We start from the raw sequence: 72,089 nt of genomic DNA on the forward strand, positions 1-72,089 counted from the left end.
AAATTTAGTCCTGGTATCTATGATGAGTTTATTTGTTCATTTTCGAAGGCCGTACGGTGACTTACATGTATAGTTAATAATTTCTGTTTCATTTGGTCTGTTATGGAGAGTTGTCTCATAAGCAATCATACCTTATCTCCTTTTTTATATGAAATGAGCACATTGGTAATATCTAATATAGGTACAGTGTGTCTTACTACATGTACTACTTAGCCTTTTGAAGTAATTGATATCATACCACTAGTTTAAAGGGATTAGGCCTATAATTGTAGTACATGTATATACAACGGAATACGACAAAAAGAACGAAAGGAAGTACTACAAATAAAAACAAGAAAATCATGAAACAAGTATTAGATAAAATACAAAGGTAACAAAGAAACAGGCCGGTAACAACCTTTGCCGGATAGTTTTTCTGCACGAGTAGTGCTGAAACGACTACAAGTACAGAAAAAACTATTCGGCTGGTTGTTACAGGCCTGTTTCTTTTGTTTAATGACGCCATAATACATGTGATGTCACAATGTTTCCTTTAATACCTCATGTGGATTTCTCACTGATAAAAGTTTTCACTGAAATACATGTAAAAAGCCTTTTTTTCTCAAATAGAATTATGTGAAAGGACAAGTTTTGAAAATTTGCACTTCATTGTACTCTAATTACATAATAAATAATTTCTCAGTAGTTTCGAGTGGTTTCCACAGTATTAGATACCAGATGTCCACTAGTAAGAATAATTATTTTGGTGTTTTTTTTTTTTTATATAAAATCTACATTTTTGCATAATTTCTCTGTCAAAATGCACTTTTAGACACAAGAAAATGTTATGGAATGCTTTAACAGGGTCTGTGTATTGTAATTTAAGGTTATCATCAGCAGTTTTGTCCTTGTTTTGAATAGTGAAGGTATACTGGAAGAAATTAATTATACATACACATTGTATTAAAAATAAATGAATATAGCGATAAAAGTGTCATTGCCATATAGTGCTGAAACGACTTTATTTTTTTTCAGAAATGGACAAAAATACACAGATTTATTCAAAATGTCATACCGATGAAGATCACCTAAAAATATTTGGAAAAATCAGAACTATGGATTTCAATATGGGACAATATCCCTAATGCGCCTTGAAATGAGGAACTCAAAAGTCACGTGTAAACAAAAAATCTCTGTGTAGTGATATTTGACACATTTCTATGATAAACAAATGACTGAGCTGAACCAGTTGTGTTAATTTAGAAAGTAAGGGAACACAGAATAAATGTGTAAAAACTATGGAGCCATTAAATGTGTTCAAAGTATTAAATTTTTAAAGAACTTATTGTGTCAAACATGGGATTTTTTACCATGAGGAGCCACATCGCAAAAGGATACTCGGGGTTTGCTAATTTACGGGAAAATGAATCACACTTCGTACCCCGAAATTTTAACCACATATGTAAAAATGTCTCAGCTTCGAAACAAGCCATCATACATATACAAGTTTATGATATGGGCTGAGCAACAGAAGAAAACGTTACCATTACCGCCTATGTAGAAACAATTGCGCATATTGACCCAGATGCATACATATCGTCCTGTAGACTTGTGTTGGTAGTGAATGACTCACCTAAACTAGAAAGTCCAGTTGGTTTACTAATTGGTGACACCTTGGAAAAGTCTGGATATGTTGCTGAACTAGTTGGGGTACTAAATGTTTTGGGTTTTGTTCCAAATTTTTCCTCAGCCTGCTGGTTTTTCTGGGCTATCAAAGTATCAAGTGTCGCGCCAAAAGCACCAAATTTCTTCTCTGATTGTTCAGCCTGTTCATGATGATTACCCTGCAATAATGGCAGTGGGTTTTTAAACTGAATGGTTGACCCCATTAATTGAGTTTGCTCCATTTTAGTCATGCGAGCACATAAATCATCAAACTTCTCCGTCATGTTGTCAATTTGGGAGGCTTTCTTGTCTACCGCATGGAGTCCTGATGTGACATAAGCAATATTCTGCTTGAGTTCCTGTCTACTTTCTGCTATCTCATTGTGCAGTTTCTGGTATAAGAATAACATGCCAGGTTCAATGAAATATTTCTTTAAAGTTGATTTTGGCTCACCAGTAATGCCGGACACTGCATTAAAGTCTATGAAATGTGAGGCATCTCTAACCTCAAGTATCTGTATGGCCATTTCATTGTATATACCCTCAACTGATTGAAGTTGATCCAAGGTGGCATCCATAAGTATAATAAGTTTTGACATTCTAAAAATTTGGTTAAATTGTATGGTTTGTTATGGTTGTTATTTCAAACTACTAGTGAACTGTTTCGTGAGTATGTTGTCTATGCCTGTACTTTATTTGTGCACGAAACGGTGCTTGTCATCAACCACGATGCATGTACTGTATTTGTGCACGAAACGGTGTTTGTTATCAACCAAGATGCGTGTACTGTAGTTGTGCACGAAACGGTGTTTGCCATCAACCACGTTGCCTGTACTGTAATTGTGCACGAAACGGTGTTTGTAGTAAACCACGATGCCTGTACAAACTTTCCAAAATTGATGGAGGTTTTAGTTTAAATATAGCCTTGCTATAATTTGCAATAATTGAAAGCAAATGGTGTGAAACGTACCGTGCAGAGCGGTAGTTTCAAAATCAACAGATTCGACATGTCGACGACGCCAATGTTGTGATCCGAGCATATAATTAATAATGTAAGAACAATATATATGAAACTCACCAGGGTTTATTCAGGTGATACAGCAATTAGATATAAAATACAGTAATAATAGAAATAATCAATATGTCAATACATGTGGTTAAGGTGAAGAGTTCGGAATCATGTGTTCTGTGTACGTCACGGATACATGATAAGGCACATATAAAACATGGACTGGTTCCGTACTGTATATTAGTGTTCAGCACCACAGGTTCACCCGGAAACGAGCGTTCAGACAGACGACACTGATATTGACATCATGATTCGTGAAGCAAAATGCAAATTTTATGGAAGAAATGAGATGCAGCCAGGACAATGTAGGATATCTTCAATCTACTATTTAAAGACAAGATGGGTAAGAATTCACCTTTAAGGTGGTATGGGAGTCTAAAATAAAAATGATAGAATTTGTTCATACTTTGCCAAAACGCTGTATCTATTGATACATGTTGAAAAATATAATAAAAATGAGAGGTCACCGCGCATTTTCTCAAGCTACAGGACGGGACAAAATGACACATTTTGTATGGATTATACAGGAAAAAATACCATTTTGTGATTAGAAACTAAACAAAATGATAGAATTGTTAAATACTTCAGGAATAGATAGCTTTCAGACACTGCTTTGAGAATATCAAAAGAAAAGATAGGGTCACCGTACGTTTTTTCCGGCTAAAATACAAAATAGGAAAATTCCATACAGAATCCTTCAGAAAATGCACTTTTTTAGAGTTACCTCCACTTAAAATGCCAATTTAAAAAAAAAAAAAAAAACAACCAAAAATAATTAACATTTGCAAAAATATCAATATTTAGAAGTTATATTCTTATAAATTGGTACTTTTAAATGAAAATGTACATTAAACATCTTACATTCCTGCATCAAATTTTGCTAACTTAATAGAAAATCTTGACCTTTGATTCTCTGTTTTTTACAATCCAAGATGGAGGAAGACACCCATACCACCTTAATATTTTATTTGATTAACATTTCACGAAGGAGTTTTAAATGCCATTTCCAAAACTGATTTATTTATCCACAGGAGTTTGTGAAATCCTATCAATAACGGGGTAAAAATATACCAAACTTGAATATCACAGTAGAGCTTCACTCGAATCAATCTTCTGTGATTTATCCAGTTTGAGTAAGGCCACACTTAAAAATATTTTGGTTTGCCCAAACCCTACCCAAAGGTTGAGACAGAGGGTAGGTAGGTAGGCATTTTTATTTTTTTTTTCAAAAAAAGAAATTAAAGTATCAGATGTTTATTAGTCTTCATGCCTATTTGATTAAAAAAAACTTCTTCAAATCAGGACAATAAAAGAATTTGAGTAGGCAGCTTTTTTCTGGGTAGGTAGCGTTTGGGCAAACAAATCTATTATTTATTATGGCCTAAATTATAAAGACATGCACAAACTTAAGTTAAGACTGTAAAGTAGAACCAGATGACCATTTATGCTTACACTTCCGGAGCACCCTAGATCACCCCTTGTTTTTGGTGGGGTTCGTGTTGTTTATTCTTTAGTTTCCTATGTTGTGTCGTGTGAACTACTGTTTGTTCTTTTCATTTTTAGCTATGGCGTTGTCAGTTTATTTTCGATTTATGAGTTTGACTGTCCCTCTGGTATCTTTCGTCCCTCTTTTATCTGTTTATAACCATTGAAATGTATATGTCTCTAATAACTATACATTTTTTGGTAGCGAGTGAAACGGGAGTGAAGTTAACACTGGCTTCATAATATTCCTGTTGTCTTCCCAAGTTCGGAGATAAACTATCAAAGCACGTAAACAACAATGAACAATAAGATGCTTATTTAAAAGACATATATATATGGTTGAATATAAGTTATATTGATACAATACCATAAATATATAGTGGGGCTGCCGCTAGTCTACTTGTTAATGTTATTGTAACAGTCCCTAAAGTGGGAGCCAAAAGATGAGCGTCCTCTCAATTCAAATCCTATTAGTAAACTGTCCTGAACCCAATGAGTGACATCATACTTATAGTTCCTAGCTAGGGACAAAGAGTCCAATAGGGTCGGAAGTCTGGCAAAATCAAATTCCTGACAAGAATAATAACATGGCAGGTGGCGGTCTCGGGAGAAAGAGTTACGGAACTATAAGTAATACTAAAACATACTGCTGCCAACTCTTCAAAATGCCCATGGGGGTTTTACGTGCAAGATGGCTATTGTAATCCGACAAAACCTTCAATGGGGCCTTCAAATACATTTTAAAGTTGTTTTTTTTTTTGGCTTCTGCTTACTTTTATTACAAGCCTATGGCCATTTTAAAATTAATTGTTTTGTTAAAACTTATAGACAAAATTGATCTTTCAAAATTATTTTTTTTTAGCCTTCATGGGGGAAATCCCCCACAAATAGTGACAGTTGGCAGGTATGCTAACAATACATTACACCAGACTAGAGGACTGTGAAAACAAGTGACCTGGCATAAAATGAATATCCTGGCCTGGTTTCTCAATCTGGGGTGACGGGTACATGTGGTAAGAACACATTCATAAATCATGGGCTTAGGAATCTTATTTAAGAATGTCATATCAAATTAAAATTTTCACAGAATTGGATTATAAGATTACAGAACCAGGTGCTCTGCAGGGCGCAGCTTTATACGACCCGCTGAGGGTGAACCATGAATAGTTGGGGCTAGTATTGACACAACATTCAAGCTTGATACAGCTTTGAATTTGGATTGTGAACAAAATTTTGACATACATGTAATATGAGTGTCTGACACTAAGCAAATGTCAAGATCTTACAAATCTATTGCGCAATATTGTGCAGTTAAATTTCTTCTTCAAACTTTTCAAAAATTTGGAATTCAAGAAATTTTTGAAAAAAAAATGAAAATTACTACCACCTCGGAGGCTCCCTTTTTTGCAATTAGTCCAAAACCTGACATTTCTTTGTACATAATTTACAAGAAGTGTAAGGGAGGTAAATCCAAACATTCCCTACATTGTATGTTAAATGTTTTTGAATTACCTCCCTTATGCTCTTCAACTTCGTACTTTATTTGGCCTTTTTAACTTTTTTGGATTCGAGCGTCACTGATGAGTCTTTTGTAGACGAAACGCGCGTCTGGCGTATATACTAAATTTAGTCCTGGTATCTATGATGAGTTTATTTCCACTGCTTTAAAGTTGTCTTAATTGTCCATTGACCAAAAAAACCTAGTTTTTCCCCTTTTTTTACCCCAAATTCCAAAACATTTTGAGCCATAACCCCCAAAGTCAATACTAACCATCATTTTGGCTTTCACATTATATGACATAAACACAGAATGTGTCTGTAATTGTAAAGTAATCTGAAAAAAGTTTCTGTAAAATTTTTATGAAATGTATTTCTTTTTATCCTATAGGCTAGTTATCCAATTTGACCTCCCCTATGTCAGGAAGGTACATGTACATGGATGTTTAAAAAATTCCACAAATGGTGAAGAAAATGGCAAGGGAAGACGCCTGGTAAATGTTTCAAGTACAATTCAGCAGTGGTAAGTATATTTTTTGTATGGTGCAAGATTTTTTTGCTGTGTTTAAAACAATTTGTGGCCTTCCGTTGTTTTTTGCTCTTTGCCAGACTTACTGTATTGAATATATATGTATTTTGTAAGACAACTTGCTTTCAATACATTATTTATGCTGAAACTTTATTACTATATATTTAGGTAATTTTGCTGCTACAGTATTTGCCAAACTGAAATTTGAACTTTTCTACTATACATTCAACTAAAACATCTTGAAAGTTCTTTCTGTCTGAATTGCTTTTTGTCGGAGATTTGTTAGTGAGACAGAGTTTTGGATTCACTGCTGTTACAAATAGCAAAGGAGAATTTATTAAAAAAGATATAATGCAATAGAGAAACAACTGATAACTTATAAAGGGTATACATGGTATATATCAGTTAATCAACATTAGTAAATACACAGCGAAAAAAAAGAAACACATACAATTGCAAGATGGCCCCTATATGGTATTTTGAACCTCATGGAAAATTTACCATCAGGTCAAAATACAGCTATGGCAATTAACCCCCTTGTATGGAAAATTAAACATTGGGGTAAAATATAGATTTTGGCTTACAAAATATGTATATCTCTGAAAACAAAGCATTTAGAGCAAATCTGACATGGGGTGAAATTGTTTAACCAAATATTATGAAACTTACACACCATGATAATAACCACTAAGTGCAGATCAAGTACAAATTTGGGTAGGTCACACTTACTGTTCTGGAGTTATGGCCCTTAATTATAACATTATACATATGCAAGAGGGGGCATCATCTGTGTCCCATGGAGATAAAAAAACAAAATTATGAAAATGGACAAATCTGACATTTTGATAAACCAAATATTTAAAGAGAATCTAGTGTTTTATTTAGAGATGTCTAAAAGGATGGAACATGATGATCCGGCATGTATTACAGCTGATTTCCTTATGCTTGCAAAGTAAAACTTTGGTTGGCTTGCTTGCTTTGTTTGTATAATTGCTTATACAAGCTTTGTGAATAAGATTGACATCTTTAAACAATATATATTCAGTCATAGTTAAACCTGTGTATATTATATTTGAATTCAATTCGGTGGTATCCTAATCATGAATGTACAATATACAAACAAAGCAAGCAAGCTAACCAAAGTTTTGCTCTACATGCATTAGGAAATTAGCTGTAACCCTGTATGGAAAAACACTGTCATTGAAAGTGAATTGAAACTATTTGTACTTTTACCATGTTCATAATTAGTACAAAATGACATCTAATAAAGAATTTATTCAAAACTTAATTTTATTTCATTTATGTTACAGGAGTTTCTGGAAAGCCAAGCAAAACCAAAGGATATTTTCATAGAAATGACTTCCGTAGGCAAAAAAGTAGGTATTTGTATAAATATATATTTATATTTATGTAATATTTGGAGAGAGATTTAAAAAAAATAAATGTTTTAATCTTTGCTTTTCCAAACACAAATGCAGTTGTTAAAGTTTCATGGGTTACCTATAAATAAATGAATGAAAAGTTTCAACTAACTCCTTATGGTTATAACACTTTAAAAACTGCTCGATTTTGTAAGTAAAAAGATCAGCGGTGGTTACATTTTGTATTGCAAGATTGTTTTTATTACAAATATTAATTGCTTCCAATTTTTATTTGACCGCAAAAATTGAAAATTTTTTGGTTGTATATTGGTATCATGTTGGCGTCAGTGTCGTCGTCCGAATACTTTTGGTTTTCGCACTATAACTTTAGTTTAAGTAAATAGAAATCTATGAAATTTAAACACAAGGTTTATGACCACAAAAGGAAGGTTGGGATTGATTTTGGAAGTTTTGGTCCCAACAATTTAGGGAAAAGGGCCCAAATAAGCATTTTCTTGGTTTTCGCACTATAAGTTTAGTTTAAGTAAATAGAAATCTATGAAATTTTGACACAAGGTTTATGACCACAAAAGGAAGGTTGGGATTGATTTTGGAAGTTTTGGTTCCAACTGTGTAGGAATAAGGGACCAAAAAAGGTCCCAAATAAGCATTATTCTTGGTTTTCGCACATTAACTTTTTAATAAGTAAATAGAAATCAATGAAATTTAAACACAAGGTTTATGAACACACAAGGAAGGTTGGGATTGATTTTGGGAGTTGAGATCCTAACAGTTTAGGAATTAGGGGCCAAAAAGGGGCCCAAATAAGAATTTTTCTTGGTTTTCGCACCATAACTTTAATATAAGTAAATAGAAATCTATGAAATTTAAACACAAGGTTTATGACCATAAAAGGAAGGTTGGGATTGATTTTGGGAGTTTGTCCCAACAGTTTAGGAATAAGGGGCCCAAAGGGTTCAAAATTAAACTTAGTTTGATTTTAACAAAAATTGAATTCTTTGGCTTCTTTGATATGCTGAATCTAAAAATGTACTTAGATTTTTTTATTATTGGCCCAGTGTTGATGTTGGTCCAAATCTGGGTCCAAAATTAAACTTTGTTTGATTTCATCAAAAATTGAATAATTGGGGTTCTTTGATATGCCAAATCTAACTGTGTATGTAGATTCTTAATTTTTGGTCCCGTTTCAAATTGGTCTACATTAAAGTTCTCAGAGTCCAAAATTTAACTAAGTTTGATTTTAACAAAAATTGAATTCTTGGGCTTCTTTGATATGCTGAATCTAAACATGTACTTAGATTTTTGATTATGGGCCCAGTTTTCAAGTTGGTCCGAATCAGGATCCAAAATTATTATATTAAGTATTGTGCAATAGCAACAAATTTTCAATTGCACAGTATTCAGCAATAGCAAGAAATCTTCAATTGCACAGTATTGTGCAATAGTAAGAAATTTTCAATTGCACAGTATTGCGCAATAGCAAGAAATCTTCAATTGCACAGTATTGTGCAATAGCAAGTATTTTCAATTGCACAGTATTGCGCAATAGCAAGAAATATCTAATTGCACAGTATTGCACAATAGCAAGAAATTTTCAATTGGAGTTATCTTTCTTTGTTCAGAATAGTAGTTGAATCAATTTAAATCATTGTTTTATACAATATACAACGTATATTCGCTTTTACTACCAACTGATAAATTAAAGCAATCTTTACCATTGAATGATAACAAGTACTTTTTTACATTTTAATATTTTATGATGTATTTAAATGAGTAGTTATTGTTGCAAACTCAATTAGTCATTTGAATTGAGATCAGTTTTGGAATAAGGGAAAGGGGGATGTGAAAAAAAATTTGGGGGTTCATTTTTTCTCATTTCAGATTTCATAAATAAAAAAAAAATTTTCTTCAAACATTTTTTTGAGAGGATTAATATTCAACAGCATAGTGAATTGCTCAAAGGCAAAAAACAAATTTTAAGTTTATTAAACCACATTCATTCTGTGTCAGAAACCTATGCTGTGTCAACTAGTTAATCACAATCCAAGTTTAGAGCTGAATCCAGTTTGAATGTTGTGTCCATAGTTGCCCCAACCGTTCAGGGTTCAACCTCTGTGGTCGTATAAAGCTGCGCCCTGCGGTGCATCTGGTTAGCTACATATATTAAAGTTTAATATAAAAATAAGAAGATGTGGTATGATTGCGAATGAGTCATTCCTCTCCACCAGAGACAATTGAAGAAGAATTTAAAAATTAGCAAAAGAACATGATCTTGTACAATGTCAAAATTTAGGTATCAACAGTTTGTAAAACTGGTCAACATACATATTTGTATAGCAATAATGTTTAGTTTGGTTTTAATTTACTGATAGCAAAATCAATATTTATATTAATAAAATACTTTCCAGTTTTATTCAAATATGTTGTTATATCAAAAGGAGACAAATATAAAAAAGTAGATGTGGTATATTATTGCCAATGAGACAACTCTCCACAAGAGACCAAAATGAGACAGAAAAGAATGTTTAAAAGTCACTGAGGATATGTCATTATGTTTAAAACTAACAACTTACAGTATATGGGAATAAATCAAATTAAGTTTAAATGTATGATTATGAATGTGATTTTTTTTTCAGATGAAGACAACTTCAAGAAGAGTGATATTTAGGAAATAGAACATTCTATTGATATTGTTATTATGTCAACAACAAAAAAACATAAAAAATTTGTGTAACATTTTGAGATTGCTGTATAAAATAAAAGTTTAGTGAAATAAAATTTTTGAAAGTTTTTTTAAAATTTATATTCTGCAACAAATAGACAACAGAGTAAAAAAAATATGAATGAGATTCTTTAAAGTGGATTATTGAATTTTTCATTTTACATGTTTAAAAAAATAATACAATCTCAGATTTCTCAAGACATTGGTTATTATCAAACCGGCAAGGGATACAACTTCAAAATTGTATTTAAATTGATGCTAAAGGAAACATCTAATATAACTCTTTTGGGGTTTTCCTTTTCATATTACATGCATAAGTCAACAAATGTGTTTGTCAAAGTTTAACCATAAGTAACATTTTAACAAAAATTGTCAAATACATGTACAACATTCCACAAAATCCATTTAAGACAATTTTGACCTCTTTATAAAGGAGTTGTGGTATTACTGCCAATGAAACTACAGAGACAAAAGATTGTTGGTTTTTATTCCATCAAATATTTCATATCATGGTCTTTTCAAACATCTTAGTGTCAAATGTACCTGATAAAGGTTTTAGAAACATGAAAATCATGTTACAGATATTTCTTTTGTATATTGGTGTATTCAAACAGGAAAATTTTAAAGACTGATGAAAATTGAAGTCTGGTCTGCAATATGATAGATACTGTGATGTTGCTTGTCAAACATGTCAAAAGGAGATTTGTGGTCAAAATAACATAAAGAGATGTTGTATGATTGCCAATTGGACAACTATCCAACAGAGTCCAAATTAAACTGATCAAAGCAATTATATGTCCAGGGAACAGCCTTCAAAAGTAAACAGAACTCGTCTTGGTTTTGTGGAACATATGGAATGTGAACTAGTTAACTTGACAAAGGTTTTATGGATGATTTGGAATAATATCTTTTAATTTGTTTGAAATATGCATTATACGCATCAGTTAAAACGCATATTATACACATGTTTCTTACAACACATGTTTAACGCATAGTTTTCAAACATGCGTTTAACATTACATATATTTTTCATGTGTAAAACGCATAAATAACGCATGTTTTTAACATGCGTTTTACAGCACATGTATTTTTCATGCGTAAAACGCATGAATAACACATGTTTAAAACATGCGTTATACATGCGTGGCAGGAAAAAGACGTTTCCCATGCGTTTCCAAACGCATGTTATGTAAAACATGCGTGGCACTTTTTCCTGTGTAGATCTAATAATAAATGTTCCTGTATCTTTATAAAGGCATACTTAGGTTAAAGAGAATCAAAAGACATTCCAACCATACGAGGATTTTCTACCAGAAGATGAGGCCGTTCCAGACCGCATGTGTTATACATCATTTTAGAGCAAAAGATGCTATATTATATCTATGTTCTTAGTCAATTTGAGATATGACGCTCATAGTATATTTTATATACTGAAATATACTGGAAAATCAAAATGACCATACATCAAACTATCAAAATCAATCAAAACTTACATTTCTGTTTATGAAAAGTAATCTGAATTTTATATATACCCTAACATATAAATATGTATATATTCTAATTCAATACTATATATATTTAAAAACAAAGCAAGAATAACTTAATAATCATAGTGGGTTCAATTTCATTTTATTAATTTTGTCATTAATATAGATGATACATTTGTAATTATGGATTACTAATTACAATTCTTGCAATTGCTGGAAGTGTGTATGACTTTGTCTTCTGAATAAATATCTTTTTTATATACTTGGTCTGAATTTTATTCAAGTGTCATATGGTTTTATAGTACCTTATCCTTTTTTGACAAAGTTGGAACTTGGATTTTGTCAGTTAATTGATTTGTGCTTTTTTTTTTCTTCTGGAATAGATTGAAAATAAGAAGGTATTTTTCCTGCACCTTAAAAAAACACGAGAACATATTATCAGTTTACAGTATGTTACATAGACACATCGTATACTTGTTCCCCTGAACACCTTCCAACTTAAAAGATGCTCAACATAATCAAATATGGTTTCAGAACTCGCGTAAAGCGAGGTACTATACAACCAGTCTCATCAGACTTGGATTCAATTAAAATCACAGAAATATTGCACACATTTCAAATTGTTCCACAAAATGTGCATTACAGGATTTCAGATCATCAACATATTTCTTCTGATCAGTGTTCATTCTTGATGTAGAAGAAAATCTGGTCAGAACTATACGTATTGTAATAGCATGTTGAAATCAAAATGGAACCTTTTTTAAATTTTATTTCACTAGAGTCAGTATCAACAGAATTGCTTCACTCATAGGGTCTTTGCATCGAAAATAAACACATTTATTCGAAAACCAGTTTTTGGCATGATACGGGTTATGTTCTTCTCTTATACCTTATGATGGTAAGATACTAAACCCCTGACGGGATTGATTATGCTTTATTTTCATAAAATGAAGACATTAATCTTTCAATCAGTTCAATTGAGATCTGGAGCTGGCATGTCAATAACTGCGAGTAGGTCTTTGTCATTTTGTGTATCATTGTCTCTACCTAGTTTCTTTTGTTAGCTATTCTGAAATCGGACTCGGACTTCTGTTAAACTGAGTTTTACTGTGCGCATTGATATGTGTTTGGTTATTCTACATTGTCTAGAGGTATAGGTGGAGGGTTTAGATCTCACCAAAACCCGCTGCATTTTTGCGTTTGCCCCAAGTCAGTAGCCTCTGGACTTTGGTAGCCTTGTATGTTCTTTATATGTTTTCGGGTTTAGTATTATATCCTTTGTCAATGAACTAGTACACATTATATTTAGGGCCAAGGTGAAGCCCACATTTAAATGCAAGATTTTTTCACAGTGTTGAAGATCCATTGCTGGTCTTCGGCTGTTTTCTGCCGTTTGGTCGGGCTGTTGTCTCTTTTACATGTTCCCCATTTGCATTTTCAATTTTAATAAATTACTACAATAGATATTACAAGATATGCTATGAGTGTCAATGAGATAACTCTCCATCCAAGTCACAATTTGTAAAATCAAAGAAGGAGGTCCCTTTTTGGTTCCCAAAATATAGCAGTTTATTAAAATTGTTAAAAAATAAAGTTTTAGCTATTATTGGAAAGTAGAATACTTCTGATACATAGATATGGGATGTTTTATTTTACAGTACAGTGCACATTTATCGGGTACTAGCATCATTAAGTCATGCTAAATTACTAAAATCTTCACAATTTTAGCATTTGAGTTAACTTTTAGACGGTTTTCGTCTTAAATGGAAGTGGCCGCATTTGTGTTCATTTTTAATATCAAAATGTAATTTGTATTTGATGATAATGCATAACATGTATAAAGGTTGAGAATGTAGACGAATGCGGCCACATTCATTTTTGACAAAAACAATCTGAAAAGTGACTTATTATGGCATATTTTATAATAGAATCAGCCAAAGAAGACATTGAAGTGTTTAAATGTCAGAATTACAAATTAAACATCATAACTAAATACATAAATGTTGGATGTACAAATACAGAGACACGGCTAAATAGCAATACGAATTCACACTTAGTAAAACAGTCATATTCATACAGTAGTTGTCGTTTGTTTATGTAATTTATACGTGTTTATCGTTTCTCGTTTTGTATATAAACTAGACCGTTGGTTTTCCCGTTTGAATGGTTTTACACTAGTAATTTTGGGGCCCTTTATTGCTTGTTGTTCGGTGTAAGCCAAGGCTCAGTGTTGAAGGCCGTACATTGACCTATAATGGTTTACTTTTATAAATTGGATGGAGAGTTGTATCATTGGCACTCACACCACATCTTCCTATATCTATATTCGGGATTATGTCACGTTTGGTACTTTTAAAAGACCAGACGACGTAGATGTTAAACCTCACTCTTAGATGTGGTAAAAAAGATGGTTAGTTATTTAAGACACAGACTCATTGTGTAAATAAACCAATTTGTGATGATGTCCAAGTTAACGCAGTGTCACTTTTAATCTTTCCTCCTCAAAACTCTGTTGGAGCAGATCCTGCTAAAGATTACACTCTTTTATATATAGACTGTATGGTGTGGACATACACGAGCATAACGTATTAACTGAGATATGTAAACACGATGATCCATTACTATCACAGTCACGTCTCAGTCATTACAACTGAACAGACATTCTGGGTCAGCTCTCCTTTACCCGCTATCTGCGATGAGGGTATTCTGTTAGACGGATCAACGACTAACTACGTTCGAGGACAGAATCTAATCCAGCGATGTACAGACTAAGTTATATTTATCCGCGTAAATACCCGCGTCAACATACACTTTAGACCCATTTAGGATGTGGAAGTATTATGCCGACTAACGTCCGAAGGCTGTATCCAATGTGTTAGATAATGGACCTCTATTTTACTATCTCACGAAATTGGTCCTGATAATTCTTCCTGCCATAGTCAATACTACGTCCAAGACTCATCGGCCAGTACTCCGTCAGCGAGGTTAGCTGGCTGCCAAGCTGGCAAAATTGGCACTGAAAACAGCCATTGTGAAGGCAAAAAACAACATCAAAATAGTAAACAAACCAAAAGATCTTACCAAAAATAATAGCCGTTCAATTTTCCATCGTCACGCATCAAAATATCTAATCGCTTACCAAACGCCTTCAGGCACCGACCGAGCCGACTGTGCGAGGGCTGTAAAGCCAGTCAAGGTTGTTAATTATATATATAAACACTTCCATCATCATTCGATGGGACAGAAGGTATGTTATAATTACTGCTGAGAAATGAGAAATTGAAATTGATAATTGGGAAGTTGAAATCGTTCCGTGTGTCGTCTAACTGTGTCAATATTGAGGTATCATTTCGAGTTAAAGTCCAAATTTCGACTTTAAAAAAAAGGTAAATGCCAATTCTATTTTTACTATGTACGTAATACGCTTCCGTATTTAATACCGGCGTCACACATCAGCGTGTAGCTCTTACTTACGCCGGGCTTGTTAAAAAATCTTGTACGCTGCCAATACGTTAGTAATTTTGGATGCATTCAACCTGTCAATCATATCTGTAACGTGTGCACAACGAGTTTTAAGCGTGTATTGGGCGTACGAGAAGCGTACCTAAGCGTTTATCGGGCGTTCAAGAAACGTATGGTTGCGTATGCCTGGCGTCTGTCTAACGTAGATGGAATGCACGCTACGAAGAAAAAAGTTTCTTGAACGTATTTGAGACGCGTCCCGGTCGTATCTTGGACGTTCTATTTCGAGGTGTTTTTTACAATCACACCCGCATACGTTTACGTTAAAGTCGAACTATCTCGAAACGTATACAACGTGCCCTAAACGTGTCTCAAACTTATCTGTAGCGCGTTAAACGCGCTGTAGCGTATCTGTAACGTGCTGTAGCGTATACGCTAGACACACGCTTTAGCTTGGTGAAAATTTAAAGCTGCATAAAAGTTTCCTCGAGTTGTAGCGTTCACCAAGCTTATACCTTTGTATTTCGACGTACTTCAAACGTATACCGACTTTGTCAATTTTCTCTGTACGTTTAGTGCACGCCGGTCTATACGCCAATGTGTGACGCCGGCATAAGCGCTGAAGAAAAGCAACCAAACATTCAAAAACACCATTTACTATCAGATAAATATTTGAAGGTAGACCCGATGACATTCATGGAAACATGTATACTGTGACACGTAAGGAAAATTGTGATCTTATTTTGAAGATAAATATAATATTCCTTGACTAAGGCATGTCGTACAATGCCAAAATGGTACAACTGTGGTCAAATATTAAAAGGGGGACTTAAAAAAAAGTCACAATTTTTGACATTTTGGCCATTTTCTTGGCTATCGTTCATGATAACGAAGAATTGTTTTCTATGGAAGCATGTTCTTGAAATGCTGCTAGATAGTTATCAAAGGTACCAGGATTATAGTTTAGTACGCCAGACGCGCGTTTCGTCTACATAAGACTCATCAGTGACGCTCATATCAAAGTATTTAAAAAGTCAAACAATTACAAAGTTGAAAGCATTGAGGATCCAAAATTCCAAAAAATTGTACCAAATATGGCTAAGGTAATCAATGCCTGGGATAAGAAAATCCTTAGTTTTTTAAAAAATTCAAAGTTTTGTAAACAGCCTAGAAACAGTCATGATTATGCCTGATTGCCAGAGATTATGTATACCCTCGCCTCCAACATGTAAGAAAATGTAAAAAAATATCTTTATCTACAGAAATTATCGATAAATATAGTAACATTTAATATTTATCTATACAATAATATATGATAACATGTAAAGAAATTTTTGGGGAAGTTTTCCTAAAATACCATAAAGAACAGAGGAGACATTAGTAATGTAAAGTTAACTATTATTTTAAGAAAAAATATGAAATTCATTACCGATTGTTTGAACACAAAAGAAATCTGAAACCATAAAAAATAGTTCTCATGTATAAATGTCAATATGAACACTTTAGTATATGAAGTTTTTTTTCATGTAAATATGTCAATCAATACAAGATCAATAGCATATTGAGAACTTGTGTCATCCGTCTTTATAAATCAGGACAAACAATGGCATTAACTAATGGATTTTATTTTCATTTTCTAACATGTTGGGGCGAGGGTATGCATCATTAATCTCAGGCAATAAGCCTCTGATGCATGAATTTTTTTAGTTATTTGGTTTGGTTTTTTTTGCCTTTTATTAGCTACCACTAACTGCGATTACTCTCAAACCGTACTTTCGTGTTAATTTAGCTTGGTGATACTATTTGTTATGCTTTTTTGTTATTTAATGTTTACTTATTCAGGGTTATTTCTTGTCAATATACCAGATTTGATAAGTGTTTGGTAAAACTATAAATGTTCACTTCTTCATACTATGAACATCAAAATTATTTGCTGTGTAAAAATATTTCCTTTCTCAATTTGGACTATATATCTAACAACAAAATTATTTTATTTACCTGTGTATAAAAGTATTGTTAATGACGGATTTTTTGTTCAAGCTTATTGCTTTTTTTTCTTAAATTGTTTAACATGTCACTGTGGTAGAATACTGTTACTTTAATTATTCATCCCTTATCTTATTGATTCTGTATTTTCATTGTTACTAGTATTACTACAAAGTTATGCTTTCACATGTCAACCAAGGTCCTATAAAAAGTCTTAGGACATTGTTTTCGACATACTAGCATTCTGAAACTATAAAGTTATTCTCAATATTAATTTTCAAAAAGTGACTTAGCTGGTGGTTTGGCGATATAAGCATTCATTCAGACGTACATTTAAAGTGAAACTCTAAAAATGTGCTGTCCAAATTGTGTATCTGAAGGATGAAGTCTTACTAATTATACAATCGAAGACAGCGCCGACTTCACTTTTGAGTTTATTTAGATCATCATGCACTGATTGAGTATTGCTTCTGAGTTGATACTGATTCGGGATGAATTGACTTTTCCTCTGCAACAGATGCATGTGTCAATTGGAGAACCAGCTAGATTGACAAATTGTTTATACATGCCTGGGTATCTGATGTGTAATGTTATAAAATGTATATGAATGTGAGTGTCTAGGTTTGAATAAGTACAGATTTAAGAAGAATTGTCACATCCTGTAAGAGCGTGCGCAGCTGGTGGTGTGCTAGACATCAGCGGTCCAATAACTGAAAAAGTTGCGTATGTCGTGAGCTGGTAAAACCCGTCTTGCGTATTCGGTCGAAGAAACGCTTCTAATCTGAAGCCACAATTAATCTATGTTTGACTTCTGATAAAAAGCCCTTATAAGAACTTGAACATAAGTGTCTTGATTATGATATATTGCAACCCCTTGAATAACTTTCAACCATCTGTTCATTAGCAAACAGAGGCGGCAGAATCATTCTCATATCTTTTGAGTCAATTACTAATCCGACCAAAATTACTTCACAGTCTAAAGACTTTAAAAAGATCCCTGTAGGAATATTTCGTCATGTCATTGCAGTTCAAAAATGTATAGTCACCTGTTCAGGTTCACAAAAGGAATTTCTTTCAATCTCCAATTGATCTGCATTCAATGTCTTTTTTACATAAAAACATTTTACAATACCCAAACCCATCTCGGATCCGGGGTGTACTGGTTTTTAATACAGGGATATCACACACACAGCTAAAGATAGATATAGGCAGATGTGGTGTGAATGCCAATGAGACAACTCTCCATCCAAACAACAATTAACAAAAGTAAACCATTATAATAGGTCAATGTACGGCCTTCAACACGGAGCCCCGGCTCACACCGAACAACCAGCCACAAAGGGCCCTAAAACCACCTGTGCAAAACCATTCAAACGGGAAAACCAACGGTCTAGTCTATATGAAAGACGAGAAACAAGAAACACGTATGAATTATGTATAAACAAACGACAACTACTGAACATCAGATTCCTGACTTAGGAAAGGTGCAAACATTTGCAGCGGGATTAAACTTTTAATGGTACCAAACCTTCTCCCCTTTTCTGAAACAATAGTATAACATCACAACAAAGAAAAACACGATAAAATATCAATTGGAAGGCTTAACTCCATCAAAAAACGTAAATTAACACACTGAACGAATAAAGGTATACATTAAAGGTATACATTAAAGGTATACATTTCCGTGCAGTATCACAAAAGAGTGCATTAGAATCATTATTCATATGAAAATATTTGTCATCAACTAACCAGGAAAATAATTATCAGAGAGGTTGTAAAGCTGTGATATAGTATATTTTGACGGAAATAAATAGAAATAATTTTAAATTTCGAACCATAGTAAACGAGTTTTCACAATTTTCCCGCATCATGAGAGATCTGGAAGAAAGAAACAAATCTAAGTGTCAAACTATACGACAACGGAAATGATATTTTTGTAAATTTCGCAAGCAGATCAGCGTGTAGACTATTAGTTTTTGAAAAGCAACATCATGCCCCGACTGATTCAAAGCATCAGAACCAAGTTATTTTTATTTTCATCAAGTAGTTAACAATAAGTGCTGATGCACGCTGAAAGATGCAGTGGTTTGTTCTTGCAGTTATTTATGAAGAGTGAACTCACCACTGGATTGCCTGACTGATAATTTGCGTCATTCAAACCAATATCGGCTCAAACGACGTGACATGCCTTAATTGCTTAGCTTGCTGTATGAATTTTGTCTAATGGTAATGCCATGGAGCGTGTCTTAACTTAAATGGATTCATCATCACTCCCGCATTGGTTCACAATTGTAGTTCCAACGGATTATTTTCATAGTAAGTAAATTGGTTATTATATATATATAAAAGTAAGGGAGTTAATTATATGCCATTTCACCAGTATTGGGACGGAAAATAACTAGCTGATTAGATCACCAGTTATTTCGGAATTAAAAGAGATAAAGCATAAAAAAAGAGAACATGTCATGCTTATCCTTTGTGTAATGCAACATTGAACGAAATAAACCGGATCCCTGAAATATTGCAATACTAAAAAACAGTACTTTTTGAAAAGAAAATTTCAAAATCGTTAAATTCGAACTTGACCAGTATTTTATTATTCATGAGGTTCTGTTCAAACTTTCAAAAGATTTGGCAACCCTTACTCTTATCGCCTTCTGCAAACCATAATTGAGTCATATGAGATAATTTGGAAGCACAATTCTTGATTTATTTTTTTGTAGCACGTCAAGTAGTATGTCCCATAGTAGAGTTGTATTAACTCATTAATTAATCTGATAGCAGAGTCATAAATTCATCAATCTGTATAACTCCATGTTGGATCTCGTGCTATACTATCTTTAATCCCATACAAACAAAACTTTATGACTATGATTACCACAAAATTATTACAAATTTGTTTTCTTAGCCCATTATGGTTCGAAGCACATATATTTTCTTAAAACTTTGTCATACCAGTGAGAGGTTTAGATAGCGATAAAGCCAGTTTAAATCCACTATTTTCAACATTATAAATGCCTGTAACAATTCAGGAATATGAAAATTGTTATCCGTTTATTTGATGTAAAAATATCAAGTTAGCAAAATGTATGTATTATTTTTTGTACCAATGTATCTTGACTTAATGATACATAAAGGTTTCTTTCATATTTCATATCTCTTTGTTTTTCTGGATGATTAAACTAGAAAATTTTCTTTCAGCTAATATTCATGATATTCATATTTGTTATAATACGCCCAATCCCTATGATTATCTTGGGTAAGTACATATAGTCATCTAAGATTTCCCCGTCCGTAAAAGCCATGCTAAAGAGGGACTTCTATTTTGATAGTGCAGATTATAATAATACACAGTCGAAATGCAGATCTTAAATCCAATGTATCGTATGAGGAAACTGAGAAAATACCTCAGCGTTAAAAAAATCTTTAAACAACTTTGTTGTACTTAGGTCGCCTTTTGCAAGAAATGTTTGTTTACTCCGTATACACATACCCTCATCCCTCAGGCGTGCTAAATGATGTTCGATTTAAAAACATTGAAATATATAACATATTATATGATAGAAGTAATTATTTTCTGTAGTGGCCTTTAATCGTGAAGTTTTCAAGTCAGTACTCGCTGTCTACGATTATAGTTAATACAGTAAATAATATTTTTTTTCTTTCCGCTTAAAATAAATGATGGCTAGCCATTGTTTAATCTATGAACAAATAATAAACTCTATTTCAGAAACTAATCTTCAGAGAGTTCTATTTCTAGATATTTGATTCGAGTATGTCACATCAATACATTTTGGTTTACAATTCATAATTTTTTCCTATGTATGTATAGTTTTGATTTTCATTGGCTAGCTGTTAACCTAAAATAGGTTAAAATAAAAAAAATTACAACAATTCGAACCACTTTCGCAAATATAAGTGCATCAACATGATGATGTTTCTACGTACAACCAACTACTGCTAGAATGCAATTACAATGTATACGTACAAAACGCATTTATTTCAATCATTCAAAATGGGTAAATTTTCGTCTAATTCCTGAGGCGAATTAACATTGAGATCAATTTCGACATTACACACTGGTATAGTCAGTTCCTTTAGGTCCATGTTTCCATTTGAATCCCATGTGTCCGGAACACACGTGTGATGTGTGTCATGGTCTATAGCATATGTTTTTGAACGTGATGACATATTGCTTTGACGACGCATTATTTGCCGACGACGCCAATGCTTCTTGATTTCTCTTTGAACCTGTGAATTACAATCAATAAATGAAATACACTCAATGAAAGATTTTTAACTGATACAAATGTCACAAGACAACATGGAATTCGACAGGCGCATACATATCATATAAATATCACATCTAAATTTGAGATACAGCACATGATATGTGTCAAGTGTCAAGAAATATCTTTGGTTTCTCTATATAAAATGTTTGGAATGTGACAAGTTGATTTTCCGTAATGTCATATGCTGTCTATGCCAATCATTCTTGATCTCTGTCTGAACCTGTCAATTAAAATCGCTCTATGTCAAAACTTATTTAGAAAACAAAATCTCCGAACGGCTTTGTTAGTTTGGTTGGTAATACGAAATTGCCAATCATTCACAGTTTATGTAGAAGGCACAACACTTATTCTTTGTCCCTATGCTTTTATGCTTAATTCTCCAATTTCATTTATGCATAGCTCTTAATTCCAGGTCAATAAAGTGACATGTTTTTCTACCCCGAGCACACCATTGTAACTTGTAACATTGTAACTTGTGTTGTCTTTTGCTAGCAAAATGAATATAACTGAAATTGAAAATAATGTTGTATCGTTTCCTATCTGTTATGTTCTTTCATTCCGGGGCAGGGATTAGTTGTGTTTCACATTTAGCTTATAATAAACATATCAAAACCAGTTTTGAGTATCTCTCATATTAGCTCTCTTTTTTATCTCAAAAATTATTGCCAACTTCATGCACAACCAACAGAAAAAGGTTCATAAAAAAAGAAAATAGTCAGATATGGCAAAATCAATCAAACTTTGAAACTGCGTGCAATTATGATGTTGTCGTGCAAATGTAGGTGATCAATTTGATTTAAATACAAAACATATTCTATAAAAAAAAAAAACCTACAGCAACATTTGTATTGTTTCACCTAAATAAAATTTAAGTTTTCTGCAGTTAACCATCTCAATGTTTAAACTTTGAAGATTTTGTTTTATACACGTTATAATTACCTCTCCGTTCATAAAACAAAATAATAAGGCAACTGCAAATCCCTGAAACAAAACAATAACCAGTTATTGATATGATATGTCACATATCTAATACATTCAATGTAAACAAATATACATGTACTTCCAGATATTTTGCCCATCAAACTGGTGTAGCCCATCATTTGTGTGCCTGTACCTCAGCAGGTTAACTTGATCATATATTGTCGTTTTTTTCATATCCTTTTTTTTTATTCTCGAAAAAATTGTGCATTAGTTGTCGATGTGTTTAGTTGTTCTATGCAATTATTTTTTGTGATTCCAGTTATTCCTTTTAATTCTTATATGACATTACAACAAACAGTTCACATTTATGGTTACATCTGCATCCCTTACCTGAAATGAATTGAAGAACATTTCCGAATACATCCATATGACCTCTAAATTAGGGTCCATACATATAGGCACTGCTATAAACACTGCATAATACACGCCAAACAATGGAATAAGTACTAATGTTGATCTGGCTAACTTTCTATTAAATGTTAACAATTATTCAAATCTAGAGATAGTAATAACTATACCATGTACCGTTTGATGCATAAAAATATGATTATGGATATAATTAGATGTGGTATGAGTGCCAATGAGACAACCCTCCACCCAAGTAACAAGTTGTAAAAGTAAACCATTATATGTCAAAGTACACCCTATGCCTTGAAATTTCCTTTACTTTTAAAATTACAGACATGAACATATGGACATCTGTTCATATATATGGTTATAATAAAATCAAGGTTAATATAAACCAAATATTCTAGATTTGAATTCACCAAGCACACTTAAAATCTCCTAAAATGAAAAACCTTTAAATTTGTCAACATCTTGGCGGTCAAATTGGACAGTCTAAAATTAAAAAACAATGATGTTCCCTTATCAGCTTTACTTTATGAATTTGTAACTTACTCTATCACCATACTATTTGTTTTAGAACATACACTGACTTCGGAGAACAGAAAATAACACTCGTAACAATGATAAATATGAACTTCCGTCTATTTTTGGGGTGAGTGTACGGTTGTTGGCCGTTTGTGTGGTATGATTTACTTTCTGCATTTCCAATCTAATTGAATTACTTGGTGTCACATCTAAGGAACCATGTAATGCTGGCTACAAATGTTTAAAAATAAAAAAAAAAAGATAAACATTGTTAACATAGAAATAACTTGATAAAACATACCTGTATTTATTTGGATCTTTTGTGTGTGCTGCATTCAATTTAGTATACAAGACTCGGATAATATTAATGAAAAACACTAGGTTTATCTACAATAAAAGAAATTGAAGAAAGACTTTTTAATGAACTTATATATTGGGCAAATGAAACAATCAAATTAACTGGTAACTCCATGGTGTCTGAATCACAGATATGCAGCATTGCAACCTTGATCAACAAATATCATACATCTTGCCCGCACAAAAAAAATCTAATCAGATTTGATATCGAACTATTCGTAAGACATTATGGAAATATGTAGTTAAATTGCCATTTCCTCAATTTGACTTTTACTGGTAATCAATAAATGAATTACAATATCTAATGTAATTGTAAATGCTATTCAGTCAGCATCACGTGTCAACATAAATAATGGTCAGTGGTTTTAATATCGTTGATAATTTCTGCTAAAAATAAATTCTTAACGGGATGACTACAAAGTTGCCACTTTGTATATATACCTGTCTATTGTTGACTGTTGTTTGCACTCTCTGTGACTTTTGTTGTTTTCATTTTGCTGTCGCATTGATAATTACACCACATATGTAATAGTAAATTCAACATTTATTGTCTATTAATAACGAACTGTGATAAGATGCCAGTGAGATTACCAACAAACAGAGTTACAAAGTCGAGGAGTAAAGCAACTATATATCACAAAGCGACCTTTTACAATGAAAAAACTCTAATTGTATAGTTAGTTAAAGGTCCCTTCCTTATAAGACGTAGAAACATTCAAGTTTAACTACCAACGGCCAGCTTGTGACACATTAATAAAGACATATAGCAAAACACATTGAGCTACCTTTTTTGGCTTTTTAATTATTTTTATCTGAGCGTCAAGGATGAGTCTTATGTAAACGAAACGCGCGTCTGGCGTATTAAATTACAATCCTTGTACCTTTGATAACTATTGCAATATACCCTGATAAAAATTATTCTTATATATTGTCAATATGTATTAGTAAAATATTGTTTTACCTAAATTGACGTTTTTTGCAATATAATAGCTATTGAGTGTCGTATTTTAGGAAGTAACGCTACTATAAATTGTTAACTTACAATACATGTTACCATAATCGGACCTTTGATTATCCAGAAAAATCTATTGTCCATAGTGTTCCAACACCTTAAAACATAAATTTATAATTAATATCTAGATGCACGAAAATTAAAGATCGTATATCCGAAGCGTGTTTAGGAGCCTCGAACATCCGTAGCATGTTTAGGCATGCTCAAACCTTATCATTCGAAAGCAATAGATTTACATGTAGAAATCATTGCAGCTATATGGCTTTGTAAACAGGCGGAAATCCGGTTGAAATAGAACAAAAGAATCGAAGCTCTTTGTTAGAGAAGGCGATAAATGCTTACTGAAATATTTACTATAGTAACAAAAAAATTAAAAGTAAATAGAAACAAATAAAATGACAATTTTCTTCTCAATAACGAAGTTTTCTATTTTGAAAACGCCATTTGCATAAGGTTTCAATTTATCTATTACAAAGTTAAGCAGGGCAATTAGAAATCAAGTCGACGACATGGGTATTTATCAAGTTGGATAGAGAAAATGCATAACCTCCGATTTAAAAAAAAAAAAAAATACCACGGAAGGAGAACATATCAATCTATAAGTTAAGTAATTTTCGTGTCTGCCCTTCCATTATGTGACTCAAAAAAATTCTAAAAAATGGGTAACAATTGTATCGAAAAGAGAAAATCGAGTGCACTTTTTTATGTTAGGGCGTGTTTGAGTTGAATATTTTGTCTTGAAAACGTACAAAGCAAGAATATTTGATACATCTTCTCGCTTCAGATTCTATCATTTTTATATATCAAAGCTACAGGTTGACTTTATAACCTAAAAAATCACGGTACTAAAAGATGAAATATATGGGTCAGGTGAAATACCTATCTAATGAATCATAAAACAGAGCAGGTGTGTTCGAAAAGCTATTTTTTTTTACTAAAAGTACTTGACGACAGTCTTTCAAGTTGGATGATGAAAATGCATATCTTCGAAAATTAATAGTTTTTTGTGTGTGATAACTAAGGTTTATAGTCTTCAACCACTAAAAAAATCTAGTCTGCCCTCAAACGAAATATTTAATTATAATTTGAAATATTTATGAATTTTCAAAAATTCCACCTGACAACCGATTTGACAATAATTATAAGTTTTATCGATGCAGACAAGATCACTAACTGATGCTCATTAGCTAGTAGATACATTTGTCTTTTAAAATACAACTGACATATAAGGATCATAATAGTGCTATGCGGATAAATTTATCGGTTTTCAAGAGAAAAATTGGCAGCGCGTCACCCCTACATTGGCTATCATTTGTGAAAATTAGCTGGCATAATGGGGAGATAATTTTGACGAAGTAGAATCCTGACTGTAAAGGAATATATATATATATTACTTTATCCCAAGAAACTTAAAAATAACTCAGTTTATGAAACCAACGTTAATCTTAATCGAGAAGACTGTCTACGTGTTCTGTTATAATTGTTTTTTGCCTTGTTTTTGTCTTTATTTTTAATGCAGTTTTGTAAGAACTGTTCAACGTGATCGTAATTGCACACAACCGTCATTGAGCTAATGACTTGACTTCTTCTTTGTCAAATCTGTGTTTTGTAACCCTGTTAAAATGTTTGCAGAATAAATTCCTTTGTATTTGCTTGTTATCGAGGTCTGTCTTTTAAATCGAATTCTTTTCTAGTTAATATAAGTTTTGTTATGTGGCCAATGATATTTGTCAGAATAAAAAGTCTGGTTATTCGACAGTACAGTTTTGACTATTGCAATATGTATAAAAAAAAAAACCACATTACTCTAACTCATAACAGACCGACAAAACAAGCAAGGTAATTTTTAGAATATCTCATATCTTGGTACTATTGAATGCAAACCCGTAAATGATGCAACTGCATTGCTAAATTTTGTTATTCAACTTAAATGTATAATAATTCAAACTTTGTTTTCATGTAAAAATTTCACAAATTGTATTATAACGTCAATATTGTATAGTGTGTTTACTTACAGTGTGTTTTCGAACATATATCGCACAATTACCCATGGTATAACTGACAATAAAGGCACACCTGAATAAAAGAATTCTGTTATCAAAATATGTAAAGACAAGCTACTTCCATTTTTGCTTTAATAGGTAAATGTGTTAAATCTACTTTGTGATATGTAATTGTTTAGAAATATGATAAATATGCTCACTCCCAAAAACATATAAAATAATCAATGTAACTTCATTGAAATCTAAAATATGTCTTGTTGAGGAAGGACGGCCAAAGTGGTCTTGTCATGATCCAATTATGTTAACATTTTCAAAAGCGCACAAAAGTGTCCAACGTAATCAAGAAGGTATTTTTTTACATATGCTGTTTGAAATAAAATATAATCGAGAGTATTAAGATATTTGTGTTAATTTTTTTAGGGGGCATTTCATACTGCAGTTTTGATAATTCTTTTCAAAATGTAATTGGTGTATACGAAACTCTCTCTTGCTTATATTTAAATTCTGTATTGTAGGTTTTCACTCTGGTAAAAACAACTGTTACATATAAAGCTCAAATATTCTAAACACTCGTATGTTCCAATTGTCGTAACAAAAACCCCGTCCATAACTATTATTAAACAAATCTTCATCAAAAAGGTCATTCTGATCTGAACATCTTTGAAAAGCTATTCTATGGCTTGTATACTGTCGTTTGTTGTGAAGTTGTTCTTGGTTTTTTGTTCGCTGTCCAATTTTATTTGACTTATAAATGTCAAAATTCCTTTGTGCATCTATCTTCCGTCTCTGTTTTTAATATCAAAATATTCTAATATATACTTTAATTTATTAATACAGTTTTGTAACTATCTGGTGGAATTTTGGTTGGAATATCAACTTTATCAGTTCGAAAGGCACAGTTAGTTGGGTTAAATGTACAGGAACAAAAGAAGACTATTGCCAGTTTTTGAAAGCAATGACATCAGCAAAACGTTAAATATACTCACACCATCCTAAAATAAGAAATGTTCTGTATATATGTCGTGATACGTTGTATTTTGTCGACAAAACAAATGTATGTAAAAATAGTCCTTCAACAAATATCCACATGAAATTTGCAGTTAATACATAGTAGAAGATGACGTAAACCGATTTACATATCCATGCCTACAAATTGAGCTAAAGATTAATATGCTATATTGCTATTACATCGTTGAACGAATTGACGCATTATATACCAGAAAGGTTCAACTTTGAGTGCATACATTATTTTAATGAGTAAGGTATGGCTAAATAAGATGTGTTATAATAACGACATATTACACTAGTCAAATGTTAATGTTAACTAGAGAAGTTGATAAAAAAAAACAAGACTGGGCGCGTAGAATGTGTACACGTCTACCAATATGCACGCCTCATTTAGACTATTTACCGACTTAGTAATAACATAAGCAACACAACGGGTGAAACATATGGAGCAGGATCTGCTTACCCTTCCGAGCACCTGAGATCACCGCAGTTTAATGTGTTGCTTAGTCTATAGTTTCCTAGGTAGTTTCATTGTTCTATTATTCGTCTCTTTTTCTTTTTCAACCATGGCGTTGTCAGTTTATTTTCGATCTATGAGTTAGAATGTCTCTCTGTCATCTTTTGCACCTCTTTTACAATGAATCAAAATGTCCAAATTGGGAGTAGAATCAATCGGCAAAATAAAATTTTAAAAACTGTTTTGATATCTTCACATTTAAATCGTGAAATATATTGTCAAATTGCCTTTTTGTTTATATATCACGTAGCTTCTCTCTGACCTTCAGTGACTTAACGAAACACTGTAATACGAGTTAGGATTTTGTGTTATCGAAAACATTAAATCTTAAAAGTCTAAATGCATTGCTGTCATGTCACGCTTGTTATTGCAGTTTCTTGTGATTCACGGACTTTTAATACATTTCGATTGCGTTATGATAAATCAACAGTTCACTGTAAGTGGTCAATAAGTTAATATAACTGAAAACGCAAGTCTAGTCATGTTCGTGCGAATTTACTCTAGACCAAAAAATGATAACTGTTTACATTTCAAAATACACCGTGAGATTTGTTTCTAGCATTTCTGCGTTTTATAAGTTGTGTACAACCTAAATGTAGCCTCTCAGTTGACAGTAGTTTAATTTGAACTCTGCTCCTGTTTAGTCTACTTGTTATTTTAGTGAATACAATATTGCTTAACTCTTAAAAATGGATATCATTTTTTTAAATCAATCTTAGCAAATAATGTGCTGCTTCCGTATTGCATTAGTATTGATTTTTATTTGTAAAAAACAATACAATAATTACTGATAGAACACCAGATTTGTTATAAGGGAAGTATCTATTTAGTGTGGTTGTATAATGTCACATCGTTGTTGCATTGTATGTTTGATACCTTTAATTTTTTTACATTCAACATATTTTAGAGCCTTGCATTGATTTTGAAAGTTCTTTATTATATAAATTTTTAAGTGGTTGTGTGCCAAGCTATCTTTTTGGTATTCATAATTGATATATAAGAATCTCTTGAGTTATCTTTGGCTAGAATAAAGTATTTATGTTGACCAAAGTACTCGTATTTAATTTCTATTTTGAATATTAATGCATAGTTGAATATTCGCAATCTTTCTCAATGCTTATCATTTTTAGTGATTTAAAACTACAAAATATAGAAAGTTGAAATGATGTTTTTACCTGACCAAATGATGTTTCTCCTTCTATGGTGGAGGAGTAATATACCTCAGGTGTTATGTCTATGTCCTTGATGAAACAAATAATTGATCGTAATATAAATGAAATAAACATGTTGATGTGAACAGTATTCCTCTGGCAATGAAGTTTTCTGAAATAAACAAAAAATATTTTTATTCACACATTTATTCATCGGATTTTAACAAAAAAGTGTTTTTTGTATTTTTTGGGCTGCTTTCATGTTCATATTTGACCTTCTTTTGGAAAAGATCATTCGTTAGAAAATACACACAATTACACCATGAAAAACACAATTCAATTGTTATATTCTTGTCAAGGTTAGAAAAAAATATAAAATAACATTACTAGAAGCTCAATCCCAATTTTATGTTCTATTTTTCGAAATTTACCATTGATAAATAAACGTCACAAAAATACGTTGATAAACTCGTGTGACGCACATTTTATAATTCTATTGTCATGTTCAGGTGTGATATAATGCCCGTTGTTTTTCTGGGGTTTACATGTTTTATTGCACTATTATATATTATTCGTTCAAGTATTTCTTTGTCCTGAGTGTATCTGCGTATATCTTTACTGCATTTATTTCACGTTATGATGTCATTTTAGAGAAAATTTTAATATTGCCATTCAAGCAGGAAGTATGGATAGCCTTTAAACCAGGTTTAAGCAACCATTTTACCTTAAAATGACAATGAAATTGACAACTTAAGGTCACAAGACAACTTTCAACAATGAGCAAATCGCATATCGCTTACTCAGCTATAACAGTCCCCTAAATTCATGTGTTGTCCTTTTAATTTGTATCTCAATATTTGTTAATCATGAAAATTTAAGAACCATTTTTATCTGAAAGACGAATACAGAATACGATTGCGTTCTAAGAACCATTGTTTAGCCCATTCACGTGTTTCTTTATATTTCTAAGGCAACAAAATGTCCTTTAAAACTGCATTTATCATGTCTGTATGCTATATTAACTTTGAATGTTGAAATCCGAAAATATGGATGTAAGCACCCCAATATATAATCCAAAAGCTTATTAAAATTTAGTTAAACATGACGACATTGTTAATGTGACTGTCCCCCTAAAACCCTTATCAAAGATATAAGTCAGAATTTCGTTTTGTAGTTTTATGAGTTGTTTGGAAAAGAGGGGCGAAAGATACAAAAGGGACAGTCAACCTCAGAGATCGAAAAAACACCTGACAATGTCATGGCTAAAAAAGAAAAAGACAAACAGACAAATAATAGTACACAAGACACAACATAGAAAACTAAAGACTAAGCAACATGAGCATCACCAAAAACTGGTGGTGATCTCATGTGCTCCGGAAGGGTAAGCAGATCTTGTGGAAGTATTTGTACTTATTCTGTTTAGGACTGATCTCCTGGCGTGAGATCTTGGATGTTTTGAGGTGTAGTATACATTTTTTCAATGTCTATTAAATTGGAGATTGATTAATGATTCGTAATACTTGCAATCAGTATACTGGTCTCTTAATCTTTGAATACTGTATTTCTGATTTGTCTAAGTTTGTTTCTTCGGAAAAAAGAAATGTGATGCTTTAGGTTCGAGGAATTCAATTTGGACTTGATGTAAATCTTATTAATATAACTGCTATTTAACTCAAATAAGTTTATCGTCAAAATAATGTTACTTAGCAATATTTGCTGTGTGTTTAAATAAAAACAAAATATAACAGGATATAAACATTGAAATGTTGGATGCTGAATAAAGTGCCTTTTTTAATTGAATCACAGTAATAATATAGTACAATCAAATAAATATTTAAAAAAAAATCATAGTTATATGCATGTTTATGGTGTAATTAAAAGCCGCAGGGGATACAGTATTAAAGATATATAATAAAAATGACTACCTAAAATAAATCATCAGTATAACTGCAACAAGGAGTGAAACCAGTGAAATACCATAACCAATGTTGTAGAATATCTGGATCCTAGGCATATGTTCCTATTATAAACATACAGTATATATCTAATAAAAGAAATAATGTACAGAATACCCGACCAAATAATGTTATGGTCAATTTATGTACCATAATGATTGTAGGTTGGCTAGTCCTATTATCTTCGACATGGCAAATTTGATGAGACTTGAAGAACTTATCATTATAACACAACCAACATAAAAACCTCTGTTATTATGATGTTTACTTTTTTAAATCTTCAATATTGCAATAAGGTAGAAAAGTTATTTCTTCTCATTCGTTATTTATACAATTTCATAAACATATCATATATACAACATGACAGAAATAGGTGGAAAACTTTCATTAGTCAAAAATTGTTCAAGCTACATATTTTCATCTCATTGAAATGTAAATACATACACATGTAATTGATACAAGATAAATAGATATCTTAATTGAAGTCGGTTGAATTATACCGATTGATGTTGGGTTTTTTTTAACTCCAAACGAAAGTATCAAATGTAGTCCAGATAAGAGTCCGTCGTACTGTAAAGTAACCCATTTACTATGTTATACCTGAATGACATCGGGCACTAGTGATTGGTTATCTGTATTGTTTCCAACACATCCGGAATAGTTTGTCCATGTTTTGTTTAATTCGGGATGAACAAACCAGTCGCCGTTTTCCAAACATATCCGCGTTGCAAAGCCTATTAAAATGGAAATAATTTCAATCTCACAAGTGCATATGAAACATTCAGAGTTCATACATAATCTATTGTTCCGTATAATTTATTTATTTTATTGTGCGAAATAGCTTAAGACACGTTACTTATAAAATTAGTTTCGCCCTTTGTAATTTCACTATTCACTATTTGACATAACTCTACGATCTATACAATGATTTCAAGGCAAACACTGAAAAAATAGGAAAATACCAGAGTATTCGACAATCTTTTGAAAAGGTGTTTGAATAGAATATAAGAAATAAAATCGAAATTGTAATTCCAATAACGAATACATTTGGTATAACAAATTATTATCCTTGTATCGATGACACTTCTTGTGAATGTGTTCTCCCTTATAGTCGGCACTTATGTGTTGACATTAAAAATCATTAATATGTTTATTTTTTTGTAAAAGAATTACGAAGAAACTAAGGTGGCTATAAACACCAATGCGATACTGCCGTCAAGCATATATTTCCGTAGTGGTATTTGCAGTTCTTTTCGTTACGTGGGTTGTTTAATGCTATTCAACTTCTCAATTTAGTTGGTCTTCTAACTATCTCTATTTAAAAGCTACGGGTGAGTTTTATGCAGACAATGATTTAGTATTCTTAGCAAAAAGAATAAGTGAGCAAAATTCTGATAAAACAGGACATTCATTTTTAAACATTTGAGGACGACGTCAAACGGACAGCATACCGGTATATGATATGTATGTATGGTTCATACAGCAAATGTTCAATCACATTTTAATATACTAGTATTGAGTTTCACAGGTGAGCTCAACTATTGTAAAATAGATTGCTCCGTCCGACTTAACTGAAATTAACCGCACAATAACCTTACATTTCGGTCGTTTAGTCACAAATGATTGTAAATGTATTTCCTGAAAGCTTCTGTGTTCTTTTGTCGATTCCGATCTCTACTAATCTTACTTAATGCTTGCCTTTTGTCAATAGTCATTACGGTGCAAGATATAATGTTATACTTATAGATTGCTTGATGTAACTCTAGGTTTCGAATATACATTAGTTTCAACTGTTCACTGTTTTATACCTATCTCTTGTAAATAAGTACAAACGCCTCATAGCTTGTTGTTTTTCTAATTTAAGAAAGGCATTTTTTTATTCCCGTAACGATAAAGCTTTCTTTACTTTTTTCCTATTTGTTTTTTTTTTGTTGCCTATTTACATCCAGAAATCTGAAAAATTCTCACACAACGATTTAGATACAGACAGGAATTGTCTTTTTCTTTATACCCATGACGATTATTTTTATAACACATTATTTTGTAATTGATTGGACAAACACATTAAACTATTTCCGTTCAATTGCCATATACTCTCTACTTTATAGATGTACATTGATTAATATGTCTGCTGATTCACGGTTGTATCATCATCGATGTCAAAACCAGAAAAAAAAATACGAATAAAGACAAAACTTATACATTTAGTAAAAAAACATACAGTAACAAACTGCTTATGATATTAAGCAGACGTGCCTTTGTGCACCTCAATATGATAAAGTTGTCCTAAACTGTGGATGTGTACAGACTTTTGAAAAAGTCTTCTTATCCGTTTTCATGATTAGTGGGATCAAATTGATAAAGACGGATTCATAATTGTGTTTAGTTTAGTTTAGACCACCTAGTTCAAACGATACAAAGAGATGTAAATTAAAACAAAAATATAATATCCAGGGAAGAACAAAGTAAAAGAAAATGCATTAAAAAAAAAGAAAATGCTTATAACACTTCAAATTGTTAAAACAAACATATTTCTGTAAGATTTGTTATATAGGTTTGGCCCATTTTCCCTTAGATTTGTTTCCATTATAGATTCGTCAACTAATTTATGATGAAGGTCTCAGACGTTCATTAGTTCAGAGTTTAAAAACATACACAAAAAGTCTTAACACTTAAAAGACATACATTTCTTTTTGATATAACCTTTAAACATTGTGCTATAATTTGTGCTGCATCACAGAAGCCTTTTATATACTGTTGCTAATTTTGTCTACCTATTAACCTTGGTGATTGCCTTCAGCGTTTACTGCTCTTACACAAGTTATTGTATTAAATGATCAATAAAAGAATCACTGTAATTGGAGAGAACCAATTATACTAGGATATTCCCTAGAGATATTCCAACTATTACTGGATGAACAATTAGATAAGTTGACGTTCGTACGTTGAATTAAACAGTATTCTATGCAAGAAATCAGTCCTCAATAACGCCATTGGAAATTTGATGATAACTCTTTAATTGGAACCGTAAATGAAATGGATTTATCTATTGATTAAATTTTAGAAAGGTTTCTTGTCATTAAAAGTTTGTTTTGTAATGTTTCATAGTCAGCATTTAAAACAATGCTTATGTCCAAGTTTTGAAAGGCTTTATTATTATTTAGTTGATTAAAATATACAAAAAGACATAAACAACACAGATAAATGTACAGACATATTCCAGTCAAAATGTTCTTTTTTCTAGAGGACAACATCTACACGAACAATTTTTGCAAAACATGTATATTTTTTCTAACATAACCGTAAGAAAATTTTACTAGGATAATTTGATATAATTCATGAGGGTGTCGTGATGGGAAAGTGTGAACAGAAAATAATAACAAAATAGAATAAATTGGAACAACGTTCGGGTTTTAACTCGACAAATATCAAGTTCTAATTCGTCCTTAGTACAAAATTAACCGTAAAACCTGTTATCACCACATATTTACCCAAAAGCAGAGTACGTCACATATTTACCCAAAAGCAGAGTACGTCACATCAAGTTGAATACGAAAAACGGTCGTAATAAAATATTCCCGTGAAATTGGCAGTTGTAGGAAAATTATCCTACATTTCATTGCAGTAAAAAAATATATCTTGGGTGTTTCAAAGCACCATTATTTTTTATTTGGTGTTTCTATAGAATATTTTTAAGACTTTCGATTACATGGTTAATATAGCTTATACACAGGAAGAAAAAGTGTGAAAATCTGATTGATTAACTTCCAGCGATGGTAATTTTCTTATATGAAATGAAACATTATGTGGACTGTATTCTATCTTTACTAATGCCTAGTATTTCTTTATTTGAAATAAAAGCTAAATTCTGCATATTTTTTTTTAAAGTGCAAGAAAAAAACATAATAGAGGAAAATCAATGTGGCATAAGTGTAATAGTATTAACGGTTCAAGTTTACTGACTTGGTGCACATTTCGACATTTATGTCTCTTTGTTGATTTTTTAAGTGAAAAACCTGATACTATTGTTGAGAGATTATGAAACCAAATACGACGAAAACGTAAAGCCAAACCCGTGGACAGAATCACAGATACACAGGAGCGAAATGCATTCCTAAATTAAAAATGATTTTAAAATTAAATTACAGCAATATTCGTATTTTAATGCCAGTACCAAAGTACTTGCTACTTGGATTGATATTAAATTATCATCTGATAATAATCTGGTGAATTATATGTCTCCCAAACGAATGTAGGTAATGCAAAATGGATTGTGTTTTGACGATTTCACGCATACGGAACACTAAATAATCAAAAAGATCCTATTTTCATTACACTGTATGCATGTTTCGACACACAACTATTTTGAAATTCAAAACCTATAACTGGTGAGGAATAAATGACTAAAAGCTCTTCGGATTTTGTACTGCCATTAGTTTACTATTCTATCTAAGTTATAAAACTGTGGTGAAATAAAGAATTTCACAAGCGTATTTTATACAACGAAATTTCCACGCTTGGTTGAGTGCTATTTTTATAATCAAAGAAAAGAGAATGGAGTAGTGGCTTCGGCATATTGTAAGTTTCTTTGTAATCTGCGATACAAGTATTCATAATGATCAATTTAATTTGACATAATGGTTTCTGTACAATATGATGAGAAGACTTCAACTTAATGAAGGATATATAGGCACTTAAGCATATTCTTGGCTTTTCTTTAAGCATTCAAATATAATTATTCTCCTTAGTAGTGTACAGTAAACACAGTCGTTATTTCGGTCCCTCATTTTATTCTTTTTTAAGAGACCCACATGTATTTATATAAACAAAAGACATTAGTAACAACTTCACATGTAGGCTCAAAAGACTGTTTAGCCAAAGTATATATTTGACTTCCGGTTTTGAAACCTGATGCAGACAATTACACATAGTTTTGTTTTTTTTTTATTTTGCCATTACATGAATTTTTGTAATGAAGTTAGATATACTCGGTGTGTATTACCTACACCACGTATATTTTTTAAAACTCATGCAAAATTTTAAAGCATTACGAAAAGACTATTCTAAAATCGTATGAATTAAAGACAGCAATCTTACCATCTGGTTTAAACTTATGGATATATCTTGGACATTGTTGAACGCTTGTAGTTCCTTGTTTGACCGGCGGCCAACACATTACACCGTCCCATACTTGTTCACATTGGCTTGCTGCAATATATCATATTTTAAGATAGTGATAGTCAAGTCGATCTTACCACACAATATCAATTTTGTTACTGCGTCATTTTCAAATATTTCAATTAAGGTTATTATAACGCGTTTGAGTGACACCAAATGGAAGAGATGTTGTGCTTGATTTTTGTTTATTCCTGTATATTCCAAACCTTTTTATACTTACAGTTTTTATCATTTTGGTTTTTAATATTGGTAAAACATCGCATCAATTCTTGTTCAATCAAGGCTTGTTGTTGATGTTTTGACAAAATTTGCGTCTGAAAAAACAATTACATGAGTTATCAAAAGACAAGTTCGCGTAATGAATGACAAAAACTGACGGTGATTGAAGTACTAGTATTCTAAAATTAAGTAGTGTATATATAGTTTATATTAATTCTGTGTAGAATTGTAACATTTTAGACACACGCATGTGGATTTTATTTTTATTTTGTATTTGTCAATAGCAAAAGTTGAATCTAAATGACCTATCATTAACTTATAATGTTTGAAAAAGTAATAAAGATGGCGGTGCCATATAGTTTCAGTTCAAAAACAAATCTACAAATTAAGGACGTCCTGTTAATTAGAACCCACATCAATATCGTGACAAATGAATGTCTACTGTTTGTCTATAAATAGCGAGAAATCTAGAGAAAACGTGTTTATTCATACCCAAAGGTGTTAAAAATTATAAAATTAACCGTTTTTTTAACGTATTTTCATTATGAAAACACAACACTCACTTAAAACTACAATTAATGAAAATTCAAATAAAAACCATAAAATGTTAAGGAAAAATAAAACACAAGTAACCAGCGTTTAGAAAACACGAGGAAATGACTACTCTTATATTATTAATACTTAAATCTTTTACATTTGGTTCTGTATGTTTGCGTGAGATCATATAAGCGCATGACGTCTATAACAATTTAACTGGATTCTTCGAGATTTCCGTAATGATTTAACTTTTTTTCTGAGAGATAAGCTATCTTGAATATTGGTCATTTGCACGGCACTTCCTGTTTAATTTATCTTATACCGTTTTGTTAGTCACTTGAGAGTTTTCCTGAAATATCTAATCAATAGAAGATTTTGTAATAAAATATGAATTGCAACACTTGAAAATATATAACACCATGAAATGTATGGACAAATAACATAATTCAAACTAAACCAACAAAACGAAAACAGTAAAGACTGAATATTAGAACATCCTAGCTACTCACCTGGTTTACCGTAACAACAAAGGTTGATAAATGTGTGTTTGACAGTTCATGTTTAATGTTTTGGTTTGAAGCCATCATATAAAAAACAGACGCAAAAATTACAATCTGGTCGAAAACGAGTTCTATTTTTAATGGTTGTTGTGTGCTTAATTATAATAGTTTAATAATTAGTTACTATTTTCCTTTCTATAACTATTCACTATTGCAAGGGCTATGTAAGCCATAGAACCTAATCTATTGCAGATAGTAATGGGTAAAAGCATGAAGAGATGTTAATCAATTTTGCCTTTGTTCTAAGCGTATAATTTATATTAAACGTCAGTTAATTTTTCTTCATCAATGTTGATAAATTAATACTCGATTAAAGTGACACGAAAATGAAAAAAAAAATCCATTTATCTAACTACATTAAATAAAATACATTATGTGAAGTGTCAATAAAACAAGCAAGTAAATGAGAGGTAATTTTTTTAACCGTTGAAGACAATATGCCATATTTCACTGAAGCGTTAAAATGTTAAACAATTTTCCTATATTTGATTTCCAAAAAAACAGGACGACTCTCAAGAAATATAAAACCATAAAATAGTTTTAATAGTAATGCAAAATCTTTATTATAACTGTAATGACATTCCCGCTGTTTTGATTTTTAGAACTACTGGTATGTAAACAAAACTTGTGTCTAGCTTACAATGTTGTAAGTCTTGATTCTTTTTTATTGATTTTATCATTATCATCATTGCTATTGTTGTTGCTTCTATATCAAATATGTCTAGTCTGCTGTAATGTATAAATATTTCCTCGGCGATAAACTTCTTGACGTAGGTCAATGTCAATTTAAAACAAACTATAAGAAGCAGAAAAATATAGAATATTATAAGTTATGTGGTTCGCTACTGACCCTCTACGGATGCGTAGGGGGTCATCCGTAGGGGTCAGTAGTTAACCGTGTAACGAATGTATCGCACGCTGTACTTTTTTGCTGCGTTTTGTTCGTTTCTGTGTGTGTTGCATTTTAACGTTGAGTCGTTTGTGTTTTCTCTTATTTTTTAGATAAGACGTGGCACGGTACTTATCTATCCCAAATTTTTGTATTTGGTTTTGATGTTATATTTGTTATTCTCGTGGTGTTTTGTCTGTTGCTTGGTCTGTTTCTGTGTGTGTTGCGTTTCGGTGTTGTGTCGTTGTTCTCCTCTTATATTTAATGCGTTTCCCTCGGTTTTAGTTTGTTACCCCGATTTTGTTTTTTGTCCATGGATTTATGAGTTTTGAACAGCGGTATACTACTGTTGCCTTTATTTGTTGAAAAATAAACAGTAAAACACAACAACATCAATAGATGACGTCACCTTCAAAGCGTCATGAACCCCCTACGGTCTCATAGAGGGTCACCACGTGACGTCTTTAAACCAATCACAACGTGCTGTTTTACACGCGGTGCGATAACATAATATATACGGTTTGCTACTGACCCCTACGGAATCATAGAGCGTAGGTAAAATCCAGGGAGGGTAGGCAGAAGGCTGAATCTCCTATGGATTTTACTCACCCTCTATCTTTCTTAATGCATTTTGCAGAAAAAAGGCAATGAAATACAACAAGATCAATAGATAACGTCACCATTAACAGAAGACATGCTGTCATGAACTGAAATTTACTAACCCCAATAAGGGTTCACCGCGTGACGGCGTTAAACCAATCACCACGTTATAATTTACCCACGAAGCGATAAGACACTTTAGCAATCCACAAACCGAATAGTGTTGACATAATGTACAGTTACAGAGAAAGTATCTTTTACTGAAAAATTCACCCGAATAATGAAGTGTAAAAATTCTAAAATTGAAATTATTTGCTGAAAAGATTTTAAATACATTTTGTACGGCAATCCTTAGTGAACTTTGGAATAACGTATTTAGAAGTTTGCAGTTTTTAACACAATCGTTTCTATTATATACATTTTATATATGTGTAGACTAGGAATGAATTAAAGGTATATGTGTAGACTAGGAATGAATTAAAGATATATGTGTAGACTAGGAATGAATTAAAGATATATGTGTAGACACGGAATGAATTAAAGATATATGTAGACACGGAATGAATTAAAGATATATGTGTAGACACGGAATGAATTAAAGATATATGTGTAGACACGGAATGAATTAAAGATATATGTGTAGACACGGAATGAATTAAAGATATATGTGTAGACTAGGAATGAATTAAAGATGTATGTGTAGACTAGGAATGAATTAAAGAAACCTTTTTAACTAACAAACAGATCAAAGAAACCAGATATTCGAAAACTTTGTTTAGATTGACATCAAAAATAAACTTTAAAATTAAAATTTAAAAAAAAACGTGTAAATTAATAAGAAATCAAAAGTACAATTCACTTATTTGCATATAACTTGATAAGTCAATACCATTCATTATATTTACAATAGCAAGACATCTTACGATATGTGTTATGTGAAATTTGTGAATTCAGTTATGTTTCGATTTAATATGCCTTCACATTAAGTAATGTTGTATACACATGGATTATGTCATATCATTTCAATGTTGTTGCTTTCGTTTTTATATGCTTTTACTTACAGCATGACATTACCAAGAGTAAACAAAAATGATTGCATTGCGTGAGCAAGAAAATATCATTTATCATGTCAAAGTATTCCATTTTATCAGGTATTAGCCTGAACAAAGGAAGATATTAAGAGTAATATAACTGATTAAAATTGTTGATATGGTCGATTTTACTATTCTTGCTAGATAATGCCTTAGGAGTTCACGTCAGTTTGGCTTAGTATGAGCTTTGATACTATTGTTAAATTTGTGATTTTTCTTCACGCAACAAAACCATTCAATTTATATTACTTCAAAAATTTAATAGAAAGATTTAAAATTCCAAAAATAATTTTCATACTCATAAGTTGAGGACATTCAAACTAAAAACGTCTTTATTAAAAATAGTATCAAACACCAAAAGACAAACAGTATACAAACTCAAATTAGAGAACTCAAGACTTAGCAAAACGAACCCAACCCAAAGCCAAGGGTGATTGCATGTGCTCTTGAAGGGTGTGCGGAAACTGTTCCACTTTTGACATCCGTCGTATTGTTTAATTAAGTATAAACTAGGTGATAAATTTGAAATGTCACATTTGAGGGAAAGACGACGATCATGTGATTACAAAAACTAGAACGTATATGTAACTTTAAAAGATGTGAATTTTAGCGTTCCTAAAAAGCGCTTCGAACGCATGAAAATTTAAAAAAAAATATATAATGTAATATCTTAGTTTTTGTTGATGTGAAATCGTTATTTCTTGGAATGTAATATATAGCCCAAAAATGACAAATATGAAACAGTTGAAAGTAAAAAAAACTAATGGCATGATATACGAAAATAAATATGACAGATATATAGCATAGTGACCACAGTCAAATTGAGTAAATGATTTAGTAAGAATGCTGTTAACTCTAAATGTGTCTGAAATTTAAATGTGAAATGACTTTGCACTTTAAAAAAAAACTTTAATTTGTAAACAATATGTTTGTCGTGGACCAGAAGTATATCAGGTAGATCAACACGACGAAACAAATAACAGGCTAGAAAATGTTTTATTGGTATTCATCCTCGTGACAGTTTAGATATTAATGTAAAATATATTGAAAAGTTGAATGATATATTGATATACTCTCCCAACTGTATATGTTTTTCTTTATACTTTACCCATCATATCTGTACTGAATACAAATATGTCATTTTAATTTAAATTGAAAAATTAATTTAGACAAAAATTGTAGCCAAAATTGTAAAAATACTGATACTTACTTTTTGCTCATGACAAATCTTGCTTAATGCTGTTCCCATAAATTCCAAAAACAATACCAGCATCAACAATAAGTTCAACATGGTCAGTTATTTAGTTATCACTTACTAATAGTTTCAATATTTATCACAGATTAATCAAAGGTAAAATATAGTCCTTTCCAGAAATAATGACATTCATCCTGATGTCTTGCTCTGTCATACAGTCCTGTTACAATCTGGAATTAAAAATAATTGACATGTTATTTAGATGACTGAGACTACTTGGAAATGAATACAATTAACCAATTGGCTTCGTTTGCATATTGAGACACTTTATTAGTTTGATCGATACCAGCACTTACAGTCTTGCTAATGATGTTATGTATTACTTAGCTGCTACATTCCCAATTCAATTTTACCCTAAGTTTTTATTAAATAAGTCTAAAACAGATATTAAAAAAACCGAAGAGCTCGATATTAAGCAAAATAGCACTCAATGCTTTAAATTCTTAAATGAAGTCATTTAGTGCAGTAAATACAAAGTTTAACACGGTATTCTGATATTCACGTATTTACACCAAATTATAAACTCCAAGATTTAAATGCGTAAATTCAATGTCATATATATTTTATTCCCTGGTATCAACACTCTTTGTATTTGCCCTTAAGTATCCGCTTAAATTTTTGAGGTTATTTGTCGTTTTTTATATGTATTTTTATTTACAAAGTATACCATATGATTTGAAGTCAACTGAACCATTTAACAAAAAAATATAATGAATATTAAGTTGCAAAAAACATTTCGTAATTTTAATTTCAGGTCAATATACTTTTTATCTATTGTTTGCTTAAATACAAAATAACAAAGTTAGAAATAAGTTGAACTTACGAGTTCACAACCTTTTTTAAAAAATAAAATGTTGTATACGTCGCTGACAATTTCTTTCAACAAACTAAAACAAATATTTGATCGGCGCTTTCTTTTATGATTTCGATTTTGATTATCCGATTTTACGTCACATAAATATAGTGTTACAATTTTTGAAAACCATTGACACATTCTGAACAACATTGTCTATGAAGGTATTTTTGGATACCTAACTTTTTAGAATATAATTAGGTACAACGCAACTATAACATATAGATAAATGTATAACCCATAGAGTAATGAGATTAAAATGAAACTTGCATTTCAGCCTTTTAAAGAGATTTTTGTTTAACTTAAAGACAATTTCAAGTAAATATCAAAGGCTGATGAATATCTCCTTTAACAATACATGTTAAGTATTGCATCAAATACATGTACATTAGTGTAAAAAGCCCCAATCTTTCTAAATTTTGAAGGAAACTAGATATTCAAATGTTTAAATATAAAAATAACGAGATAAATACGTTGCTGGAATGGTGCTTCATAGAAATGGAAAGTTCACAACTGAGCAGCTTAAATATACAAGACAACTATAGTTTACCGAGGTTCAAATCTAATAAAATGCGTCGACAGGGATAACGTCCCCTAAGTATATAATCATACGTCATACGAATCAAAACTCAAAATATCTCAATTGAAACAGGATACTTGATACATTTACAGGTAAGACGACCATTCTGGTATCTGAACACCGCTAAACAAATGTTGTTAGGTATTTGAATACTTAGTCCGTAAAGATATGTGATATTGTGAAAAGGAAAAGATGTCGATTTAGTCCGTCTTTCCCGTATAACTAAGTACAGTTGTATCTTGTCAGTAGTATACCTTTTACAACCAAGTCGAAATTTTCAATTCTAGATTTCGAACATATATGAACATTTCAAATCGTCTTGGTAATATTTCCTGATAACCATGTTTCAGAAATACCAAACTAGAAAGTATAAAATGCCAGCAGTAAATAAAAAAAAAAAAACACTTAGTTTTACTGGTACAGTCCTTCACATATAGTTTGCTTAATAAGTTCTTCACTTAGTCAGACCTTATTTATACGAGAGATATCCAAACAAATGTCCATAAACATATATATATATAAATGTATTAAATATGGGGTTCCCCAAGGGTCCATTTTAGGTCCCCCTTTGTTTGTTTTATTCACAAATGACATGACTTTAGATACCATTGATATGTATGCTGATGATACAACACTTTATACATATGGAACTAATAAGGCAGAGATAGAAAGAAAACTAAATTACGATGCCAACACCATAAATAATTGGTGTCTGAACAATAGGATGGTTATAAATCCCTTAAAAACTACTTATATGTTGATTGGAACAAAAAAGAAACGGACTTTGCTAGGAAATGATATGAATATATGTATATGTATAAAAGATAGCCCAAACACACACGTTGAAATACAGAAACTTTTGGGTGTATATATTGACAAAAATTTGGACTGGAAATTTCAAATTGACTATGTATGTAAAAACTTAAGTTCTCGTATCGCACTGCTGTCTAGAAACATACCATGCTGAACAGACTTTTTTCGCCAGCTAACTTCGAACATTCATTTTATGATCGTCCAAATGCAAATGCTTTCCGTGAGCAAAGATCACTAGTCCCTCCAGAATCTAGTCAGCCCAACTGGTTCAGAGAACGTGAACTGATTATGAGGCTTTTGAATATATAATTTGTTAACAACATTGTAGTTTATAGATGTTATAGTGTACATATAAAATTTTGAGATACTCGGTACTTACCTACTCAAATATCATTTTTTAACTGTTTAATATTTTTCTCTTTTTCTGTTTGTTAAATTTTTACTACAGTACCCATATATATAATGAACGTTATAGATAAGTACCCAATACAAGAAATATTTTCTATCTGCACAGATAAATACGATGCAAGTAGCATCATATCTTTTCTTTTGAAGATCATGTGTATATAATCTAATTATTTGACCAAACATGTATTTGAAGTCTGAGTTTATTGAGTGTATATACCTGTATTTTTCACTTACATATATAATTATCATTATGCTAAATCTAGCCTGCTGCAATATTAATGGGTTTCGTATTGAAAAATTAAATGATATTGTAGCAGATAACAAATATGATATCTTTAGTATTGTAGAATCTTGAACATCTGGGGAGTCAAACATTTCTCTGCCTGGCTACTCACATATTACAGTTCATGCAACTAAAGCTAAGGGTAAGAGAGGTAGACGATCAGGAGGAATTATAGTATATTATAAAAAAGAACTTTCAACTTTAAATATCATAGATAAAGTTATATCTACTAAAGACTATATATGGATAAAATTAAATAAAACTCAACTGGGTTTACCCCATGACTTTTATATTTGCACTGTTTATATTAAACCAAGAATGGCTTCAGTTTCCCCTGATCATGATTCATTATTTGAAAATTTGAAAAACTCTATAGACAACTTCTCCCAAAAAGGGAAAGTTGTTTTAATGGGAGATTTTAATGCCCGGACTGGAGATTTGTTTGATTATATCGAACTAGACCACATTTCACATATAGATAATAATTATCTTCCAGCAAACTACACTGTAGATGACCCATTAACCATAAGAAAAAACATGGATACAATTGTAAATGAATAAGGCAAAAATATTGTTGATCTTTGTATTGATTCAAAAATGAGAATTCTTAATGGCAGACCGATGGGTGACTCCCTAGGTAACTTCACCTATTTTTGTCCAAATGGCAGAAGTAATATAGATTATGTTATTGTCAGTGAAGACAGTTTTCCTTTTCTACATGTACTTCCCCCTAATGAACTATCAGATCATTGCATTGTATGGTTTAGTCTGAAAACTTTAAATAATCTAAACAATAACTCCAAACAAGATTACAATTTTACTTTTCCAATCCCAGGAAAATTTTGTCTTGAAAATGGAAAAAATGAATACATATCTCTGCTAGAAAATGATGAAGAGAAAGATATTCAATCATTTCGCCTCCAAGTCAATGATCCAGAAAAAGATATTAATACTTTAACTGAACATTTAACTAATATCATGATTAAAGCTGCAAAGAAATCATTTAAATTCAAATTATTCAAAAAGAAGAAAAAGAAAAAGAAGCATAACTGGTATAATGGTAATTGCTTCATTATGAAAAAAGAGCTTCGCAATTTAGGCAAGAAAATGCAACAGTATCCAAATAATGCACATATACGAAGTAATTTTCATAGACTTCGCAAAGAATATAACAAATCTTTGAAATTAGCAAGACAAAAGTTTGTCAATGATTTAGTTACAAAACTTGATACTCTACATGAAAATAATCCCAAATTGTTTTGGGAAACTATTGATAAATTAAAAAATAAAACGGTAAAAACTAATCCAATTAGTATCTCTGATTGGCACAAATATATGAATGATTTATATGCAGCAGATAAACATGAAAACCCCAATTTTATACCTACAGCTCCAGATTTTTCAGATACAGGCCCTCTAGATTTTCCCTTTACTTGTGGAGAGGTCCGTAAAGGTATTCATAAGTTAAAAAACAATAAACAACCAGGCATTGATATGATTCCTAACGAATTTATAAAATATGGTAAAAATAAGTTATTACCTTCCTTTGTCAATTTATTTAATAGGATTTTGTCATCGGGTGTATTTCCAGATTGCTGGAATATCTCATGTACCACATTTATACATAAGAATGGTGATATTAATTGTTGTGATAATTACAGATGCGTAAGTCTTACAAGCTGCTTCGGAAAACTTTTCACTTCTTTATTACAAACTAGACTTAATGGATACCTAGATGATCATAATCTATATAACAAATTTCAAGCCGGATTCAGACCAGATTACCGTACAACTGATCATATATTTACAATAAAGACAATACTAAACAAATATATCTTTAAAAACAAAAAACAGATATATGCCTGTTTTGTAGATTTTTCCAAGGCATTTGATTCAATTTGGCATGATGGATGATTTGAAAAACTTTTAAAACTGGGAGTAAAAGGACATTTTTTCCAATTACTTCACCATATGTATAATAATGCAAAATTTGTTGTAAAAAAAGATAACACTATTACTGAGCCATCTAAATTAGGAAAAGGTGTGCAACAAGGCGATGGCTTAAGCCCCCTCTTCTTTAATATATATGTCAATGACATTGATTCAATTTTCCCCCAAGAATCATGTTTTCCGGTGCAGCTTATAGACACTAGAATGAATTGCTTATTATATGCTGATGATTTACTATTACTATCTGAAAGCAAAGAAGGTCTTCAATCCTGTTTAAATTCTCTAAAAACATACTGTGATAAATGGAAGCTGAATGTCAATTTAAATAAAACAAAAATTATGATCTTCAGTAAAGGTAAAAAACATTTCAAAAAATTTAATTTTTTTTATAATAACAAAGAAATTGAAATTGTTGAGAAATATAAATATCTGGGTATTATCATTTACTTTAATGGAAATTTTAAACATGCTGCAGAACACTTATACAAACAAAGCCTAAAGGCACTTTTTTCTCTGCACTCTAAGACATTTGGATTCAATACTATAGATCATAAACTAAAATTAAAACTTTTTGATACTCTTATAAAACCCATAAGTACTTATGGATCTGAAATATGGATTAGTGACTACAATATAAAAGACTCAAATATTGATAAATTACCTTTTGAAAAAATTCATATGGAAATTTTAAACATGCTGCAGAACACTTATACAAACAAAGCCTAAAGGCACTTTTTTCTCTGCACTCTAAGACATTTGGATTCAATACTATAGATCATAAACTAAAATTAAAACTTTTTGATACTCTTATAAAACCCATAAGTACTTATGGATCTGAAATATGGATTAGTGACTACAATATAAAAGACTCAAATATTGATAAATTACCTTTTGAAAAAATTCATAATAAATTTTGTAAAAAATATTTTAGGAGTTCACAAGAGAAGTTCAAATATGGCAATAAAGTGTGAATTAGGAAGACAACCTACTTTGAATCATATACTAATCCTAGCCCTTAAATATTATGATCGACTTAAACAGCTTCCATCTGACAGATTGCTTAGTGAAACATATAAATTAGATCATTCATTATATACTGATGGACACAGATCTTGGCACAAATTTATCTCGAACTCTATTGAAAAATATAATTTAACAGACAATAATCTCAATTTAAAGAACTTAAAGGAAAATATTAATAACCAACATTCTAATAACACTTTGCATAATCTAGAAAAATTACGTTCAATTGAACAAGACAATAAATTACATTTCTACGCCAATATTTATTCAGAAGAATTTAAATTGCAAAACTATCTATCTTATAAATGTTCTCCTAATATAACAAGATCTTACAAAATTAAGAATTAGTTCCCACCCTCTTTTGATTGAAAAGGGTAGATATTTCAGACCAAAAATTAAGAGAGAAAACAGAATATGCTTGAACTGCAATCAAATAGAGGATGAAAAACATTTCCTATTTATTGCAAAAAATTTGAAAGTTATAGAAAACAACTATTTAATAAACTAAATTTTAATTCACAAGATCTGTGCCCTGAAAAAGTTATGAAAACCATTATTAGTTTACTTAACCCACAAAATATTGATTTATCCCTCGCCGGGATTCGAACCCATGCTACTGTGATATCGTGACACCAAATCGCCTGTCTAGCGGGACGGCTGCAGTGCAGGCGATTTGGTGTCACGATATCACAGTAGCATGGGTTCGAATCCGGCGAGGGAAGAACCAAAAATTTGCGAAAGCAAATTTACAGGTCTAACATTGTTGGGTTGATGTTTAGACGAGTTGTATATACATTATGTACACAGCCATGTATCACCATCATTGATGGCGATCCGATGGATACATCTGTTGTAGGGTTGTCACTGACTCAGACGTACTTATGAATATAATTATTTTCTGTGACTGTATCTTACATTAATTTGTAGGATCCTTTACTATATATAATTTAGCTGATCTGTAACAATAATATCTTCATGCCTTATATATCATGTACTGTAGTACGCCGCTAGATTAAAACTGACGTGGAAAGGTAACACATGGCCAGCGAAAGCTCTTTTTTTTGAGAGCCCAGGTGGTCGTGTGGTCTAGCGGGACGGCTGCAGTGCAGGCGATTTGGTGTCACGATATCACAGTAGCATAGGTTCGAATCCCGGCGAGGGAAGAACCAAAAATTTGCGAAAGCAAATTTACAGATCTAACATTGTTGGGTTGATGTTTAGAAGAGTTGTATATACATTATGTACACAGCCATGTATCACCATCATTGATGGCGATCCGATGGATACATCTGTTGTAGGGTTGTCACTGACTCAGACGTACTTATATATATATATAACGTACTTATATATATATATATATATATATATATATATATATATATATATATATATATATATATATATATATATATATAAGCGAGTCTAAATTGAAAACTACGTTCAAACCTTTTTTTATACGTGTGCATGTAAAACAAATTTCGTTGATCGAAACGGTATTTGGAAGGCCATATAAAAAGTACCCTAATTTTTTGAAAAAGTACCCTCAGTTTTAGATAGACTCTTGAATTTTAAGAGTCAATATAGGTTGAACGGATCATATAAACTGGAGGGAAAATATGATACAAGCCCAAACAAAAAAATAAAAACGAGTCTAAATTGAAAACTACGTTCAAACCTATGATTGCGTTGGATAAAAACCGCAATTTTTATACGTGTGCATGTAAAACAAATTTCGTTGTAGAAGGGTCTAAAAACAGCACAAACAACATTTTCCAAAAGACCAAAAAAAGTGAAAAAGTATGTTTAAACGAAAACGCATTTGACTAACAACTGATGGTCTTTAACCCTGCTGACTGCCATTGGCGATTGCCAAATAAAATTGATCACAAGATGTAACAAAATGGATCTTAATATACATTTAATACTAAACAGAAAAAAATTAACTTGGGGCCACGATGTAATGCCACAAACATATGGTGTCAATTTTTAGTACACCAGATCCGGATATATATATATATTATATATATATGAATTCATTTTTCTCTTGTTCTACAGACAATTTATAGTTAGCATGAATAGTGCATTTACATAATATGTTAGAAACTGTAAGCTTTGTAATATTTGTACTGTTTGTTCTTTGTGAGGGCCTCAAGGCAGATTAGCGAAAGCTAATTGAGTCACCCTCTTTAAATAAAGTCATAACTTACTTACCTATTAACTTATATTTACAATGATGCGTGAACTAAACAGACATAATAAATAAAATAGTCCAAATATGGGTACAGCAGTCATCATCGTGTAACAATTTTAAAGGGGTGGCCTCCAAAAGTACACTCTGTGTTTTATGTTCGGCAATATTGAAGCAGCAATATTAGAATGATGTCCGAAACGCAAGCGTCGATTACCAGAAAAGAAAATCATAATTTACGTTAGCTGATTCAGCTAGCTTGACTCGTGGAGAAGTTGTTTTAAGCGTTTACCTAAGTCACATGATAAATATCACAACAATAGCTAATTCACGTTTACTTGTAAACTTTATAAATTTCTAAAAGTTAGCTTTGATATAAAATTGATATATTAAGCCTGCAAATGTATCAGATTCTATTTATATTTAAATGGTTCATTTCATTCGTTAAAATAATGACATTTTTTTGACGCCCTGCGCAAGTAATTACATTATCCAGCCAATATATTTACGACAAATGCAGAGTGTTGTGATTTGATAGTCATCTTAGGAATGTTTATATTTTCAAAATTGTACAAATAGCAACGTTGAAAATGAGAACCCAAGTATTTTTGTCATCTTAAAGTATTACTGTTAACTGTCCTCTATTTGTTTCTTTGAAGTAATAACAAGTACAAAAACCTTACATTGTTTTATCAAGGACTCAAATGATCGTATGTTATTCGACTACTAGAATCTATGTGTCGTACATACTAAACAAGATTGGCAAATTATATTAAATAAAATATATGTTTGTTTTCTTTTACCTTTTAATTAGTTTTGTTTTTTGAAATTTTATACTTCAAAAATATACATTTCTACTGTTGCGAGTATTTTTATTGTGTTTTAAACCGCTTTAGAATAAATTGTATATAAATTAAGACTTTTTCAATTCTGACACATCCGTTTCATTTTACATAGCCTATGCAAACAAGTATTTCATTTCACAATAGAGATGTTACTTATGAACAATAAACATATACTTTAATAGAGTAATATACATTAAGCATAAATGATTCTATGAATTTATTAAAACTTTAAAAGACCTAATAAATAAAAGAAGATGTGGTGTATACGTAAATGATATAGCAAGCAAATGAAGAAAACAAAACACATTCATAGGGAAACATAGCCTTTAAACAATATGTAATGCCTATATAATGTATTAAGCTCTAAATAAAGGCAACAGTATTATACCGCTGTTCAAAACTCATAAATCCATGGACAAAAAACAAAATCGAGGTAACAAACTAAAACTGGGGGAAACTCATTAAATATAAGAGAACAACGACACAGCATTAAAATGTCACACACACACACACACACACACACAAACACAGAACCGGACTAAGCATTAGACAAAATCCTTTGAGAATAACAAATATAACATCAAAACCAAATACATGAATTTGGGATAGATAAGTACCGTGACACGTCTTATAGTAATGTGAATTCACACTCAAAAAAAAAGAGAAAACAAACGACACAACGGAAACACAACGTTAACATGTAACACACACAGAAACGAACTATAATATAACAATGACCATATTCCTGACTTGGTACAGGACATTTTTAAAGGAAAAAATGGTGGGTTGAACCTGGTTTTGTGGCATGCCAAACCTCCCTCTTTTATGGCCATGTGAACTATAACATTAAAATGACAACACAACATTACAGAACTACAATATAAATAAATAGAACACAATTGACAAAGAAACACACGAATAATAGCTAACAAAAGGCAACAAGTTTAAAAAAATTTAATACGCCAGAAGTGTATTTTGTCCACACAAGAGTCACCAGTGACGTCCAGAAACAAAAGTTTGAAAGCCGAAACAAGTACAAAGTTGAACAGCATCGAGGACCATAAGTTCAAAAAAGCCGTGCCAAAAACGGCCAGGGTTTTCTGTTAGGTACCAGAACACCCCTATTATTTAGAACAATTTATACTTTTGCAAACAGTAAATTTTATAAAATGCCTATACAAAAAATGTAAATGATAAAACTGAAGTATTAGCTTTTTACAGGAAACAACCGAAATACATTACATAACCCGACAAAATGCAACACATCCAAATAAGTTTAATCCTCAACGCCAAGTGACGTCATATTAGAAATTGTAAAAAATTACGTCACATTTGAATTTGAAAACAGATCACCAAAAAATGAAAAATGACGTCACATATGAATGAATAAGATAGAATCAGGATTGATTTAAGATTATATTTGAACCAAATACTGATATTACATTTAATAACAATGCACATTTCAATACTTATTAATAGCAAACTAAGGTAGTAATTAACTGTATTATATAGCAATGTAACATTAAACATTTAAACTAAATACGTGAATTTGGGATAGATAAGTACGGTAAAACGTCTTATGGTAATGCGAATTCACACTCAGCAAAACAGTCACAATCGGGAATAAGTCACGTTTTGTAATTAAAAGATAAGACGACGTAACGACAAACCACATCCTACCATGAAGTAAAAATGTCCTTACCTAGTTTGGTCAAAGACACCTCGTATGGATCCACCAATTGGTGATGGTGTCCATAAAATTTACGGAGTGTCAATTTTAATCTGTCCTCCTCATAACTTTGTTGGAGGAGTTTCTGCGTAAGGAGCACACTCCTGTATATGAAGTCCGTATAGTGTGAACAAGCACGGGAATAACGTATCAATTGTGATATGTAAACACCATACGAAGGGGCAGAGGGTATGTTACTGCTGAGAAACGGGAAATTGATAATTGGGAAGTTGAAATCGTCCCGTTTATCATAGATTTTCGTGTGGAGTCGTCCATCTGCGTCAATATTGAGGAAACGATCAAGGTATGAAGCAGTCCTTCTAGTATCGGTAGTATCCTTAAACAGTTTGCAGTCTATAATAGTTGTGAATAAAAAAACAGAAACAATCGACGAGTATTCATTAGTATAATTCTACTTCGGCTTTTTAACTTGTTATTAGAGTGTCACTGGTCTTTAGTATATATACGAAACGCGCGTCTGGCTAATATACAAAATTTCAAACCTGGTATCTATGATGAGTGTATTCCAAATATGTGACAAACATTAAGATATGACATAATACAACAACTGGCGAGATTTCTGGTTAGTGAAAACCAATTGAGATTGTAAAGGGTTCAAATATTGTGTTTCATCTCATCTCTTTAACCTCTTTGGTTTTGATCAGAACAAATACTGAGAAAAAGAAAACAAAGGGCATTTTTTTTATTTTTCTGAAATACGCATATTATTATCAGAATTAAAGAGCATCACGTAGAAGATTTTATCTTTTATGTAGTTTTCATTTTCCCTTCTCGGTGCATTTTGTTTTATAATCATGATAAAATAAGATTAAAAGTCTTGAACGCAGAATTGAACTTAAATGACTGACAATATATATCCTTGAAGAAGGCATACATTACAGGAATATAGTATTGATATTCAAAGCAACTTCAATTAAAAAGGAAGAACTAACAGTAATTACTGTACTTGAACTGTTGAAGTTTATTATATATTTATTTCATTATATATACTTTTCACTTACATTGGTTTATGCATCCTAATATTGTAATGGTACTAAAGACTGTTTTCACTTATCTCATTTTCTGAAAAATTTTAAAAACTTTTTTTATATTTAGATATAAGCATATCACGCATATGCATTGCAAGATATACGTGCATCCATTGTTATATTTTAAAGTTTTCTTCCTAAAAATTATGTAACCCTTTAAATCTTGAACGTTTAATTTACATCTGATATTACCTTAATTATAAAGTGAGAGGCGGAAGATACATGAAGACATCCAACCAACAATCGAAACTAAACATGAAAAAAAGCCCAACACACAAACAAAAATGCACCAAAAGAAAAACACATTATTGAAAACTAAAGACTGAGCAAACACGAACCGCACCATAGGACCATATTTGTTATCATCTGTGAAACGGGTCATCCAACTCGTGATGGCGTCCATAAATCTTATGTTTACTAAAGCTGACCGGTAATGTACGGAGAATGTTATTCAACGTAAAATAAAGGTAGAGCAGCAGCATTCGTCGTGTTCAAAATAAAAATATTCTGCATTTGTTACTGATAATACTTTAATATCGGACGTAAAACGAAGTTGAACCTGTTTTGGCTATATTTTGAGATTTTGTTTGTTTGAGGAACTTTTACACTACAACATGTATCATGGTCTTGAATATTTGGTTTACAACTTGTATGTCTTAATTGAATGACTATTTCGTTAATGTTGTTCTTACAGTTAAATCGTATGTAGGTTTCTTTCCTTTTGAATGGAAAAAGTAATTTTAATGAAAAAATACGCATTCAAGATTTAACAAAAGTAAAATTGTATTCTCATTTTACAATTAACAAAGTGTTGTCATTCCTCAACATGAAAATGACTTTTGCAAAATTAAATTTCAGTTATTAACCTTTTATATTGATCCTTTTGTAACAGTACTTTATCTCAAGGTATTAATGTTGAATGTTTAATTTATATCAAGTACTTCTTTCTGTATTTTTATAAAAGAAGTTACCTGACATATAATTTGAGTCTTTTATTTACATATTTCCTCACTTCAATGTTAATAAATATTTACATATAAATTCATATCAATATAAGGACCAGTTGACATAAGATGACCTTTTTGAAATGTCAGTGAATCAATGCTATTTTAAGATTGTATTTTATTTCCGATGATATTGTTTAAAAATAATAATACTGACTTTCGTATATTAGAATGCAAACAAACATCACACGGATACTAAGAAAAAAAATGCATAGTTCAACACTCCAACAATTAAGGCTGCACACACATGTATAGCTAAAACTCGTTCAAGTGCATTTCGACAGGAAAAGAATGCCGAAATGTTTACCACTAATAGGAAATGGGATAATGTATGTGGTTGTTTTCTGTAGAATAGTTGGCGAAGTAGAGATAAGTATATGCATACTTAAAAATATTAAATTAGGAACATAAGTTTGTGTATTAATAATTTGTTCAAGGAAATCCAATATTACCTAATTAGTTATCAAAGGTACCAGGATTATAATTTAGTACGCCAGACGCGCGTTTCGTCTACATAAGACTCACCAGTGACGCTCATATCATAATATATCAAATAATATTTCATAATTTTTTTGCCTAGATATGACTGCAAATAAAAAAGTTATCATACATATTCTCCTAGCTTGACTGAGGTACAAGGTGAAAAAAAAAATAAGTTTCACATTTATTGAGAAACAATGGCAACAAACAATGACGAAATTTGTAGCATTTGTAAACATTCTTGTTCAAATTATGTTTTGAATTGGCAGTTTGTGCAAACGCAAAGAAAATGTTGGTGAGATTATATCAATAGTTATGACAAAGCTCCTTTAGAAATTATTTTGATATTGACGGAAAACTGCATAACTATTTTTATTTTTGTATTGTTTTCACAGTACTTCTATGTAATTTGATCCTCCGACGCTTACAATAGGACTTCTATGTCATTTGAGCCTCAGACGCTTACATTAGGACTTCTATGTCATTAGAGCCTCAGACGCTTACATTAGGACTTCTATGTCATTTGAGCCTCAGACGCTTACATTAGGACTTCTATGTCATTAGAGCCTCAGACGCTTACATTAGGACTTCTATGTCATTTGAGCCTCAGACGCTTACATTAGGACTTCTATGTCATTAGAGCCTCAGACGCTTACATTAGTACTTCTATGTCATTAGAGCCTCAGACGCTTACATTACAACTTCTATGTCATTTGAGCCTCAGACGCTTACATTAGGACTTCTTTGTCATATGAGCCTCAGACGCTTACATTAGGACTTTTATGTCATTTGAGCCTCAGACGCTTACATTAGGACTTCTATGTCATTTGAGCCTCAGACGCTTACATTAGGACTTCTATGTCAGTTGATCCTCAGACGCTTACATTAGGACTTCTATGTACGATTTCTCAATCATTTATTATTCTTTACTCTTATTTGCAGTCCATTTGTTACAAGTATTACACAATGAATTAAAAAATTCAAAACACACAACAATTGCTATGGATTATGGTTATAGACATTTTACCTATTATGTCTGTTTGTTTTGTTAATACATCGTTGTCAATATAATGGAACATTTCGACTGCCATACAAGTGAACGGTTTTGATAGCTATTAAAGCAGGTTCAATCCACCGTTTTCTACATTATAAATTGCCTGAACTAAGTCAGGAATATTACGGTTGTAATCCATTGTTTTGATATGTTTTAGCTTTTGATTTGGCCATATGAAAACGGGTTTTCCGTTTTCAATTTTCCTTGGAGATCGTATTTTCTTATTTTACATTTTTAAGAATTATGTATAGTCCGACGGTTAATGAAGTTCATACAATCAGTCTTATAATGAAAATTAGAAGAGGTGAATTAATACTCTTGCAAGAACCAGGTTTCTACAAAATTTATTGCAACAAATTATGAAATTACTAAAATTCGTAGTATCTTTTAAACAATATCAACAACTCGTTTGATGATATGTTGTTTGCATTTTTTATCAGCTAAAAGATTTTAAAAATGAATCTTAGCTGAATGATCAACGATGTTGTTTTCATATTAGTTATAACAACCTGCAATCATTACATCAAATTATGCTGAAAACCACTGAAAAGATATATGAACATATACATAGAATCATAAAATCCTGCTATCTATAAAAAAAATATAATGCGTTACATTTGTTTATTTGTGTGTGCAATTGATAAGATTATGTAATAATTCTGTTTGAACTTTCATAATTCAGTGTGATTAAACTACACCTGATCGAACATGAAACATATGCATGTGCAAGTATAAGGTTTCCTTGTTAATCGTTAAATATAGTATATAAGATATTTTAAGCCGAATGCCCGAAAGGTATGAGGGGGAAATAAAAATTCAGAATACTGTCATTGAACAATTCCAAGCAGAAAATATGTCTTAAAAATTTGTCAGATATCTAGAGCAGTCATAATTCTGATAGAAAGTTATTGCACAATACCTGATATGCCTAATCTGTTTTTTATAACGATAGATTTTTTTCTCGTCAGCATTTTAAAGTAGTAGAAAATTTAAGCTCGCATGGATATCTCCAAATAGACTAAATAGTTTAGTCTTAGTTGCATGATTTTTTTATTAGTTGTTAGTGGCTTTGAACTAGCTGTCAGATAACTGCGAGTACACCTAAGATCTGTTCATTGGGTCTTTTTGTGTCGGGATGTATAAGTACCGGGCCACGTCCACTTGTATTTTTGTCCTTCTGATGAGTTAAGCCTTTTTCAACTGATTTTTATAGTTCGTTCTTATGTTGTACTGTTATACCACTCTCCCAGGTTAGGGGGAGGGTTGGAATCCTGCAAACATGTTTAACCCCGCCACATTATTTATGTATGTGCCTGTCCCAAGTCAGGAGCCTGTAATTCAGTGGTTGTAGTTTGTTTATGTGTTACATATTTATTTTTCGTTCATTTTTTTGTATATAAATAAGGCCGTTAGTTTTCTCGTTTGAATTGTTTTACATTGTCTTATCGGGGCCTTTTATAGCTGACTTTGCGGTATGGGATTTGCTCATTGTTGAAGGCCGTACGGTGACCTATAGTTGTTAATTTCGGTGTCATTTTGGTCTTTTGTGGATAGTTGTCTCATTGGCAATCATACAACATCTTCTTTTTTATATATAGCACGATTATTATCATCTTCATGAAAAAGTCATCCAAATCTACAGTCATAAAATTAGAAATTTCAAAAATAAAGCAAAACATTTAAGGGATACCTTTTCTGTCCCAGATAAAAGATAAAATACAAAATAATTGATTTGTACCTGACCATCGATTTAAATATATTTATCACTACGTAGTTAATCGTTCAAATGAATGTCATTTACAAATTGAACACTATTCCCTTTTTAAATCATAAATGAATTGCACAATTCAAAACAATGTGTCTAGAAAGCGAATTAGTGATTGCAGATTTCGCTATTTATCTTTGAATTAACGATATGAATTGAAAAAGGAAAGAAATCGATGTACTTAAAGTTTAACTGAATAATTAAATGATATTACAGAATATTTGTTAAACTCTTATAAGTAACACATGTTTAAAAAAGGGTGTTTGATGCATGTAAATACCCTATGACAGTTTCTAAAGGGTTGAAGGATTTTAATTGACCTGACATTCTTTTAAACAATGTATTTCATTTATTTAAAAAAAAATTTAAATATTAAACGTTCAATTTCATTTTCTCTGAATCATTAAACCTCGATAAGAATACTGACTCATGTTTTTAAAAGAACGTAACCAAAATCGAACAGTACAACGCCTTACGCTACAATAACGAATACTAAGGAACACAAACATAAATACAAACAAAAAAGCAATGATTATAAAATAGTAATAATAAAAGCAAGCTCACGTTATTTAACCTGCTGAAATCAAGTAGTTCTACACTCTGATATTAGTGACGGTATATCATAACATATTATCATACCATAAAATCATTAACAGTACACTTAAAGGTCTCTGTTCCAACTGTTTGTTTATATTATTCCCGTATTAATAAATGCATATGCATTCTTTTTTATATTGCAAGGACATATAGGATGCAAAATAGTTTGACTTATTAAAATTAATAATTTGAAAAATAAAAACAAATAAAAAGATGCATGAATCATTGATTTGAAAAAAACTCAAAATGAACATATAGTTCGCTTTAAATTAGGTATGCAATTTGAAAAACTGCTTCTTAAATTTTCATATAAAAGACAAAAGAGAATAGACTAGGTTTTTTTGTATGGATAAAGAAGTGATTTCTTGATTATTTGAAATCAAATTTCGAAACTAAGTTTACTTCTATTTTCAAATGGAAAATCAAATTCGTATGCAAACACTGTTTATTTGTTCAAGTGTATTTCAAAAACCAAAATTAAAATGTAGTTTTCTTAGTTCATTTTTGTGTACTTTTCATAATTTGAAATAAATAATTAAATGTATCACGAAGAAACAAAGTGTTCCAGATTCGTACTAAATTGTGGAACACATTATTATATCTATAGTATACATTGTAGAGACAACAAAAAACGTCGTGACGAGTATAAGATTCATGAAAATATCTAAAAGTCAATGGTGTCAGGTCAAATCCGTTGAATCAAAATTCTTTTAAGAAAAGTTTTGATTATAAACATTTCTGTCGGATGAAACTAGACATATTCCTCCAGAATATCTGTATATTAATCCCACAAATTTGTGGTAATATTCTGTTCAAAGCATCAAACGTATCGCCAAACACCTCAAAAGCTAACTAAACCTTAAAACATACGTATTTAGAAGATAAATAGATGCAATACTGTTGTCAAGTCATTAAAGATGGCAATTTTTTAAAAACTAAATATTGATTCACTCATAAAATAAACACAATTATTCTGAACCCAGCTGTTGGCATAAAACAGGTTGTTTTTTGTTCGTTTAATTTATGATGATATGAAACTGAACACCTAACGGAAGGGCTTGTGCTTGATTTTCATATAAGGAAAACATACATTTTCAATCACTTTAATTGAGGTCTTGCGCTGGCATGTCATTAGCTGCTAGTAGTTCATTATTAACCCATGATAATCATTGTCATTTTGCTTAGTTTCGTCTGTTACCAATTCGAAAATCAGACCCAGACTTCTTTTAAACCAAGTTTTACTCTGCGTATTGCTGTGTGTTTAGTGATACGTCAATTTCGCTGAATCAGTTTAAATTATTGTTTAGGGGCTACCTGGGCCCGCTTTCGGGTGAGCCACGTTAAAGACCTATTTATGGATTAGCCTTATTTCTTATTGTCACGTTCTAATTTTCTTTTTTCAATTCTATTTTAAGCAGGGAAATTTTAATAGATCTAAGAATAAGCCTTTTATCATAAAGATGTGCCTCTGTTTTCACGTGTAAGATTTACAAATGAGGATACCTTAATATTTGTAAGGACGCTTTAAATCATGCATACTCTATTCAGCTTACACATTATTAATAGCAACAATGTATTAATTACAATCGGATTTGCGTAAGATAATATAATATTTCATAATGACATTCATTAAGGAAACAAGTGACCGTATATAAATCTTAAGTATGAAAAAGTCAGGGAATCAAAAAATATTTTTTATCATGTATACCAGACATAATATATCAATGACCTAGATAGTTAATATTAAGTTTAAAATGTTAGTTTAAAGATAAAGTACTCACCTTTACTGTTGATGAGTTATTGTTGTTTATTTTTTCCTTGTCATACGTAAAAATCTATCATCTATTAAACATCCGTGTTTCAGATATGTATTTTCACTTCCCTTAAAATCAAAGTAAAATCAAAGTTTTGCACTAGATCATAATTGTTGTTGTTTGATATTAATTACAGTACATTAATATGGATCGGTCATGCCTGGGGTAAAATTACATCCGATTCAAACATCTGGATGTAAACAATGAAGTTGAATATCAGTAGAAATTGTACAGGGACGTGTTATTTAACGATTCCTTTAACTATAATACATCATCATCCAAGATTTTATATATATTCAACGAGAGTAGTACAAGTAGAAGCTAAGAGTAATTCATGACATTACATAAGTCGTATTACATGGCTTTGTGCTCTATAACTGTCCTAATCATTCACTTGGTTATATAAAATATATGTTAAAGTTTTATTGCAGACTCAATATCATATTCCAGGACATCTTCATAATGTTGAGAAATAGTAGCGAAAAGTACGTCGAGATCAAACAAAGCAGAATTCCCTAATAGAATAAATCAACGAGTTAGACAACTAGATTTTGTGGATAATAAGATTTGCACGTTTGTATTGGACGGGATTTTGAAATGTTGGTTTAATTTGTAATAAAATATTTTGAAAGGACAAAAAATTGTCTTGTCACTACTTATATTTGCCTAGCCTTCCGTTTAACCTACTATAAAGGATAATCAAATATTTAAGTTCTCGTTCATTAGACCTTCATCTATCAATTACACCTTTTGGTAGATTAACACCATTCTTTGATTTCCCTTGTCACCTGAAACCTCGCTTTAGAAATAGTCTGATTGAAAATTAACAACACGGAGCATAAGAGGTTATTTATTAACACATTCATCAAAAGTCTTTTGTTAAAATGTGTAAAATATTAAAAAGTTAAATAAAAAACATATTTTATATTTGAACTTTAAGAAAAAAATATATATCTCATCATTTTCGAAATAAATGTTCCGTTGTTCAAGTTTGCAAGTTACCTGGTTGTATTTGACGTTGGTAACACAGTGGATTAAAGGAGTATTGTGTTAGCATATACTATATTATGATTACCTCCATTCTAAAAACTCAATATTTGATTGGTTTAATCCAACATCCAAACATGTGTTGTGATGACAGTTGAGTTATGGATAAATAATAAAAAAAAACAATTCTAAAAGAAAGACCACAAGTGGGTACCATTTAATTACCCATAAACGAAATCCTGCATTTGGTTTAATATTATATGGATAAGAAAGAAGATTAGAGTATTGATCTTTTCAATTTAAAAAAAACTATCTATATACAAATAAAAAAAATAATAACAAGACCATTGAACAAATAGTGGCAATGGTAATGTCCTTTCACAATATCATTGGTAGAGCAGATCCGCTTTATTCTGATGACATGGCTGAAGATATTTCTCTGTTTGTCGTGTTTTGGATGCCAACTCAGTGTTAAGTAGGATCAAGAAATGCACGAAAAAACATTTACTGTGGATTCATTATTATTCGTTGGATACCAATTTTCGTCGATTTTGTGGGTACAGGTAAACCACGAAACTAAAGAACAACGAATAACAAATTTCCTATAGGCTTGTCTGCAGTACTATAATTTCATTTTGATTCTTGATCATTGATATCTTACAGCTATATAGAATAGATTGCGCAAAAAGAATCAACTACTTTAAAGTTGTCATATCTCTAATTGAAGCAGACCACGACTTCTCCAGAAAACACGCTATGAGAATGTTGGTTTATTCTATTATCATTGATTTGCAGTTAAGCATAAAAAAAATACGGTCATAAAATCTTTGTCTAATTTTTAAAGATATCTAAGGACCAATGATGATCTATATTACTGTAACAAGTTTTACTGTAAACATTAAAAGTATTTTTTCTGGTTATTATATTTGTTCTTTTTCGCTGTGTAAATATTTATTAACATGACCTTCAATTACAGATTAAACATATTAATTACTCAACGCAACATTTTAATTTGCGCATAACGGTGTGATAGTATATTTACTTTTGTTTGAAGTGTGACTAATTATTTGAACAAATTGTCAGACGAGAGTTTTGCTTCACTGTTGGGATAATTACGCCGAGATTTCAAATTGGTTATAATAATGATTGAATCACTTTTTGTGCTGACATGAATTGTCATTGATATGGTTATATTTATAAATTTACTGTGTACAATTTTTGATTTTTTTTTTAAACTAAAGCTTTTCTACCTCAGGCATAGATTACCTTAGCTGTATTTGGCAAGACTTTTAGGAATTTCGGTTCTCAGTACTCTACAACTTCGTAATTTATTTGGCCTTTTTAACTTTTTTGTATTCGAGCGTCACTGATGAGTCTTTTGTAGACAAAACGCGCGTCTGGCGTAGATACTAAATTTAGTCCTGGTATCTATGATTAGTTTATTTTGATCTACATTTGTACTTATTTTATTGCTTCATTCATTTGACTGTTTCATGCGTCAATTTTCAAATGACATATAATATATTTGATAACAGAAACACATTGTGTAAGTACAACTGTTTCCAGAGGGAATATCAACAAAGGTTTTTGAAGGACAGCCAGTTTAAATCTGTTTACGTATAACACAAACAATTTCTATGCGTAGAGTTTTAAGAGGATTGAACTCAATTTAAGTAGTCCAACTGATTTTGCGCATCAATTATACAGCCGGAATGGTTACCCTTCTTTAACACAATAAAGAATTTCAAGTAGGAATATTTTTAGCCGTTCAAATAATTTATTATAGTTTTTGATTTATTTATTAGATTTAATTAAACAAAAATGTAAGCTTCCCATCTGTTGCATATTCTATAGAACTTGTTTAAGTTTAAGTAACAATTTACAAGGCTTACTTCGTCTCATTGTTAGACGTATACATCGAATTTGACATAAGCGGTTATCTCAGTTCCAGAATCATAGACAAACGAGACGTAATTAATTTTAAAATTATGAGTTTTCCCCCAATTTTTAGTAAATAAACTCATCATAGATACCAGGATTGAAACTTTGTATTTGCTCAAGACGAGTGTTTCGTCTTAAAAAAAACCATCAGGATTCATTCATTGTCCAAGAGCTTTCAACTGCTCTTCAGTCTTTATAAAAGTCACCAGTTTCTTAACAGGAAGTTGATGAACCAAGGTTTTGTTAAAGGCGTCTCATCAGTTTTCTAAAAAAAAAAAAGTTCCATTAGAACAGCGCGCGGTATACTACTGTTGCCCTTTTTCATCTAAAGATACCAAAACCTTGTTCATAAATATTCTATACATTATTCAACTAAAAATGATACATGATGGTTTTAAGTATGGATTCTAGGTACTGACGTTGTAACATCTTGGTTACGTGTTATAGTGTTCTTTTATTCGTTTTTGTAAAAATTTAACCCTTACTGTTTAGTATAGTTTTGGTAATATTATGTTGGCTTAGCTCAGTTTTAATACAGTACATATACGCCATTGTGTTATTGTGCTATGATATTTTTTGTATTCGTGTCTTTCATTTTTGCTTAGGTACTTGTCTACATGACATTTTGTTTTTCTTTGTTGACTTATTTGTTTACTTTTATAGGGATTCAGATTATAACAAAATGTTGACTGTTGTAACCCTATATTTTACTTTTATTGAAATGCCTGTACCAACTCAGAAATAAGACAGCTGTTTTCCATCAATGTAATGTGTTAAAGCTTTTGGTTTGCCGTATGATAATGAATGTTGCGATTTGAAATTTCCTTTGGGTTTGGTACCACGCAAATTTACATCTCCACTCTTTTCCTGTGAAATTTCACCTCGGAGACCTTCCCTTAACGTGTCAGATTAAATATGTAGGTCTTGAATGCTTTGTTTTATTTTTCCATTTCATTCACTACATGATTTTAAAGGCATAGCTACAAGAACGTATCAAAGGGCTTTCCACGGAATCTCATAAACTAACCTGACATGTTTAAAATAAAAGATGTCAAATATCAAACCGATAACTAAACCTGATACAAATTGACAAGTCAATTACAGAATACGAGATACGAGCGAGCAAACAAACCAAGAAACAACACAACATAGACAACTAAAGACTTCACAACATTAACAACACTAATCCCACCAAAATTACAAAAACATCTTTGAAAAGAAAAAAACTGTTCACGGCAATCATGTAAAAATAATCTGTCAGTGAACTTCTAACGGTAGGGAGATTAAATATGCTATAGATTTGAAAGTGATCACATCTTACATTGAACAAATAGATCCTGACAATCGGTTTAACCTTTAAAGCGGCATATACACAGGAAGTAAATAATGACTGTCAACCGAATTTTTTTGGTAAAACTATATTGAGAAGTTTAATATTTAGGTACACGGTGACTAGACAAATGTAAACCTTAAACCTTCTACTATAATTTGTATAATTTGTCTTCATCTAGTAGACATGTATGAAATGAATCCTCCTTTTCGTGAAAGTTTATTTTGTTCAGTACTATAGGACATCATTTAATTATGTGTCTCCTTCAATTTTTTGTCTGTACCAAATCTGTTTTGATTACAAGGTTTTCGTGTTTATTTTCAAAAATCATCTTTTGTAATTTGTCATATTTCACATTTGATTTTAAACTTTCTATCTGATATTTAGTTTATAACCATTTACGTTATAGTACATACAATCATTTATAGATAAACAAATAAAACGCTTGTGTGACAAAAAAATCAACAATAATTTGAAACTAAAGAAAGTGTTTACCTTTAATTCTAATTACATCAGTCGACAGGTGTGCATATACTCCAATAATAATTTTAAAAAAGGTACATACATTATGTTTGCAATGAGATATTTATCCTCGATTGTCGTAGTGCTTCCGGTGTTGAGAAAGTACGAAGTAATACCGTTACGTTTCCCGTATTTACCGCCGTGGTAAATATTGCACGCAAAGTAAACACAACGCAAAGTACATAATTATACAACTTACTTAGTTTATTCCATATATTTATGGTGCCATAACCATTAGATAAGACGGACAGCAAGCTAAAAGCAGTCAGAGCTGGTAACAAAAATGCAATAAAGACACTTTTACGAAAAGCGGAAGATGCTTCAAACTTTGACAATGAAGAAAGTGCTGAACATTGATTCAAAAACACAAAACTATTAGTGCATTGGACAAAGATATAATTAATTCTTTAAAGGAGGAGGACATAAAAAAAATCGTAATGCAAATGAGTACAAATTCTTTTTGAACACCAAAATACGACATATACGGAAAACATTCACAAACAAAATATGTACTAATATCCTACAGCATGATCACGCATTACCTTCTCACGCTTTGCAAACATTAATCAACACAGTTCTATTCCGTACACAACACACATGTATCCCATACAGCAACCTAGCAACAAAAATTACCATTTGCCGAAACTTACGCTACCCATCATTTGGGACTTTTTTTAATCTTCCGTAGATTACAATGTAACACTCACAGACTTACAGAAATTTAGTTATTAAAAATCCTAGCTTGTTAATGATGCTGCAAGAACTATTGACGTGTTACCGCTCACAAATTCAAATTACATGGAAGCTAAAAATCTTTAAAGGAGCGCTTTGGACAATCGCATTAGAGTACAAATGCTTATATGCAAGCTATGATAGAACTTATAGCACCACAAAACAACCTACTCAGTGTACATGGTTATTACGACAAGTTAGAGAGGCATATATAAGAGGTCTTATACCGCTCTGGAGAATCGTATGGTGCATTACTTATTCCGATAATACTGAACAAGCTTCTGCCAGAAATACGACAACACTTAGCCTGTGAAAACGTTTCCGATAATAGGGAGTTGAGTGATTTGAGACGTGTAATTTTGAAAGAAATCACTATAATTGAACCTGGACAACACTTGTTTTCGTTTATGGATTCAATGCAGCCTATCACAATGTCCGCATCGTGTTTGACAAGCGCTAACAAAAAAACCGACTTAAGTGAGATACATTCGATAACCGTGAGAGACAAACACCAAATATTCGACAAATACTATGCATATTCTGCCAGAATTTACATGACCCTGCAAAAGGCTGAATAATAATTGCAACAGTAGTATACCGCTGTTCAAAACTCGTAAATCTATGGACAAAAAACAAAATCGGAGTAACAAACTAAAACTGAGGGAAACGCATTACATATAAGAGGAGAACACAAATACAACATTAAAATGTAACACACACAGAAACGGACTAAGCCTTAGACAAAATCTGATGAGAATAACAAAACCATCAAAACCAAATACATGAATTTGAGATAGAAAAGTACCGTGACACGTCTTATAGTAATGTGAATTCACACTCAAATATAAGAGAAAACAAACGACACAACGGAAACACAACGTAAAAATGTAATACACACAGAAACTAACTGAAACTAACTATGATATAACAATGGCCATTTTCCTGACTTGGTACAGGACATTTTTACAGAAAAAGGAGAATGTATTAGGCAAAGAAACATATGAATAATAGATAACAACTGGCATCAGGTTTAAAATTCAATACGCCAAAAACACGCCTCGTCCACACAAGACCCACCAGCGACGCCCAGATATAAAAGTTTGAAAGTAAAAAAAAAAGTACAAAGTTGTACAGCACTGAGGATCAAAAGTTGAAAAAGGTTGTGCCAAATACGACTAGGGTTTTCTGCTTGTGATAAGAACATCTTTATTATTTAGAACATTTTATGCTATAAACTTATCATAAATACCAAGATCAAAATTTATATTTACGCCAGACGTGCGTTTCGTCTAAAAAAGACTCATCAGTGACGCTCATATAAAAAAATGTTTAAAAGGTCAAATAGAGTACAAAGTTGAAGATCATTGAGGTCCAAAAATTCATAAAAGTTTTGCCAAATACAGTTAAGGTGATATATTCCTGAATGTTACATATAACGATAAACGCCTATCAATCGTCAAAGAAAAAAAGTTATGCCTTAACTGCTTAGGATCACACCGTTCCGTAAATTGTAAATCGAAATTTTGCTGCCGCCAGTGCCATTAAAGAGGGACGAAAATGAACTGATAACGCCATTGCTAAAAATTAAAAAGACAAACAGACAAACAATAGTATACATGACACAACATAGAAAACTAAAGAATAAGCAACACGAACCCCACCAAAACTAGGGGTGATCTCAGGTGCTCCGGAAGGGTAAGCAGATCCTGCTCCACATGTTGCACCCATCGTGATGCTTATGTGATAACAAATCCGGTAAATAGTCTTATTCGGTAGGTCACATTCATGAAAGGGAAGGGGATTGTAGTTACGACATAATGAACATATCTGATATTATTAATTCAATAACGGTCAGCCAACTAGTGATTTCGTCCGTAAAATTTACGAAGGGATGATTTCAATTTCACCATTTGGAACTCTTGGTTTAATAGCTTTCTTGTGAGCAGCAACCCTGTATCAAGAAAATCATGATAGGAAATGCAAGCACTCAAATATTGTATCAATTGGGAGATATATACCCAGTATGCATGTGCTGCTGGAATGTTGCTACTTAGAAATGGAAAGTTTACAATTGAAAAGCTGAAATCATCTCTTTTGTCGTAAAGTTTTGTTTTCAACCGACCCTCATTGTCAATTTCTAGATGTAAGTCAAGATATGAGGCCGACTTAATTGTATCTGTAGTGTCCTTTATCTCTAGTTCGATGTGATAGATGCGTTGCAAATAGTCACCAAATTTTAAATTATTTAGTCAAAAAAAACATCATCTATATAGCAGAAAGAAGAGTTAAGAATATCTCTAACTTCGTATCTTTCTTCCTAAGAAGTTTCTGTATGAAGTCAGCCTCATTAAAATAATGAAAAAAGCACCACACCAGTCTTTGCCATGAAAATATATGTACTAGTGTTAAGCAAACGTCAGTAAATGCCGTAGTTAAAGATAGCGAAAATACATTGTTCGTCGCAAGTTTTTATTCGTTTGAAGAAAATTCCCGTTCAAACGTGCTTCTAAAAACTTGCCGTTATACCAGTTAGTGGACATCAATATGTTGATACGCACATTTTGTTTGATGAAGGAGCATAGCGTTCTTTTCTTACCGAGGATTTAGAGTCGAAAAAAGACTAAGAAATACTAAGAACAGAACCATACATTTATAGTATCAGCATTTGGAAATACCGACAGCAAAGACCGTCATTTGTCAAGAACACGCGTATACGTAGAGTCGATAAATAGAACAAAAATTCCTGTGGAAATACTACTATTACCGAACATCGGCAGCCGGTTAACCAATTACATCTGTAATGGTATACAAGAATTCAAGTACCTGAAATGATAACGTTTAGCTCATTTGTTTACAAAAGACAACTCTTCTTTTGAAATTTCCTTTCTCAACGGAGATGATTTCTATTGGGATTTTGTACAGGATACAATATTAAGAGGAAATGGTCAAAACTTACTTGTTGTCTGGTCCAATTCCGACGTCTAATCGTGAACAGAGTATTGTAGTTATGTTTTTATATTGATTAGACGGTTGGTTTTCCCGTTTGAATGGTTTAACACTAGTAATTGTTGGGGATCTTAATAGCTTGTTGTTCGGCATGAGTCGAAGCTCCGTGTTGAAAGCTGAACCTTGACCTATAATGATAACTTTTATAAATTGTTACTTGGATGGAGGGTTGTCTCATTGCCACTCATACCGCATCTTCCTACATCTATGTACAACATTAACGACACATATACATTGACTGCTGCAGATATTAAAAAGCGTGCTCAATTATTATCTACATTTATTATGTAGATGCAACGCGCGTCTGACGTATTAAAATATAACCCTGGTACCTATGATAACTATTGAACATTTTTGGAACCGTTGAAAATTTGAGTACTTAACCTCAGTAAGAAAATTTCATGAAAAGACCGGAGACAATAAGATTAACATTAAAGTAGGAGATGTAGTTCGAGTGCATGAATACAAACCGCGAATTAAATGGAAAACAGAAGTAGTGGAGGAAGTTGTTACTGGTAACGACGGTTTAGTGCGTTGGGCGATAACCAGAACTAACAGTGGTTGAACTCACGTCCGATCGTCAAACTCTATCCTCTAAAAATAACCGAAGTAACACCATCTGATGAATATGTTGGAGAACCAAACAACGAAGAAATACTGACAGGAAGATTGCGTGTGCGCAAGTTATCAATTCGTGAAAAGGAAAAAATAAAATCATGGACTCGTTAAAGTTTTATTCAAATTCCTATTTTTGTGATATGAAGAGACAGTGGTTCCTGCAAGTGTAAAATTCTTTTCTTTATTGACAATCAATATACATATATATGAAACCCTCACCCCCTTTTTCATAAAAGTGCTTGATGTTTTTTTACATTTAAGTGACGTCACAATAAAAATTTTAAAAAATGACGTCATTTTTGGAACTATTGGCATTGCGTTTCCAAAATGTCAGACATTTCCGATGAATCCGAAGTTTTCGATATTGAAAGTGAAACAGATTCAGATGTTGATCTAGCTCTAGAGATCACAGAATCGGAGAGTAGCGAAGATAAAAATGTGTCGAACCAACGACCATGGTTCAGAATCTACCAACCAGAAATAGATGAAATGCAACAGAGAAAGTTGGACTTCAAGACGCTCCTCCAAGGAATTCAAGACCTATGTCTTATTTTTTTCCTTTTTATGACAATGGATTTCTTGAGACAAATAGTTACAGAAATCAACAGGTACTATTATGTACATATTTTGTCGATCCATTCTTTATGTATTAATCTGACACCAAGGAATTGATAAATATAGAACATTTTCATAATTTAAAACCAGACATAAGTCGAACATTTGAGCTGCGTATTTGCTTTATAAAAGTTATTTGGCATTTTATAAATAAAAGTCAGAAGTTAAGACAATGAGCCCCTTCATGATCGATGTGTTGCCTTATTTTTCATCAAAGCAATACAAAGCTATCTTAGCGCTAGCTCTTTTTTTTCGTGGAGAAAAGGTACATTTTCCTGAGAAAATTATGACCCCTTGCTACTATAAAAACAAGCAGTTTCAATTGAAAAGGTAACTTTCGATGGAAAACTTATAAAACCTATTTCTTTGCAGGTATACAGCAGACTATATTGCTAGTAAAGACAAAATTCAACAATTATCGCGCCTGCATGACTGGTTCAAAGTTGGGGTTTTAACATTGAGAGATCTGAAAGCGTTTTTAGCGGTTATTATCAATATGAGTATCATAAAGAAACCGGTTATAACCGAATATTGGAATACAAAATTTGCTAGCCAATCAACAAAATGGTTTAGAGACATATTTTCAAGGAACCGGTTCCAATTGATTTTAAAGTTTTTTCATATAACTAACAATGCTATAATTCCTAACCGTGATGATCCACAGTATACCCGACCGGAAAATTTCAATGCTTTGTTGATTTGTTTAATGCAAAATCTAAACAATATTATGCACTAAATCAATCCTTACGCATAGGAACACGGGTCAAGTCAATAATGATTTAATATATACCTTCAAAGGCAGCAAAATTCGGTGTTAAAATATGGGTGCTTGCTGAATCAATAACGGGATACGTTTGTTTATCTTTTAAAATGTATATAAAGGAAAGCGTTATGACCTAACTCCTGTCGGAATGTTATAGGGAAGTTACCTAGTAAATTCACTTTTAGACTCGTGCAATGTTTTTAATAAATACTACCACGTTGTCACAGACAGCATTTTCACGTCAATTGATTTAGCAAAGAACAACTGTGAAAAGGGACATTTATGACTGGAGCTTTACGTAAAAATCGTGCCATGCCAAGCTCTATGAAAAACCCGACAATAAATGAAAACAAAGCCACGTTTTTAAGACAAGGACAGTTATTGCTATGTGTGTATAAGGAGGCTAGGCGTAGGAAGCCTGTCCGTCTGTTATCCACAACATGTAGAGCCGAACTTAATAATAACGGGAAACCAAAATTGATTGAACTTTATAACACAAAAATGGGAGGAGTAGATCTAGCTGATCAGCTTGTCAGCGCATATGTCGATGATGGAAAAACTATGAAAGTATGGAAAAAGTTGTATTCAATCTACTACAAAGAATGGTAACAAATGCTTATATACTTAATAACAAATAGTGATGCACCACGTCTCTCTATGTTACAGAGTTGGGGTAATTAAGGTCTTTCCTTTTTCTATAAGGAAAGACCTTACTGTATTTCTTCTGATTATTATTATTATTCTTCTTGTTCCGCCAACTTTGACAAAATTTCCCTCCGTAACCGTAAGACGTGTTGCTTTCATGTTCACACTTTGTATCGGTGTCATGAATACCTATCCGGAACTCACCCTGTGAGTCGAAATATTTTGTCGGTTCGGAGTAATCCCTCCGAAACCCAAAAACCTTGTTATCGTTCCAACACCGTAACCGTAATAGGTAGAAAAAAAACAAAGGGTGAAATTTGTTCAGGACCAGACCCCGGTTCTTCGTTACATTTGGATCGAAAAGATTCAACGACTCATTGGTAGGGTTATGCCCCTATGAAAATTAACCGGTGTCGGTTGGCCACCAAAACTCAGAAACCGTAAGTCGTAGACACCTAGGATCTTCACCAATCATCATCAATTCATGTATCTTTGAAAAATACCTCAAGGTCAAATTTGTATGTTGACCTTGACCTTTGACCTAACACCTTGTTATGGGATAATCTCAGAAACCATTATACCTACAGAAGTTTTGAATAGTGGAAAATGTTTGGGTCATTAAGGCGCAACTTTGTTACATTTTGACAAAAGAGATTTGACCTTTTTATAAGGGGCATAACCCCTGTTTTAGGTTTCTGAAAAGACAAAATCAGCTTTTACTATATAACCAAAGGTCCTAGACCCATGGGGTCTT

The 72,089-nt window shown here is 31.8% G+C and overlaps 1 protein-coding gene and 1 long non-coding RNA gene across 6 annotated transcripts; one reads left to right on the forward strand and one right to left on the reverse strand.

The window, feature by feature from the left end:
• The first annotated feature begins 2,841 nt into the window (after positions 1-2,841).
• LOC143062479 (uncharacterized) lies at positions 2,842-10,338 on the forward strand. 2 transcript variants are annotated; one of them, XR_012974776.1, is made up of 3 exons: positions 2,842-3,056; positions 7,535-7,600; positions 10,243-10,338. It is a non-coding gene; the product is annotated as an uncharacterized LOC143062479 (long non-coding RNA). The 2 variants fall into 2 exon arrangements; XR_012974775.1 differs by lacking the exon at positions 2,842-3,056 and adding an exon at positions 6,085-6,218.
• Positions 10,339-21,006: 10,668 nt separating this feature from the next.
• Positions 21,007-60,286, reverse strand: LOC143065157 (parathyroid hormone/parathyroid hormone-related peptide receptor-like). 4 transcript variants are annotated; one of them, XM_076238560.1, is made up of 14 exons: positions 60,144-60,286; positions 41,803-41,911; positions 36,811-36,904; positions 36,510-36,620; positions 32,013-32,146; positions 31,383-31,477; positions 29,482-29,629; positions 27,768-27,927; positions 26,794-26,854; positions 24,809-24,875; positions 23,711-23,796; positions 22,867-23,005; positions 22,495-22,536; positions 21,007-21,514 (listed from the first exon to the last, which is right to left on the reverse strand). In XM_076238560.1, the coding sequence occupies exons 3-14, from the start codon at positions 36,851-36,853 to the stop codon at positions 21,266-21,268; spliced, it is 1,335 nt and encodes a 444-aa protein (XP_076094675.1). In that variant the 5' UTR covers positions 36,854-36,904; positions 41,803-41,911; positions 60,144-60,286; the 3' UTR covers positions 21,007-21,265. The 4 variants fall into 4 exon arrangements, with proteins under 4 accessions (XP_076094675.1, XP_076094672.1, XP_076094674.1 ...); XM_076238557.1 differs by having other exon boundaries at positions 41,697-41,911; positions 60,144-60,282; XM_076238561.1 differs by lacking the exon at positions 21,007-21,514 and adding an exon at positions 21,600-21,775 and having other exon boundaries at positions 41,697-41,911; positions 60,144-60,282.
• Between the last annotated feature and the right edge of the window lie 11,803 nt (positions 60,287-72,089).

This window comes from Mytilus galloprovincialis, chromosome 2 (assembly GCF_965363235.1).
Source record: "Mytilus galloprovincialis chromosome 2, xbMytGall1.hap1.1, whole genome shotgun sequence".
Lineage (NCBI taxonomy): Eukaryota > Metazoa > Mollusca > Bivalvia > Mytilida > Mytilidae > Mytilus > Mytilus galloprovincialis.

Coding starts and splice junctions, on each gene's coding strand:
- LOC143065157 (XM_076238557.1), bottom strand. CDS start 41,777: ATGTTGAACTTATTGTTGATGCTGGTATTGTTTTTGGAATTTATGGGA. Junction 36,905..41,696: donor AGATTTGTCATGAGCAAAAA/GTAAGTATCAGT, acceptor TTGTTTTTTCAG/ACGCAAATTTTGTCAAAACA. Junction 36,621..36,810: donor AAACCAAAATGATAAAAACT/GTAAGTATAAAA, acceptor GATATATTGCAG/CAAGCCAATGTGAACAAGTA.